The 60,948-nt window shown below is 30.5% G+C and overlaps 5 protein-coding genes across 8 annotated transcripts; 3 read left to right on the forward strand and 2 right to left on the reverse strand.

Moving 5' to 3' along the window:
• The first annotated feature begins 2,291 nt into the window (after positions 1-2,291).
• Positions 2,292-4,219, forward strand: LOC124934499 (transcription factor MYB119-like). The gene is made up of 3 exons (XM_047475036.1): positions 2,292-2,590; positions 2,667-2,793; positions 3,512-4,219. The coding sequence occupies exons 1-3, from the start codon at positions 2,292-2,294 to the stop codon at positions 4,217-4,219; spliced, it is 1,134 nt and encodes a 377-aa protein (XP_047330992.1).
• Positions 4,220-19,995: 15,776 nt separating this feature from the next.
• On the reverse strand, positions 19,996-24,521 carry LOC124934092 (ATP-dependent zinc metalloprotease FTSH 9, chloroplastic-like). 2 transcript variants are annotated; one of them, XR_007099054.1, is made up of 14 exons: positions 23,368-24,521; positions 23,150-23,215; positions 22,899-23,033; positions 22,760-22,825; positions 22,478-22,663; positions 22,320-22,406; positions 22,122-22,235; positions 21,585-21,709; positions 21,371-21,479; positions 21,161-21,286; positions 20,772-21,095; positions 20,553-20,676; positions 20,261-20,466; positions 19,996-20,186 (listed from the first exon to the last, which is right to left on the reverse strand). XR_007099054.1 is itself a non-coding variant. In XM_047474564.1 (13 exons), exons 1-13 carry the CDS (start codon positions 24,232-24,234, stop codon positions 20,336-20,338), a joined length of 2,460 nt encoding a protein of 819 aa, XP_047330520.1. In that variant the 5' UTR covers positions 24,235-24,521; the 3' UTR covers positions 19,996-20,335. The 2 variants fall into 2 exon arrangements, 1 of the variants encoding a protein (XP_047330520.1); XM_047474564.1 differs by having other exon boundaries at positions 19,996-20,466.
• Positions 24,522-28,396: 3,875 nt separating this feature from the next.
• LOC124934500 (histone-lysine N-methyltransferase set-2-like) lies at positions 28,397-30,942 on the forward strand. The gene is made up of 4 exons (XM_047475038.1): positions 28,397-29,360; positions 29,568-30,088; positions 30,166-30,747; positions 30,823-30,942. Exons 1-4 carry the CDS (start codon positions 28,397-28,399, stop codon positions 30,940-30,942), a joined length of 2,187 nt encoding a protein of 728 aa, XP_047330994.1.
• Positions 30,943-40,903: 9,961 nt separating this feature from the next.
• Positions 40,904-52,019, forward strand: LOC124934077. 3 transcript variants are annotated; one of them, XR_007099053.1, is made up of 9 exons: positions 40,904-41,055; positions 42,281-42,564; positions 42,662-42,877; positions 42,954-45,456; positions 45,585-46,195; positions 46,356-46,525; positions 46,605-46,705; positions 46,802-46,846; positions 51,762-52,019. XR_007099053.1 is itself a non-coding variant. In XM_047474546.1 (8 exons), the coding sequence occupies exons 2-7, from the start codon at positions 42,358-42,360 to the stop codon at positions 46,678-46,680; spliced, it is 3,783 nt and encodes a 1,260-aa protein (XP_047330502.1). In that variant the 5' UTR covers positions 40,904-41,055; positions 42,281-42,357; the 3' UTR covers positions 46,681-46,705; positions 46,802-46,995. The 3 variants fall into 3 exon arrangements, 2 of the variants coding, with proteins under 2 accessions (XP_047330502.1, XP_047330503.1); XM_047474546.1 differs by lacking the exon at positions 51,762-52,019 and having other exon boundaries at positions 46,802-46,995; XM_047474547.1 differs by lacking the exon at positions 51,762-52,019 and having other exon boundaries at positions 40,911-41,120; positions 46,802-46,995.
• Positions 52,020-54,832: 2,813 nt separating this feature from the next.
• On the reverse strand, positions 54,833-57,501 carry LOC124934501. Its single transcript, XM_047475039.1, has 4 exons — positions 57,101-57,501; positions 56,806-57,034; positions 55,082-55,165; positions 54,833-54,960 (listed from the first exon to the last, which is right to left on the reverse strand). The coding sequence occupies exons 1-4, from the start codon at positions 57,422-57,424 to the stop codon at positions 54,833-54,835; spliced, it is 765 nt and encodes a 254-aa protein (XP_047330995.1). The 5' UTR covers positions 57,425-57,501.
• Positions 57,502-60,948: the final 3,447 nt, after the last annotated feature.

A 60,948-nucleotide genomic window follows, 5' to 3' on the forward strand; every position in this document is an offset into this window, starting at 1 on the left:
ATTTTTTATTGGAAATTATTTTTTTAATTTTATAGTAGATAGGAGAGAGTAAATTGAAGGGAGTAGAAAAAATAATTAAAAATTTTATATTTAATATTTTTCACATTTTTATATGTATTTTAAATAAAGAAAAATGTATATATATCCTTTTAAAATTATAAATATATATATATATATAATAATAAATTTATATATTAACAATATATATATATATATATAATTTAACAAACATAATAAAATATTAATACCTTTCAAAGATTATATATAATAATTTAATAATAAAAAGTTGAAAAGAGAAAATGTTTAGTTATATTTGAACAATTATATATACAATTTAAAATTAAAGATAAAAAATACTACATATTCTATTTGTAAGCCTTTTAACTCAATAATAATAATAATACTAATAAATTAGACATAAGATATGAAATTTAATATATCAATCAATACACCAATATTATATTTTTCTTTTTAAACCCACTAAAAATAATTTTATAATATATCTTAAATTATTTTTTTAAATAATATTTTATCATAAACATAAGACAATAATGTCATTTTCCTAAAATAGATAACAATAATAATAGGATAAATATTAAGAGAATTAACAATAAATTAATTTTTTTTTAAGTACACAATAGTTTTACCAATTTACAACTAAGTGAAGCCACATAAATACTTCAAAACTAACTCATAAAACAAATTAATTAAAAGAACATCTATCAAGAAATCTATATATATATAATGCTTAATTTTTAAAGTGTCCGGATTGTCGGGTCGAGAGCTGTGGTTAATTTGAATATATGTGAGAGTAAATGGATATTTGGGTCGGATTGTGGGTTGACCCACCCATAAAAATTTTACCGTAATATTTTTTCACAGTTTTTTATATTATTACTCGTGTAAATGCACGGGATACATGCTAGTAAAAACATAATGACAAAGCTTAATCCCCAATAAATCAATTAATTTTTTCCTTATAAAATTACATTTTGACCATGTAAAAAAATTGATTAATCATCATCCATCAATCATCATTCTTGCCATTATTTATTTTAATTAAATAAAATAATATAAAATTGTTAAATATTCTGGTCAAAGTTAATTATTCTTCTTCAAAACTTATAAAGCTAGATAATATATTAAATAATATTTTTTTATATATTATGTTTTATCGTTGTGCTTAACTTTTTTAATATACGTGAATTTTTAACAAAAAAAAAAAAAAAAAAAATTTGTAAAATATCAGTAGTAGTCATAGCACTGTAAATTTGATAATATTTAAAACACTAAACTACAAAAATTTGTTGGCTTAATAAAATTAAAAGATTAAAACACAATTTTCATATTAGAAAGAAAAATCATATTTTTTTCAAAAAGTTCATATAAACAATTTACTTTAAGAATAAAAATAAAATATCAATATCCAATAAATAAATGTAATTACACTAAAAAGGAGAATTGTGAAAATCTAATGGTAAAATTATTTTTTTAAATTAAAAATGATTAAAAAGAGATTGTGAAAATCTAGTAGTAATGGCAATAATAAAATTAAAAAGATTTATTCCAATAAAAATATACTTAAATCAAATATTCTAGCTAGCACTAAATCAAACAGGGCTTTAAAACTTGATCACCTGTTGATAACCAATTCAATTAGGGTTTGAGTTCCTCTACATCAACTCCTAGCCACCATTTCCTCATCTATTTTGTATGATTATGCCACGTGTCATGCTTTCATTTCAGCCATTGATTAATTAATAAACTAAAATTTATTAGTAAAATATTTTTTAACATTATTTATAAATTTTGAAGTAATTAATTAATCAATGGCTTAGATGTTTTTAGGTGACGTGGTGTGATTATATTATGTGTTGGAGGAGATTGGTGGAAGGAGTTGGTGTAGAGGAACTCAGCAGATAATTACCATAACGAAAGAAAATATATATTAATTAAAACTAATTTAATTAAGTTCAAGTCATTTAATAATAGGTGAGGGCTTTTAGAACTACTTAATTAAATATTTCCTTTTAATTTTTCTCATAAATTACAACTATGCCACTAAAAATAATTAAGCAACTAATCTCTCTTCTTACTCACCAATAATAAAGTATGCCAGGAAGTTACACTTATGGACAAATCTCATCCTTTGGATCAAACTATGATCAACGGCTCTCAGCTCATACAGCCTATTGCCAACTCCCTCAAGGCTTAATATATATTACCATCTCTCTTCTTCTATTTTTTCACTTTCTCTTTGTCTCTCAATTTCTTCTCTTTGATTTAAAGAGATGGAATTTGGTGGTAATTTTGGTTCTCATTCTAATGGTTTTAATTCCTCATTGATAGAAATGGAGAGATTCTTGATGGAAGAAAATAACAATTCTAATGTCTTTTCTATTTCGTTATCTCCTTCTAATTCATCTAGGCATGGGATTGCGGCGCCTACGTCCGATGTTAATGATTATTCTAACAACACGGAACTGTCGCATTTGATGTATCAGGATCAAGAAAACAAATCGAAGAAGAAAAGTAAGGCATTGAAAAATAGTTTCCTCATCAAAGGACAGTGGATGGAAGAAGAAGACAGGTTAATTTATCTTTGAATTTGAATGTGATTTGTCAATTTGTTTTTGTTGATTTTAGAATTTAATTAATTATTGTAGGAGACTTGTGAAATTGGTGCGACAGTATGGAGATAAAAAATGGTCACGAATTGCTGAGAAGATGATTGCTAGGGCTGGGAAGCAGTGTCGTGAGAGGTGGTTTAATCATTTGAGACCTGATATTAAGGTAATTTAAAGCTATCTGTTTATAGAATTTGAGTCGTTTAAGGTTTTCTTTGTTCTTGTTTCACATCAATTTAAGGTAATTTAATTAAAATTTCATTTATTAGGATTGGATTTGTTTAAGATTTTGGCTAGTTTTTTCTTTCATGTTGATCATCATCTTCTAAGGACAAAACTTAGAAATATAATTCCAGAAAAATATTTTACTTTTCATATTTTTGCAAAAGAATGCTTATCATAATCATGCTTTTATCGCATGATTTCCGTGTAAAGACGCGTGAAAATATGACTAAAAAAATATTTGACGTGTACGATTGTGTAAATCTAGTTTGAGATTTTTTATTCTCATATTAAATAACAATTGATTTTAAATTTTATTATACATTCCAAGTAGAAAGGTATTTTCCTTTCATTATATTTTAAAAATAGTTTTATATATTTAAATTTGTATCAATAAAGAAAAATATGCATATTTTTTTAAATATTATTGATTATTATTTTTTATATTTAATTTATACGCAATCTAGTTACTTTTTAGATTTATTAGAAATACATACAAGTAACCGTAACTTTATTAAAATATTTTTTTAATATTTAATTTTTGAAATTATCTCTCATTATAACTTTTTCACCAACAAAGCAAAAGATGTCACAAAAATTTGTCGTCTTCTAGTTTGTGTCTACAAATGTAAACTAGATTAACTTTCTATAACTTATTTTAGAAAGATGGTTGGAGTGAAGAAGAAGAATTGATGTTGATCGAGGCTCACAAGAAGATTGGCAATCGATGGGCGGAGATTGCCAAACGAATCCCGGGAAGAACAGAGAACTCAATAAAAAATCATTGGAACGCGGCAAGGAGAAAACAAAATGCAAAAAGAAAGATGAAAAACTCGATGCAAGAAGTTCAAACTCTAGAGCCAACTATTCTCCAAGTTTATATAAAGAGTAACAATCTTGGCAATACTATGATGAGTTCGCAAATTGTTGATGCCAACTTTGCCAACTCTTTAGTTATGACGGATCAGGATGATATTGTATTGACTCATTCGCCAAATGATGGTGAAAATCTGTTTGAGCTGATGACGAAGGAAACCTATCACGATGAGATGGACTTTATGGTCAATCTTTTCAGCAATAAAAGTGATAGTAATGTGAATTGTGCGACCCATAAAGTTCAAGAATCGGACATCGCCACCCATTCCCATCTAGCATCAGATCAGTATTTTTCAGGTCTCTTTGATGGATCATTATCGACTAACATTTCGACGAAGAACAACGTGGATAACAATGATTTTATGAGTCAACATCAACCTTCTTCAACCCGAGAAAATAATAAGGACATGGAGTTGATAGAGATGATTAATGCTTCTAATCATTCTCAATTTGGTTTTGGAGAGGGTAATACTTCAAATGACCTTTTCTTTTAATTATGTTTGTCACCTTGCTGTCTTTAATTTATTGTCTAAACAAAGAATTTGGGTTTATTTTTGGTTAAATTATCATTGTTATTTGGCATGGATTGTAGTAATATTGCTAGTTACATCTAGCTTGGGTTATAAGGATATGTACTTTGTTTATTTCAAATAACCTTTTCTTTTAATTATGTTTGTCACCTTGCTGTCTTTAATATATTGTCTAAACAAAGAATTTGGGTTTATTTTTGGTTAAATTATCATTGTTATTTGGCATGGATTGTAGTAATATTGCTAGTTACATCTAGCTTGGGTTATAAGGATATGTACTTTGTTTATTTTAATTACTTAATGTTAATGAGCTGTTACAGTGCTATTTGTTTTTTAACTTTCTCTTTTTTTTTCACCTCAATTTAATTTTTGTATTTTTTAACATATAATGATAATTGTGCACATATGTATGTATGGATGTAATGGCTTATAGTTGGTTGGACAATACTTTAGAAAGACGTCGTGTATTAGTTTCTCTAGGATTTTAGGGTTTTGTTGGATAGGAGACCTCATGCAATAGATTTGGAATCTAGTTGTAAGAATATTTTATTTTGTTTTAGTTAAACAATGTTAATAAATATATTATCATGTAATTAGATTATTTCACACAAATATAAGTATACAACCATTATATTATGTAAAAAAATGTTTATTAACATATTTGATAGAAATTTTAAAAAGGAAAAGCTATGTTAAGTGATATATATAATTGTGTCTAATTTTATAGAAATTAAATTACATTTATATATATTAATATAATAATATTATCATAATCATAATATTATGATAATATTATATATACATATATATATATATATATATTTTTGTTAACATTTCTTTTCAACTTCATGTTAATTTGATAATGAAAACAAGATTAAGAAATATTAATAATATATTTTAAGCTCGGTTACTGTCAGAAATATTTTTTAAAATAAAATATTATTTTAAATAATTTATGACACGATAGTTTTTAAAATTAATTAAAAATAATTAATTTAGATTCAAATTTAAATAATCCATAAATTTGCAATAATTAAATTACAATTTAATTTTTTTAAAATTTTTTGTTTAAATTAATTAAAAATAATTAATTTAAAAGATTATTTATTTAAAATAGAGTCGTCAATTAATTTTTGAATATCAATATAAATAGCATACGTGTACAAAAATATTTTTAGCTAGAGTTTCTTCTCGTTCGTAGTTTGGTAATATTTGGGAAATGATTTTTGCGCTTTATCCTCCGTACACATTGTGAAAACGGTCTTTACTTATAAATTTGGCTTTTAAATATCGGTTGTATAACGTTTTATTTTAACTAGTTATTCTTCTAGTCCTGGGCATGCGTAAGTTTTAGCGTTATTTAAATAATTGTAACAACATTTATTTAAATGTTGGTACATGTTGCTGATGAAGATTAAGGAGGAAAATACCTGAAGAACATTAGTTTAGATGGCATTAGAGTTTAAAAATAAATCATAAACAAGCCTTTGTTAAAATATTTTTTATAGAAATATCCTAAAATATTTTGAAATCATTTTCTAATTTATCGGGATTTTTAAAAAATGGTTTGAGGTTACAAAATTACAAAAATAATTTTGGAATTTGAAAATGAGAACCAAATAGGCCTTAGGACCGGTGTTCTAGGTTTTGGGTTCATTTTATCGGTCGAGGGCTAAGAGCCCTCAGTCCTAGATCGGAGACCCCTCGGTCTGGGTTCGGGATCCTCGGTCGGGGTGATAAGGCCTCTCTGTCCTTTGCTTGAATTCTCGTTTAGGTGCCAGAATTCTTGGTGGGTTGCCTCGGTCCTAGGTGGAAGCCATCGGTCTTGGATTCGTTAGTTCTCAGTCGGGTGTGAGACTCTTTGGTCCTAGGTCTGACTTCTCGGTCCTAGGTAGAAGTCATCGGTCTTGTGTTCAAGAGTTCCCGATCGGGTGCGATACTCCTCGGTCCTAGGTTTGACTTCTCGATCCTCGATGAAGAACATCGGTCAGACCTCTTGGTCCTAGCTGAAAAAACTCGGTCGGACCTATCGGTGTTGGCCAAGTTTTATCGGTCGGAACTCTTGGTCCTCAAAAACATCAAAATTGCAGGTTTTGCAATTTTGATGGAGGCTTGGATTATTTGATCCAAGGGCCTGAGTAGCTTCACAAAGCACCCATGAACATTTAAAACATCATCCCAATGTATCAATCGACATGGGTGATGATCAATTTGTTCAAAATAGTTTATGGCCAAAAATCGGGGTTTTGGTTTTAAAGTTGTTTTAAAGTGTAGGATTTGCTAATAGCTTTCTTATACTTCATATACATTATTGATATCAAAATATATGCACTAGTTGTTCATTTAGAGCAATTCAAGAACTCAAAATTTTCAATTATTTTGATCAAACGTTATCGAGATGAATCAAACATGATCCAAATAGTTATCTAACATAATTAAAGACATATTTGGAAGCTTTATGGGCAGCTATTCTTGAGGATTAGCCCAAGAACAACAAACCCGATTTTTGGATTTTCAAAATTCAAATTTGGGTTTTTCTGTTTAAGGTTGATTGATTTATTCTAACCTAAACAAAAAGTTTGGAAATAATCTTATGATCATTTTCTAATCCTAGATTTCAACAACTAATCAGTGTACAAACTTATTGAAATATAAAATTTTCAAATTCAAACTAAAAGTATGAATTAAAGGGTGATTGAATCATACCAATGATTGGAGAACACTCCATAGGCCTTAGGGAAGCTTTTGGGATGCCTAGATCTAAGCTTTAGAGCCTTATACCGAATTTCGAAAAATTCAGCAAGCTTGAGCTTTAATGGCGGATTTTGGATTTCTTTTGATTTGAAGCTGGATATTTTATCTCTTAGCTTTGGAATTGTTGAGAGAGACTATAAGTCAATTGAGGGCTTTAAGGGATCAAATCAACCAAAATTTATTTATAGTATTTTGGTTGTTCTTCATCCAACTCACCGAAATAGGTATCATTGATGCCTATTAATGTAGGGGAAATGATCATTGTGGTAGGGTGATCATTTTACTTTTGAATCAACCAGAATGGTGAACTAACATCAGAGTTCCATCTTTGAAAAATTAAAGATGGATGTCGTCCTTATCCTTCAGTCGTTCGCGATGAAGAATACGGTCGTACACGAAACGGCATCATTTTGGGCATTGTTGGCAAACGCAAAGCGTTTCGTCAAGGGGCAGGAATTCTATCCGCGTAGGAGGAGGCGGTGTTGGAGCAACCATTTGGTGATTTGTTGCTTCACACGCTCGTCTTCTTCTGATGCAGCGGGCGACGTGGACTACTTCTGGGTGTTGGATGACAATCCATCGTCCATCCAATAGTCGCGACTTCTATTGTAACCATTCTTCCGAATTTTGGCTACATCCAATTCTAAGTCATTCCGATCATGTTTGATCAAAAACTAATTTTTTTATAAAAATAAAAAATTCAGTTCTTAAATTAGTTTAAACGAGAAAACAGTGTTTATGTGTTGATTTCATTCAACCATATGAAACATAAAAAAGCTATTAGCAAACAAAAAGGTCAAAAAAACAAATACCTGTTTTTTTACCTCAAAATTGTTTGAATTAAATAGAACATCATCTTAATCGAATGATACATCAAGATAATGTTATAAATGATACTTGGGACTAGGCGAAGCTCCCCATGCCTTGGATCAACAAATCAAGGCCCCAATCGAAAACATCAAACCTGCAGTTTGATGTTCTTGGAAACTGACCCAAATTTTAACCCAGTTTAATTTTCGATCGAGGAAACTTAGCCTAGGGTTAGCCCAAGCTTAGTCGAAGGTTATCCCAAGACCGAGGAAAAATTGAACATTTCCCTACACCCGACCAAGAAAATTTAACCTAGGTTTAGTCCATGGTTAGCCCAAATCTAGCCCAAGGTTAGTTCAGGACCGAGAGCTCCTAGCAACCCAACCGAAGAACTGTGTACTCGACCGAGGGCCTCCACACCCAGTATTGAGAGCCTCATGCATCCTACCAAGAGCCTCTCGCACCCGACCGAGAGCCTTCCTCACCCCGACCAATAGACCTTAACCCATGACCGAGGGTGTTAACTCATGATCGAGGGTTTTAACCAAGGACCGAAGAAGATCGCGCCCAAGACCGAGAAGGTCGGTCCTAGGGCATGTTTAATTTAGCTTTTATAATTTTGAAACCCCAAACTATTTTTTAAAAATTTAAAAAAAATAAAATGATTTTAAAATATTTTTAAAATATTTTTAAAATATTTTCATAAAAAAATATTTTGATATAAGCTAGTCTATAATTTATTTTTAGATTCTAATGTCTTCAACTGATATTTTTTAGGTACATCCTTCACTAATCGTAGACATCAGCCTCAAGTACCAGCATTTAAATATTGTTTTTTACAATTTTAAATATAAGAAAAAATGTGTACATGTATAGGATCTGAAGAATAATTGGTTAAATAAAATGCAATCAAACTAATTTTCAAACCACGAGACTTTATAAAATAAAGATTTTTAATGGGTACGGAGGATATAGTGCGAAAGTCATTTCTCGTGTATCATCAAACACCGAACCTAAAAGAGACTTTGGTCAAAAATACGTTTATAGACGTATAATTCTATTGATTTAAAAAAAATAATTAGCGGCTCTTATCAAATAAATAATCTCTTAAATTAATTATTTTTAATTAATTTAAAATATAGGTTTCTTTAATCAAATTTTAATTTGATTATTTTAAATCTAAAAAATTATTTAAAATTTGATCAAAATTAATTATTATTATAATTAATTTTAAAATGACATGTCATATTTCTATAAATCTTTTTAAAATAATGTTTTAATAAAAAAAAATCTTGACATACAAATCAATATTAAAATCTCTCGAACCTCTAGCTTTTTTTCGACAATGATTTTTCGGTGTTACAATAGGATAAATATTAAGTGAATTACTAATAAATTAATTTTTTTTAAAGTACACAACAATTTCACCAATTTACAACTAAGGGAAAGTAACATAAATACTTAAAAACTAACTCATAAAAAAAATTAATAAAAAAAAAATAACTATCAAGAAACCATAAACATGTTGACAAAGCTTTAATCCTCAATGAATTAATGATTTTTTTCTTATAAAATTACATTTTGAAAAAAAAAACTCTAACCAATCATCATAGTTGCAATTATTTATTATAATTATAATAAAAGAATATAAAATTATGAAATATTTCGATCAAGAGTTAATCGATCTTTTCGAGCCTTTACAAAATCGATAATCTATCCACTAATGTTATTTTTTTTATTCATGTCATGTTTTGTCATTTTATTTAAACAAATTTTATCATTTTTAATATACATGTACTTTTAAACAAAATTGGTGAAATATCAATAGTAATCGTAGCACTATAAATTTGATAATGTTTAGAACACTAACACACAAAAATTAGTTGGCTTAATAAAATTAAATGATTTAAACATCATTTTCTTAATTAGGAAGCAAATTCATATTTTTTTATAAAAGTTAAAAAAAAAAACAATCTACTTTAAGAATAAAAACAAAATATCAATATTCAATAAATAAAAGGAGAATTGTAAAAATCTAATAGTAAAGTTATTTATATGAAATTAAAAATGATTAAAAAAGATTGTGAAAATCTATTATTAATGGCATAAATAATAAAATTAAAAAGATTTATTCCAATAAAAATATACTTTAAATCAAATATTCTAGCTAGTCTTTAGAACTTGATCGCCTGTTGATAACCAAATCAATTAGGGTTTGAGTTCCTCTACATCAACTCCTAACTACCATTTCCTCATCTACTTTGTATAATTATGCCACGTGTCATGTTTTCATTTCAGCCTAAAATTTAATAGTAAAATATTTTTAGAAATTTTGAAGTAACTAATTAATCAATGGCTTAGATGTTTTTAGGTGACGTGGTGTGATTATATTATGTGTTGGAGGAGATTGGTGGAAGGAGTTGGTGTAGAAGAACCCAGCAAATAATTAGCATAATAAAAATATATATTAACTAAAATTAACATAATTAAGTTCAAGTCATTTAATAATAGGTGAGGGCTTTTAGAACTACTTAATTAAATATTTCCTTTTAATTTTTCTCATAAATTACAAGTATGCCACTAAAATTAATTAAGCAACTAATCTCTCTTCTTACTCACTAATAATAAAGTGGACCAGGAAGTTACACTTATAGACAAATCTCATCCTTTGGATCAAACTATGATCAACGGCTCTCAGCAAATACAGCCTAGCCAACTCCCTCAAGGCTTAATATATATTACCATCTCTCCTCTTCTATTTTTTTCACTTTCTCTTTGTCTCTCAATTTCTTCTCTTTGATTCAAAGAGATGGAATTTGGTGGAAATCTTGGTTCTCATTCTAATGGTTTTAATTCATCATTTATAGAAATTGAGAAGTTCTTGAAGAAATAAAATAAGTTAAAAGAAAAAATTGCTAAATTAAAAAGGGGAAATTATTAAATTAAGTTAAAGAGAAAATCGTTAAATTATAAAAAACGTTTTAATTGATTAAAATTAACTTAGGATAATTAAAATAAGCATACATAGTTTTGATGAATGAATAAAACTAAGTTCAGCAATGTGTTAACATGTAGGTAAAAAACTGAAAACTCACTAACAGTAAAGTTGCGCAATCAGCGGAGTTCGCTAACAGTAGACTTGCCATCAGCTGAGTTACTCCATCGACAAAGTTCGCCAACAGTAGAGTAGCACATCAGCAGAACTGTTCAACAGCTAAGTTCGCTATAAGTAGAGTAGCTCATCGGCAGAACTGTTCAACAGCTGAGTTCGCTATCAGTAGAAATGTTCAACAGCTGAGTTCGCTATCAGCAGAGTAGCTCATCAGCAAATCTGTTCAACAGTTGAGTTCACTATTAGCAGAGTAGTTCATCAACAGAACTGTTCAACAACTGAGATCGTTATAAGCATAGTAGCTGATCAGCTGAATTCGCTATCAGCAGAGTAGCTCATCAGTAGAATTGATCATCAGCAGAGCTCGCTATCAGTTAAGTTCCACATCAACTGAATGTTTATCAGCTAAGTCAAGTAGCTGAGCACTCATAAACTGTAATACAACAAAATATACAACCAGCTCTCTACTCTGACATACAAAACGATAAACGAATATTTCATTCTCCTACGCACTAAAACCATGTACGACCCCGTACGCCAGACATACGAAAAACGTACCGATGCCACGTATCGAAAAAATGGATTCAACCGTTGTCACGCGTCAAATATAAAAAGGCATCAGAGAACAACGATGAAGCTCCCTCTTTCGTTTGGTTCTTTGCAAGTGACTACGTTACACATACACGAGACGATATACGTTTGATAATCATTTGTATCATTTGATAATCATTTACTTGTGTAAGTTGAACAGATAGTGGTCTGTTCAACATTATAGTGTGAGAGCTAGAAGTTCAGACAGACAAGTGTTCAGACCTATGGTCTTAGTGGGTTTGTGTAGCGGTTATTCAAATCAAAGTCTTCTAGTGGAATCCTTCTAGAAACAGAAAAATGGTGACGTAAGACTTTTTATCTCCGAACATCCATAAAAACTTGTGTTGCCTTTTCATTGCTTCATTCATTCTTATATCTACCACTTCAAATCCTGTAAGCATTTTTCGCACTTGAAACCGTTCAAATGTTTGCTACGATTTGTCCAAAAATAGAAACAGATTTTCAATTTTTAACGGGATTAAAATCGCATTTAAGTGAAAAATAGAACAACGGTATTCACCCACTTCTACTATTGTCTTCAATCCTAACACAATTCTAATAATTTTCTATTTTGTTCTCTACTTATAATTCATTTAGGCCTGGGATTGTGGTGCCTACGTCTGGTGTTGATGATTATTCTAACAACACGGAACTATCGCATTTAATCATGATCAAGAAAACAAATCGAGGAAGAAAAGTAAGGCAATGAAAAATAGTTTACTAAAATAGTGGATTGACGAAGACAAGTTAATTTATCTTTGAATTTGAATGTGATTTGTCAATTTCTTTTTGTTAATTTTATAATTTAATTAATTATCGTAGGAGACTTGTGAAATTGGTGCGACAGTATGGAGATAAAAAATGGTCACAAATTGATGAGAAGCTGATTGTTAGGACTAGGAAGCACTGTCATGAGAGATGGTTTAATCATTTGAGGCGGTTTAATCATTTGAGGCGGTTTAATCATTTGAGGCCTGATATTAAGGTAATTTAAAGTTGTATCTTTTTATAATTTGATTTGTTTAAGGTTTTCTTTGTTCTTCTTCCACGTCGATTTAATGTAATTTAGTTAAGATTTAATTTATTATAAAGTGGATTTGTTTAAGGTTTCGTTAGTTTTTTCTTTCATGTTGATCATCATCTTCTAGGGTTAAACAGAGCAAATTTGGATTTTGTTTTTAACTAAGATTTTCTTAAGCATGCAAATTAAATTTAGTTTTATCTTCTTGACAAAACATAGGAATATAATTCAAGAAAAAAGATTTTACTTTTCAAATTTTTGTAAAATGAAGGAAAACTTTTACACCGCTTATCATAATCATACTTTTGTCGAATGATTTCTGTGTAAAGACGTGTGAAAATGTGAGTAAAAAAAAGTGTTTGACGTGTACGATTGTATAAATATAGTTTGAGATATTTTATTCTCATATTAAATAAAAATTGATTTTAAATTTTATTATGCATTCCACGTTAAAAAATATTTTTTTTGCATTATATTTAAAAATAATTTTATATATAATTTGTATCAAGAAAGAAAAATAAGCATATTTTTTGTTTTTTTAATATTAGTGATTAGTGATTATTATTTTTTATATTTAATTTAGGCGTAATCTAGTTACTTATAAAGAAGTTAATACATTATGTTTTTCTCTTTTATTTTTTAGATTTATTAGCAATACATACAGTAAAGTAATCGTAACTATATCTTTTTTAAAATATATTTTTATTATTTAATTCTAAAATTATCACTCATTATAGCTTTTTCACCAACAAAACAAAAGATTTGTTACAAAAATTTGTCGTCTTTTAGTTTGTGTCTACAAATGTAAACTAAATTTAACTTTTCTTAACTTATTTTAGAAAGATGGTTGGAGTGAAGAAGAAGAAAGGATGTTGATTGAGGTTCACAAGGAGATTGGCAATCGATGGGCGAAGATTGCCAAACGAATCCTGGGAAGAACAGAGAACTCAATAAAAAATCATTAGAACGCGATGAAGAGAAATCAAAATGCAAAACGAAAGATCAAAAACTAGACGCAAGAAGTTCAAACTCTAAAGCCAACTATTCTCCAAGTTTATATAAAAAGTAACAATCTTGACAATGCTACGATGAGTTCGCAAATTGTTGTTGCCAACTTTGTTGACTCTTCACTTATGACCGATGATATTGTATCAACTTATTTGCCAAATGATGACGAAAATATGTTTGAGCTGATGCTGAAAGAAACCTATCACGATGAGCTTGATTTTATGGTCAATCTTTTTAGCAAAATAAAAGTGATCAGAATGTGAATTGTGCGACCCATAAAGTTCAAGAATAGGACATCGCCACCAATACCCATATAGCATAAGATCAATATTTTGTAGGTCTCTTTGATGGATCATTATCGACTAACATCTCGAGTCAACTCCAACCTTCTTCAACTCGAGAAAATAACAGGGACATGAATTTGATAGGAGATGATTAGTGCTTCTAATCATTCTCAATTTGGTTTTGAAGAGGGTAATGCTTCAAATAACCTCTTTTAATTATGTTTGTTACTTGTTGTCTTCAATTTATTGTCTAAACAAAGAATTGGGGTTTATTTATGTTTGTTACATATGGTCAATTTGGGTTAAAATATTAGTAAGGAATTGTTATTTTGCATAGATTGTAGTAATATTGCTAGTTACATCTATCTTGGGTATGAATGTGTACTTTGTTTATTTTATTTAATGTTAATGTTAATGAACTGTTACAGTGCTCTCTCTTTTTTCACTTACTCTTTTTTTTCACCTCAATATATTTTATATTTTTTTAACATATAGTGATAATTGTGTAAATATGTATGTATGGATGTAATTGCATATTGTTGGTTAGACAAGACTTTGGAAAGACATGGTGTATTAGTCTCTCTAGGATTTTAGGGTTTTGTTGGACAGGAGACCTCGTGTAAGAGATTTGGAATGGTTGTGAAAATATTTTTATTTTATTTTTGTTTTTGTTAAACAATGAATACATTATCATGTAATTACATTAATTCACACAAATAGTAGAATAGTCAGACGGACCAACCTATGTAGAGCGCCCTACCTATCAAAACTCATTGTTTGACGGGTCGACGGCGGACCAGCCCTCCATCCCGGCGGGCTGAAAATACTTAACCCAACTCAAGGTGGGTTGCGGGTTAGGCGGACCAGCCCGCAGGTTGTCTCACTACAAATAAAAATCATAAATAATTCTAGAAAACAAGAGTCAATTACATGATCAAAATAGTCATAATACACATCAAACAAGAGTCTTGTCTATCGTTACACAATAATTGACCAAATAGTTCAACAAAGTTACAAAGTAACTAAAATTTGAAAATTTCGTAAAATATAAATTTCAGTAAAGTTAACATTCTTTAAATATCATCAATCGAGATATAATTCATGTCAAATCCTTCTCTTCATCGCTTTTCTCTTCAATGTCTACATCAGCATCCTCTAAACTTTCAGTATAAAGCTTCTGGAACTGTAACCAATTTTGAATCCACGAACCCTTAAAGGCGAGAACGAATAGAAGAATGGAGGAACAAATAAGTAGTCGGCGGCTAATGGGCGGAGTATTGAATATTGACTGTTGCAGCTTGGAACCAAGTTTGAATCCACGAACTCTTAAAGTCGAGAACGAAGAGAAGAAAGACGGAACAAATAAGTAGTCGGCGGCCGATGGACGAAATATTGAGTATTGACTGTTGCAGTGTTTTCTAGGATAAAAAATAAGGCTATGCGGCATATATATGCCTATAAGGCTATAACTCAGATTAGATTTTTTTTGTCGACCCGCGGGCCAACCCAAGCCCGACCCGCCTAGGCCCGCGACCCGAGCAGGCTGACCCGTGTAGGTCCACTCTAAATGGATTATTAATATTTCAACATAACCCGTCTAAATTATTTAGTGGGACGGACCAATCCAATGGGTTTAACCCAAATTGACTGCTCTACAAATATTATATTATGTAAAAAAATTATTAACATATTTGATAGAAATTTAAAGAAGGAAAAACATATTAGGTTAAATGATATATAGAATTGTGTCTAATTTATAGAAATTAAATTATATTATTAATATAATAATATTTTTATAATAATATTTTCATAATATTATGATTATGTTAATATTTATAATATAATATATATTACTAAACATTTTATTCAACCTCATATCAATTTGAAAATGAAAACAAGATTACAAAGATTAATAATGTATTATTTAATCCAAATAAATTTGGAAATTGCATAATTCATTCAAAATAAAATAAAATTTATAATAAAGAAAGTTTCTCACTAATAAATCACAATTTTGATTTGTGAGGTGGATAAATAAAAGAATAAAAAAAAAACTGACTTAGGTAACTAAAGTACAATTAGTTTAGTTAGATGTGTAATAAAAGTACATTAAAACATATATACTATAAAAAAAAAAAAAATAACTCATTTAATCTATTTTAATAAACATAGTTAATTTTTATAAAAGCATTATATATCTTAATTAAATATTTATTTTTTTATTTTTTTCTTTTTATTTATTTATTATTTTTTTCTCATTTTAGTTTTTAAGATTTTTGTACTTTCTTTAATATATCAACTTTTCTCTCTACTTTATTTTATTAATTAAGTAATTTCTCTCCATTTGTCTATTAAATTTGGATAATATTATATATCAATTCATTCTAAATAAAAAAATTAAATAGAAGGCTATTAAATTTATTTTTATTTATATTAAAGAAAGTGAAAAAAAAAATTCACAAAAATATTACAGAAGAAAAAAGAAAAAAATTAATAAATAAATAAAAAGAGAGAAATTGATTAATTAATTAATAAAAAGAAAGAGAAAAAAAATGAATATTTAATTAATAAATATATAAATTTTAAAAAAAATAACTCTCTTTATTAATAAAGACTAAATAAGTCAATTTTAATAGTACATCCGTTTTTATTAGTTATAAAGTCTTGAGTTAGTTTTACAAATAATACATCTAAACGAACTTTTCTTCTAAAAAAATTTTGCCTATTCATCTTTAATCAATTAATTATTGACATTGATTCACTAGCACGATAAATAAAACGACGATAATTGATGGAGTTTGCATGAACTACGACGACGTTATTTTCATAAAATGATACATATACAAAACATCAATATTTCAATCAAGAATATAAGATTAGAGATAAAATGACATCGTTAGCGTAACAATCAAAGATGGAATGATAGTTTATTGACTAAATAATTAAGATATACGGTTAATGGAAACTTACAAATAAACATGGACTTACCTGAAATAAATAATAACTGAAATAAAACTATAAGACTATGATATACAAATAAAAGATAAATATAAAGAAAAATTTACAAAATAAAGAAGATTACTGAAAAAAAATAAAAATATTAGAGTCTTTCTCCTTAGAAGATAAATAATAATAATAATAAATTAAATAAATAAATAATAATAAAAATAATCATGTAATAGAGAAAAAAATGTGTAAGCTCAAGTGGGTCTGCGCATATAAAAGAAAAATATTGTATTAAATAATTTATAGATAATTATATAAAGTAACAATAAATGGGGACAAAAATTATATCTTAAATTTTGTATTTTACATGATAAAAATAAGAGGTTTATAAATTTCTCCCTATTTCATATTTATTATTTAATTATTATACAAGTATATAATCTTTTAAAATTATTAATATACTTTTTTTAATTATAAATATTAAATTTATTATTTATATATATAAATTTTTATAATTTTAAAGAGATATAGACATTTTTTAATTTAAAATATATATATATATATATATATATGTTAGGATCTAGATCGCCGCTGGGGAACCGGGGGTTGGACCGGTTAGCGGTTCACACTCGAAGGGTGGTGGTTAATCTGGTTAGAGATTAACACCGGGGTTTCAATACTACACAACCTGTCACAAGCCCTTGAACTAGGTTCAAGCGCGGAAGAGGTTTGCTTTCAGGTTGAAGCAGCACACTTGTTTGATAGACAAGGCCGGTTTCGGATGATGGAGATTTGGAAATGGTGGGTCGGTTTCGGTAATCTGGATATTCGATATGGTTAGTATAGAATCGGTTTGGAGCGGTGTGGTTAAGTTAGTCGGTTAGATAATGAAGCCGGCAGAAAGTAAATGACAAGACAGATTTTATGGATGTTCGGAGATAAAACTCCTACGTCACCCCTTCCTCTCGAAACCGCGAGAAGGATATTCACTAAGGAATACAAGTACAAGCCGATCGAGACTTATTTCCTGCTCGATAACACTCTTACAATTTACACCGAAATTGTAAAACACACTTTAACTTTCAACACTTAGGCTTTATAAAACAGCACACTCTTATCACTTGTAGTAAATGCTCTTAGCGCTTGTTATCTCAATAATGTGTCTCTTAAAATCTCAATATCACACTGTTGTCTCTTAATGTCCCACATTACTCTTCTGCAACTGCCTCCTTTTATAGGTGAAATATGACAACGGTCATATTTCACTTCCTTGAATCTGATTGGCTGAGCAGAGGTGCAGTGATTCAGTGTTTCAGAGGTTCAGACCTGCGGTCGTTTCCTCAGACCTGATGGTCAACCTCAGACCTGGTGTTCTGTCTCAGACCTGGCGGTCTGTTCTTCCGGTGTGTAAGACAAACCTGCCGGATTTGTCTTTTACTTGATGTAGGCACTGTCTGTTGGACAGTTGTCTGTACTTGGAAGATTTCCTTTCTGTCTTATCCCGAAGTGGAAGGATCCGGTAGTACTGTCTTCTGCAGCCTACAGTCTTTCCTCAGACTTGCATGAATATGGAAGTGTTCAGTCTGTTCCTTTGGTATCGTTCTCAACAGATACCCGAATTGTCTTCTTGTACTGGTCGGTCATTTGACTTAGCCGAATGTCTTTTGGTAGTGATGTAACCGGACTTCTTTCGGTTATTCTTGTCTTGTGGATGATCGGCTGTTTGATGATTCCGGTTTTGAGCTTTGGCCGATCCTTTCTTTGTGCGGTCACGTTCCAAGTGTTCTTGATCGGTTTGGTAGCTTGACCGGTTAGTTTTCTTTAGCTGGTTCCGATTCGGTTCCTTGTTTCTGCATGGAAAATTTATTTAAGTTAGGTTTATTTGAACCGGTCTTATTTTATCTAACAATATATATATATATATGAAATATACCTTTTTTTAATTAAGTTTTTCTTATTCTTTTCACTAATTTATTCAATCCTATTCATTATAAAAATTTATAAAAAAAAATCAATAATAATAATTCAAACTAGAATAAACAATGATTATTGACTCATCACTCTATTTTTTTTGGGTATTGTACATTGATTTTATTTTCTCATTTTGTAAAAAAATAAATTATCAGTCTATATTATTAATATATTTTTTAATTAAATATAATTTTTATCGTTACTATGTAATTTCTCTCTTCTTTAATTTTACAATCCACATTTACCGTAATAAAAGTCTTATCAATTTTCTTTTTCAATTTTTATTATTAAATTATTATATATCTTTTTAAATTATTAATATATTTGTTAATTGTATATAAATTTATTATTATATATATTATAATTTTAAAAAGTTATATATAATAATAATTAAAAAGAGAAAATATAATAAATAAATAAATAAAAGTCGTATTTGTGCAATACAAAATTGAATAAAAATAAGATTGGTCACTTTACAAATAAGACTGCCTATTAATCTATTATTATTCACTTTTTTAAAATAATTTTACTTTAATTCTCACAAATTGAATAAAAATAAATTAATAGACAGTTTATTATTATTCACTTTTTGAAAATAATTTTATTTTAATTCTCACAAATTGAATAAAAATAAATGAATAGACAGTCTTATTTGTAAAGCTACAAATCTTCGTTAAATTATATTATAATTTATACAAATTAAACTATATTTATAAAAAAAATGAATATAATAATAATAGTATTATAACAATATTAAATATTTTTAATAATATTTATAATATATAATATAATCTCATCTTTGAGATAATTGAAGAACTTAATTTTGAAGATAAAATTTTAAAATGTTAACAATATATTTTTCTAAGTAATAAACTGTTGAATGTTATAAAATATCATCTACAAAACTCAATAATATTTCAAAGATGTAAAAAACTATAACATATTCACAGATGTGAAAATCGAAATAGACACTCCAAATGAGAGGTTTATTGAACTTTATGTAATAAATATAATAGGTAAACAATTAACGATTTTGTAATCGAGCTCGAATTTTAGATTTGCAGTTCGAGTAACTCGTTTTATAAATATTATAAATATTTATATATATATATATATATATATATATATATATATATATATATATATATATATATATATATATATATATATATATATATATATATATATATATATATATATATAATTTTAAAAAATTTGACAATTGAGCATAGTGGTTTGGAAAGACCATAAAAAGGTAGTAATTGAATATGCTTAAACTTTAAATACAGAGAGTAGCTAAGTAATTACCACAGTAATAAAATAAATAAATTACCACTGCTATGAACAGTTAGTTCTGTATTATGAGATTGATTATTTTATATTTACAGCATTTCCTCCTCCTCCTGCTTGCTGATATCTCAAAATAGTAACCAGCTTCAAATGAAAGAAAGTAAGAAAAAATAAACCTAGATCCATCTTGATGGTAAAATATTGGAGTCCAAAATTACCTTAACTAGCAAGAGGGATGTTTCTAGGATCTTCCATTTCACGAGGTTTGTATTAAATAACGGAATTATTAACCTTCAAGATTCCGATAGAAGAGGAGAAACGATTGCATCTTGTTTCTTCCCTCTTATAAAGAATTTGAGTTCTGCTGGAGCAACCACCATCTTCAGCCACTCCTGCAGCTCTTCCCCTTCTACTTTCTCATTTTCTGACAATGTTGAGAATAATAGCTCTAAATATCACGCAACGGATGTGGAATTCAATTGTAATATGTTTTTTTCGGATGAATAATACCTTCCAGATGTGCCCCTAGACCCTCCAGGACAGTTGGATTAGCTCGAATAACACAAAGTGCCACATCGAGCGCAGATTGCAGGAGTGATTTAACCTCTCTTTGAACAAGATCAACGAGTTGCCCCTGAGCAATGCAGATAGATATATGAACACCATGAGCAAAATTTGAGTGACAAAAATGAAATTATGAAAACATTAGATAAATTGATGATAAGAAACCTGGTCTTTTCCACCCCATGGAACAGATCCACCTTCATCCATCCCACCATTGGAGAGTGTTGTTAATGAGAGAGGTCCTACAGTCTCGTTAAGACCATACTCTGCTATTGACTTGTAAGCCATGTCTGTTGCTCTTCGAATATCATCAAGGGCACCTGTTGAAACACGGCCAGAGTAAACAACCTCTTCAGCAGCACGTCCACCAAGAAGTGTAACCAACCGCCCACGCAATTCATCCACAAATAGCAAATATCTATCTTCGTTTGTTGGAGGCGTGTAAGTAAAACCCAATGCCCCTCCAGACCTCGGTAATATACTTAACTTCTGTTAATCACAAAAAATAAATTAATATATCGATATGTTTTAGCAATTTTCTTTTTATTATTTACCTCGACACGTGGCTGACCAGTCAGCAGATTAGCAACAGCAGTCCCTACTACTGCATGACCAGCTTCATGGCGTGCAACCACAGCCTTCTCGATGCCCTGTAACTTCATAGTCTTCTTTTCAATCCCCTGAAAATATAATCAAATTAGCTTGTGTAAAGCAACAAAATTATAAATGACTAAAAAGAGACTGAAAAGGAGAGAGTAAGTTACTGCTATTGATCTTTCCACAGCTTGGATAAAATCGGTTTTCTCTACTACAGTCTTATTATGCCTTCCTGCAAGTAAAGCAGCCTCATTTACCAAATTCGCAAGGTCTGCCCTGCACATCATATGAACTAGAATCACTTTCACTTCTTTAAGAAGATGTATTGATTATACAGTTGTACTAGCTAGGCATTTCTCCAAGGAATGAAGAGGGATTTACCCTGTAAAACCTGTCGTCATACAAGCTATGGCAGAAAGATCAATATCCTCGCCTAGAGGAAGTTCTTTCTTTGTAACGTGTACTTTCAATATGGCCTCTCTCCCGTTCCTATCTGGGGTTTCAACCTGAAATTCATCTAAGTGTCAGATGACATTTTATTTGGAATTTCTAGTATTTTGTCAAGATCGCCGTGACAATCACTTTTGAAAATTGTCAAAGCAAAAAGTGAAAGTGAGTTTATTTTCATTTGGTATGAAAGATGTGATATAATTAGATGAAACCTTTTTAGGTGAAAAATGGATGAAAAAAGTGATTTTAAAAACTTTTGATCAACATTTTCTAACAAACATGATTGATTTTGATTTTTGACAAAATGAAAATTTTGTTGCAACAAATAAGCGCGGTTTTGGTATCAACTTTTTCATGTTGACAGTGATCTGAAAAATCTACATTTTTATCTTTGATAGTGATTTAAATTGTGACAAAATACTAGTTTTCATATAGGCTCAATAAATTCCTTAAGAAAAAAATACAAACCGTAACCACACGGTCAAATCTTCCTGGTCGACGAAGTGCAGAATCCAATACATCTGCTCTATTAGTTGCTCCAAGAACAATCACCGCGGAGCTGCTATCAAACCCATCCATTTCCTGTGATGAAATCTCAAGCGCATGAACCTCAAAATAAAAGTAATTAAAGATTTAGAAGAAAAACATATATTTAGAAACAATTACAGTAAGCAACTGGTTAAGGGTTTGCTCTCGCTCATCATTGCTGACAATACGATGTCTACCATCTCGGCTTTTCGCTACAGCATCTATCTGCACAATAACTAAAGCTTGAGAGCCCACTCATGATACTAAAAAATATACATGATATGTGTTTTTCCTACTTCATCTATAAATATTATTGAAGGTGCTTCCTTCTTTGCTCGGGCAAAGAGATCTCTAACACGAGATGCTCCCATTCCAACATATAGTTCCACGAATTCACTTGCAGAACAACTTATAAAAGGAACATCAGCTTCCCCAGCAACCGCCTTTGCTAATAGTGTTTTCCCTGTTCCTGGTAGACCCACCTTCATGAAAATATGATGCAAAAATGGTTAGAAAACAATCTGGAATAACCATTTGGAAACACACTTTTTATTAGAATGATTGTCAATCAGACTCACCAGAAGGACACCTCGAGGAGGCCGAGCACCGAGTCTAATATATCTATCTGGATTCCTAAGGAATTCCTGGAAAAACATAAACGATTTTTATCATAGCCTTTTTCAAGAATATAGTAGTGAATGACTAATTAGTAATTACCACAATTTCTTCTAACTCCTCCTTAGCCTCGTCCACACCTGCAACATCAGCAAATGTGATAGCATCTCCCTGTTCAGACACTTTTCCTCCACCAGAGCTCCCAGATTTTCTAATCCTGAGCTGACCAGCTGTATGCTGTACATGTAGAGAATAATTCAAGAAAATAACCCTGTTTGAAAACACTTTTCATTTTTGTTTCTATATCTGTTTCAGTAACCATATACTTTAGAAACTATAAACATGATCTGCACCTGTGTAAATTTTACAGGGAAACGATGAAGAAGTCCAGCAAGCACCGCAACATAGAATAGAGATATCTGCAATATCAGGGTTATGTTAAACATCTTTCTGCTTTAGCTAGAACTTCAATTTCAATACTAATCTACCAGTGATTATAAAGTCTAGTGAATATCTTCAACCATTTGGAATAGGAAATTAAGTAATGTCATTCATTGATCAAACAACTTACCAAAGCTGAATTGAGAAAGCCACCAGACCTCTTGTCAGGAGACCCAAACTCAACATTATTCTCAACCATCTTATCATAAGGAGCTCTAATATCGCTAGGACGAGTAGTCAAGTAAAGTATTATCTTTGTGGGTGAAACGCTTCGGAACAGCAACTCCGAATCCTGCATTTTACTACTAGCATTCCCTACCTCAGTTTCCACAGTAGATGACTCCGACTTCAGCTTGAACGTAATATGTACACCGTCAACCTCAACTTTCTTGACCTGATTGTTATTAACCTTACTCAAGAAATCACTATACGGCACGCTAACGTAGGTAGTCGGTGGTCTTGGCTCAGCCCCAGGTAAAGGAATACCTGGCCGGAGAAGACGCATGACGAACATAACAATCCCTAGCTGCAGCAAAACCATTCCAATCTCCTGCGCCTGAATAATTGGCTGCCACCGCCACTTCCCACTCTTCCACCAACCTCCCTTCCCCTTCCTCGGTGGAGAACTGGAAGTCGAAGAAGTTTTATCCACTCCTTTACTCTCGCCTCCGCCGCCGCCCTTAGCTTCGCTATTATCCGTTGTACCAGGTTTGGAATCCGTATCTTGTTCGCAGGAACTATTAGCTTGAATTCTAGTATCTCTCAAACCTTGACTCCATAGAAGTCCTCCCCAAAGGTCAGAACTGCTAAGAAGACCCTTTGAGAACCCAGAATGTCTATATAAAACAATCGACGAATTAGGGAGACAAAATATTGGCTTTTGATGAAGAAATCTGAATCGAGTTCGGAAGAGGCTATTTGTATATAAGTAGTTGCGATTATCCGTCAAATTTAGATTCGCACGAATGACCGGTCTTAGTATTTCGATCGAATGCATTTTTCAACCCTAGAATCGCCGGAAAACTTAAACGTTGTTGGATTAGGAGAGATTATAGGAGAATTGCTAACATTAGCACATGAACGAAGTGCAAAGATCAATCGATACAGCGCGAGAGATGATGATTAGAATGATGAATCAAAGCAAGATTTGAAGAAAATTGCAGGCCGCCGATGGGGTTATGAAGCTCCGAACAGTTCGTAATTCTCCCCTTTCTTTCTGCTTCGCGTGTTATCCAGTTTTGGCGCGTGTCAGGCCGTGAGGTTGCCTGGACGGTGAGAGAATCTGGTGATGAGTTCTGACCAAAATTTTATTTTATTTTATTTTTGTTAATAATAATTTGTTTTGTGTTATTTTCTTTAAAATATATTTATAAATTGCAAAATAATAAATAAATTTAAAAATCTCCTAAAATTTAAAAGTGTGATTGGTGCCTAATTTTATTTTTATTTTTTCACTTGTTTTGTTTTTTCTAAAGTTCGCGCGAGTTAAGCATATATCTCACAAACATATTAAATTAGTTGAGTTGAACTTAACGTCGGACAAACGTCGGACAAGTTGAAACTCAGCACCTCAGAAGATTAGAATATATATCACCGATTAAAAGTGTGATTAGTGCCCTAGTTCACTCAATAAGGAATGATAAGATTGAAATAATGTATATTTAATTTATCTTAAAGATGTCATTTATGTAAGGAGGCGAAGAAGACTCCCTTATACATTTTTTTTATTGTCTTTACTTTAGACCTATTTGAAGTTTATTGTGGAAAATTCTCAGAGTTAATTAAGTTATGCAAGGGACCATTAACGATTTTTTATCTAAGTGGGTGGATCAATGTAAAAATGTTGGGCTTGAAAAGAAGTAAATTTTTACTATTTATCATTTAGTGGACGATTTGACTTGAAAGAAACGGGAGGATCATTGACAACAAAATATGCCCAACATAATTCAAAAGAGTCTTCTTTTGACCACTCTCACGGAAATTAGGATGGGTAACTCCATCAGTTCTACTAGATACATTGTGGATCTTCTTGATGAGATTGGAAGAAAGTAATGTTTTGAGGTTGTTCTTGTTCGCCTCTTTTGTCTATTGAAACACGTGCTTAACTCGGTTGTCCCAGAGTTTTGGTTTTTGTTGGGTTAGTTTCTAGCAAATTTTGCTCTGGTTCACTAATGATTTGTTATTATTTTTTGGCAAGAGAGTTAGACATGAACATGTTTCCTGGTTGGTTTTTTTGGCATTATTGAGATTAACTCATCTTAATTGGACGGTGTTCTCCTTTGTTTGGCATGACAACAAACTGTTATTATTCTTTATTTTTTTAATAAAAATTATCTTAAAGAATGAAAATACAAAATTATTATTATATTTAAAAGATGATGATAAATAAAATGCTGATAGATTATGGCTTGTTTGATCTTTGGGTTATTGGGGTTTTATCCCAAATAAACTTGTTAGATGAAATTAGAAAAAAAAAAGTAGTTTTTTAATTTTATTAACAATAATACCTCTATCTCTCTTCTCCTCTCTCAATACATTTTAAAAATATATTAATTTAATTTATATTTAAATAAATTTTAAAATATAATATAATAAAATAAATATTAAAAATTATAAATATATTAATATTAACTTTTATTAAAATTTAAATGAATACTAATTTTATAATTATAATTTAAATATTATATAAGATAATGTATTATATTATAATTTTATTTATATTGTGTATTTATTTTTATTTAATATAATAATATAAAATTTTAAATGAAATAAATTTTATAATATAATAATCAAAAATCAAACAAATTTATTATAGTATTTATTTAGAAGGATAAATTAAAGTTAGTTTATATAAAAAAAATATATATATAATAATAATTTTTTTATAAATATTTAATTTAAATGAGATATATTTATAAATTAATTAATATTTTTTATTTAAATATATTTAACTTTATTTTCTAGTATAATTATATATTAAAATAAATTTAAATTTTAAATAGTATATTAGATAGAGGAGTGATAGAGTGAGGGAATTTGGTGAGGGAATGACTTGGCATCACCTTCATTGTTCAAAAATGTAAAAGTGAGAGGAAAGAGAGAAAAAAGAGAAATTATTTGATTTTTTTAGCGAATAAGATTATGCCAAGTCATTCTCTCACCAAATTCTCACACCTAATCATTTCTCATATTAGATAATATAGTTGGTTAGAATTTTATTTATATTTTGAATTTATTTATATTTAATATATTTAATATAATTTTTTAAAATGAAATAATTTATTAATTTAAATTATATAAAAATAAATTTTATAATGTAATAAAATAAATATAAGATATATATATATATATATATTATGGAATTAAGTCCAGTATAATTCATACATAAATTTGTTTATGTAAATCTTTAAAATAAAATAAAAAATATATTTTTTTATGATAAAATTAAATTTATATAGTTTAATATAACAAAATTCATATTATTATAAAAATAATAATTTTTTTATAAAATTTGAAAAATAAAAAATATTATTGATAAAATTATATATATTTATTTGTTTTTATTAGTCTAAGATACAAATGTCATCCAGATCAAATTGAAAATTTTATTAATATCATCCTTTCACTAAATTATCTTCTTTTCTATCTAAGATTTATTTTCCAACTATTTCTTTTAATTTGGATTTAGTTTTTTAAAATAATACAAATATGATACGAATGATAATCGTTTAAACATAACAAAAAAAAAATTTACATGAACAAATAAGCCTATTATAAGAATTTAATTTAATCTAACTTTCTCAATAATTTTTTTATAACTTGAACTAACATCACTATAATCATTCATTAGCTATGTATAACCAGCTTAATTACAATTCTATTGAAATATATTAATGTTATATTATCATCTTGACATAATTGAATATGATATATTATCAAGTTAACTTAACAATTTAGGTGAAGAAAACGAGTTTTGTTCGATCCACATTAAATTCAAACTAAATTTATCCAAACCATTTTACTAATTAATACGGATCAGATTCATATGCTTTTAGACAATCCAAACTAAAAAATATATAAATATGGTTTTAGACAATCCAAACTAAAAAATATTTATATATTTATAGATGTCAATATGAAATTATTCAATAAGTTTAAATTAATTGAATTATTAATTCAATCCGAATTAAACTTGATTTAATTAATTCAATTTTGTAATTCGGATTACGTCAACTCAAATCTTGTATTAAGAAAATCTAATTACTTAATTTATTTTATTATTTAATATTTAACATGTTTAATTATAAAAATAAGTATTAAATTTTTTATATTAAAATTAATTTTGTTTATTTATAATTTGAATATGAAAAAAAAATTATTGACTAAACAAATTTAAAGAATTGAGGTTAAATTTAATTTAAAGAAAAATAAATTTTATTTAGATAGTTTGAATAATTCTAATACAATTCGAATTTAATCCGATTCGGACTCAATCCAATTCAAAATATCCAATCCGAATTAGTATTTTGAATTCGAATCGAATTGAATTTCATATTAATCCACTCGATGTTCACCCTTACTTAACATGCTTAATTACAAGTATAATGTAATATGATGTATTAATATTGTGGTACATTGGTTAAAAACTAATTTAGACGTTTTAAGTGTAAATACTCATATTAGAGAATAACATGTTATTAACATTTTGTTTGAACTCCTTGTCTATATTATAAAAACTGAATATATATATAGATTTGATTTAGAAAGTAAACTCATTGGCATTTGGCACTTGCTATTGGAGATGGGTTAGCTTAATTTGACTTAATTCAATATAATTTAATAATATTAATAAACAATTATCAAATAACTTTAATTAAAATAAATAACCCAACTTCTAAAATTAGCAATAAAAGAAACAAAGAGTAAAGATTCGAGAGAAACCTCGAATTCAGGGATCTATTAACATTGTCAACCAGACAAAGATTTCCATGTAAAATCTATGGATTTCATCAGCTTTCATTCTTTACACAGAAAATAATGATAATCAAGTTTCCAAACCCCACAAATATTTTTCATTTGATCATCTTTCACCATAAAACTCATTAATTTTTTTTGTTTATGTTTCTAGAGATTTTGATATTACAATTGAATTTGTCAAAATGGGTCTTCACAAGGATGAAATCAACTTTTGCCTAAGTAGAATCCGCCACCATCTTCTTTTATTTACGACTCAAAATCCTATTCCTGCTGGCGTTTCGTTATTCATGTTAGTCCTCTACGTGGTCCTTCCTTCGGTTTTTCGTGTTTTGCTTCATTCCTTTCCCGTTTTCGTGATGATCACGCTTGCCGTCAGATTCACTCTCGATCGCAAAATTGGAAATGTAAACGTAAGTGAACCCCAAGAAAGTAATGAATTTTCGGAGCCGGAGAGTCCCATGTGTAAATCGGGAGACAAGACTTACAAACGTGCGCATTCGGTTAGACGAAGAAATGCTAAATTAAAGGAAAATTTCAATAATATTGCACAAGAAAAGGATGTAACGACTACTTCTAACGAGGAAGTGGTCGATAAAGTCACGTTATTTGAAGACAACCCGAAAGATATCCGAGAGGTGAAACGAGAAATTGTTATCGTTCCTAAACGTGTGGAGAGTTCGAAAAGGGGAAATAAAGAAGATGATGACGAGAATGATGAGAAGAACTCGATGGATATTGCTGGACTTTCTGAGGCCGAGAGAAATACAAGACTCGAGAGTCTTATGGCAAAGAGAAAAGCTAGGAAAATGCTTAGCGTACAATTGAGGAAAGCGCTTGTTAAGATGGGTAAAAACGATCCTCGAGCTCAATTTGCTTCTATTCTCATTCCGAAAGCTACCCATGATGTTCCCACCTCGCCAACTCCAAGTTGTGCTCCTTGTGTTTTATTTCCAACACGAAATCCCTTCGATATTCCTTATGATTCTCACGAGGAGAAACCAAATCTTTCTGAGGACGGATTCCAGAAAGAATTTGTGGCGAATCAATCTAAGAACTCGCCACCAATTTTAACCAATGAAAATCATGATACCAAACAAATGATTCCAAACATCACGGATTGTGCATCATCTCCTATTAATGAACCAAGTAAGAATATTAAGGTTTTATTCAATATCAAATATTTTGAATTTAATCTGAAATAATTGAACCTAATATCAATTCTTTTCAAAAAATATTATTTAAATCCTTAACTAAAATAATTTATATCTCTTTATTGGCTATTTTAACTTGTTCGTCATACTTACTTTTCTTGTTTTTGCGAAGATTTATCGTTTCTATCATTTGATTATGAAGGTAATGTAACAAATGAACAACAAGATATGATCAAAGACACACTTTTTGTCTCATCACCCGCGTCATCTTCATCAAACAATGAGACAACACCGAGCAAGGATGATACCGTAAACATTAGCATTCCCGGTCCTCCACCTCCAAACGATTGGAATAACAACGAGAAAGGAAATGAAGAAGGATTGTTGAGTAGTACATCCAAAGAAGTTTGTCATACCTCAAGATCAGATTCAAATTCACAAGTTGAGGTTTCAGGGACAACAAGTTTGACCCCACCAACAACTATTGTGGACGAAACAACTTCACATTCTGATCATGGGAAAGTCGGTAGTATTGAAGACGAGGGATCAAGTAGATCAAGAGAAGTGCATGAATTGAGAGAGCAAGACATTATGGACGTGGTGTTTTCTGGGCTCGAACCAAGTTATGAGCAGGATTTAGAAGAAAACGAATCCCCTGTGGCTAATGAATCTATCAACATGATTAACCATGATCATAAACACATTAGTACAGAACAATCTCGGGTTAGTTGTACGAGTCGTGTTAACTTTCTAAATAAAATAAAAAAGATAGACATTGGACTAATATTTTGATTTTACAGAAGGGAAAATCAATAGTTGAGGAGAATAATACATATGAAGCTGATAGTGATGACATACCAAATAACAACGGGAAGGAGGTCATAGATTACATCAAAGATACATATGATGAACAACCATCATATGATCATCAACCTTCGTCTTCTAGCAGCAATAACATTGAATTTTCAGTAAACAGATCAGATCATGTTAATGAGATCAATCATCAAAAGGAATACAACCCATTTGCAGCTTCATCATCACATTCGAATATCACTGAAAATGAAACAAGCATTGCCAATAATAACGATGAACAACAAGATGTACAGCAAGAAATGGTGGTTGGAGAAGGCTCTTACGATTCAAGTTCATCTTCTTCAACCTCAAGATCTTCAAGTACCCATGAAAAAATCATTCAAACAGATCAAGATTCATCAGATTTCCATAAACCCACAAATGAAAAGATACCAAAATCTGATCAGTCTGCTGGAAACTCATTAATGACATCAATTTCAAGTTCCCCACAAAATGAAATGCAAATAAATGAGAGTAACGTTACGCCAACAACATCTGAGGATTCAACTGTTAATGAATTCAATCTTCGGGTTAGTCAATTTTACAAAAACAAATTTTATAGCTTTCAAAGTCTAAATAAGTTTAACCCATGAATCGGGTTTCAGATTGGAAGCGGGCAAATGTCTACACAGGAAACAATACCATATTCTACAGATGAAATGGAAGCCATTAAAGAAGAGGAAGCTGAAGCTGATTCAGACGAGATGAACAACAAAGGGATGTGAAAATAGTTTAGAATTGTAGATATGGGTTTTCAAGAATTACTTTATCAAAGCAGATTCTGTTTGCAGAAATGCTGTTTCATTGAGTACTTGAACAGAGTTTAGGGTTTTGGGTAGTATATTATAATTAGGAAGAAGAAGATTGAATGATGCATTTGGGGTTTAAAAGATACAATTTGCAGACAGAAACAATGTAATGTATAATATGATTGTGATAATATATGTTGATTGAAGGCCTTGGAAAATCATAAAGTTTTCTTTTTATATAATAATTCAAATTATTTTATGAGTTTTTTTACTTTTTAATATTTATATAAAAAATTATCATAGTTTAAATTTTATTTAAAAAGTTACCTAATCAAATTTCTTTTATTTTGATTATCAAATTTAATTTCTTAATTCAATAATTAATTATTTTATAATTTAAAATTATTAAATTTTAAGAGTATTTTAGTAAACAAAATTTTAAAAATAGAATTTTAGGAAAAAACATCAAACAAAGTTTTTTTTATTCTAAATTTTACATAAAAAAATCTTTGTATTTAAAAAAAAAAGATTGTTTAAAGGATGATAAATATAATATTTTTTATACATTTAACTAAGTTTGACATAATCATGTTTTAAATTGTTCTTGATACATTTATTTTTATTTGAAATTATTTTTTATACATTTATTTTTATTTGAAATTGCTCCTTATACATTTATTTTAGTTTGAATTTATACCTTAAATATTTAAAATAATTTAAAATATTATAAGACCGTTAATTTGTGTGTATAATATACACAAATTCCTCTTATTAATGGTATATCTTTTTTTTATGTTTCTAAGTCCTATGGCGGATAAATCTCTCACTTTCGTCTTGGGATAACTTTTTCAACTTCATTCGTCTCGTTTTGAGATGACTTTTAATTAAATGACATATATGCTTTGTTCCATTTCACAACAATTATGTTGCAAACTAAGGTGACAGAAATATTGTTACTCGTTCGTCTCTTTCATATAGATATTGTATATTTGTGTTGTGTCTTCAAAATCATCTCTAAAAAATAAAGAATATTTTTTTGGGGGAAAAACAACTTAGCGTCATTTCATTAAAAATTCTCAAAAACGGGAAAAAAAACCACGAGTTTAAGAGATCATTCTAGACAGGTCTAGAATGATTTTGAAGTCGTAATATTCTGAATAAAAACTAAAAAGCTAAAAACGTAAATGAATTATCTGTTTACAATACTTTCAATTCTATAGAGTTTAAAAAACGGTAAATTCCAGTTCCTGCAGATATTCCAGTTCTGCTCCGTGCTTGGAATTCTTCTCCACGTTCCCGCGAGGACACTGCAATCCGATACAATATCTTTCCATAACTCGTCAATGCTCCTGCGGGTTCTGTCATATACCCTTGCATTCCGTTCTTGCCAAATATTATACACCACTGCTCCAAAGCCGCACTTGAACACGCTTGTTGCAAATCTATTTCCCTTGGCTTTGAGTAGTGCTGCTTCTTTGATTTCATTCCATTCGCTCGGGAAACTGATCAACTCCAGGCTTTTATAGAATCTGTCCCAAAGCTCTGAAGCAATACAGAAGCTCCCGAATAGGTGATCTATGGTTTCTTCATTTCCTATGCATAGAAGACAGCTCGCGTCCGGGATGCTCATATACTTACTGATACGATCACGAGTGTTGAGTCTTTCCTAGAAGGCGAGCTATAGGATGAACTAGTGTCGAGGGATAATCTTCGTTGACCATACAAGAGGAGCTCATTCTACTTTCTGCGCTTTTTCCCGGATTACCTCTCATATTTTCTTCAATACCAGCTTCCCATTGTCTTCAGCTTTCTATTCATGAATATCCGGTCTATCGTGTTGTTGTATGTTACTTATATGATCAAGTATCCTCTTTCCTTCCTCAAGAGCAAGTTCCAATTCCCGTCTTTGATGTCTCTGATTTTCGCTTTTGCGCAGTCCCTTCTGATACGAGTATTTTGAAACTCCTTGTCGATGATAGACTAGTTTTCAAACCAAGGGTCGTGCCAGAATAGAGTGCATTTCCCGTCCCCTAGTCGGATGTCATAAAGATCTGCAATATCGCTTCTTAGTTTAAGAATCTTTTTCAAAGACCAGCTCATACCTTCGTGAATTTTGCAGGTCCAGATGCTGGTTTCGTGTTTCATAAACCTCGTATGCACCCATTTGATCCATAGTGACTCCTGATTGCGCTCCAAAGCCCACAGATGCTTGAAGGTTAGAGCCTTGTTCCACTCGATACAATTCTTCAAGACGATGCCTCCTTCGTCCTTCGGTTTGTAGAGAGCGGTCCATTTGACTTTCTTTCCTCCTCTTCCACTACTACCCCAGATAAAGTTTCTCATCAGTGTGTCGAGTTCCTTCATTACCTTCTTCGGAATGACCATTTGTTGCGCCCAATAGCCAACTATGCACATAACCACGGTTTTGAAAAGTTCGATCCTCCCTGCATAAGAAAGTTTTTTCGCTGCCCAGCTAGATATCGTGTTTTTTACCTTTTCAATCAGCGGCTTGTAGTGTGAGATCTCGATCTGCTTTGTAGTTAACGAAATTCCTAAGTACCTTATGGGAAAGCTGTCTTCTTTGATGCCCATGATGTTGAAGATGTCCTGCTTTGTTTCATCCTTCACGCCTCCATAAAATGCCACACTTTTACTTTCATTAATAGTTAAACTTGTTACCTCAGAAAAGAACGTTAGTGCAGCCCTAATAGTTTTAATGGAATCAACGTCTGCGTGCGCTAGAATGAACAAATCGTCAGCAAAACATAAATATGTTACCTCCTCTACCTCACATAATGGGTGAAAGATGTATGGACGATTCTTTCAAAACATCGCGAAGATGCTCTCAAAGATTGCCATGATAGCTACGAAAAAGTAAGAAGAGAGGGGGTCCCCTTGCCTTACCCCGTTTTTACCCTTGAAATAGCCTCTGTGGACTCCATTGACGCTAACAACAAAGTAGGATGATGAAACGCATTGCATAATCCAATCGATAAAAATCATAGGAAAAGCAGAAACAACAAGAAAGTCTCGAATGGCTTCCCATCTAACAGAGTCGAAAGCTTTCTTGATATCTATTTTGAAAGCCACTCTCGGGGATATTTTCTTTTTCCCGTAGCCTTTTAATAGGCTCTGCATGAGAAGAATATTATGAGAGATTGTCCTACCAGGGATGAATGCAAATTAATTAAGATTTATTATTTTTCCTATTACATTTTTAAAACGTTTAGAAATGATTTTTAAAATTATTTTATAAATCACATTGCAGCAGGAAATTGGTCTGAAATCTTGTACTTTCTCAGGTACCGCAGTTTTGGGGATCAAGGTTAGGACCGCTGTATTCCATTGCTTTAATATCTTCTTGTTTTTGAAAACTCCAGAACCCCATCAGTAACATCTTTACCCACAACCGAACAATTATCTTTGAAGAACTGTGCATTAAACCCATCAGGACCCGAGCTTTTATTCCCATCAATACTAAATAGAGCTTATTTAACCTCAACCTTCGTGACCACCCTTATCAACTCGCGACTATCTTCTTCAGAGATTTTCCTATCAATAATTTGATACAAGGTATTCAGGTGACTTTGATGTTGCTTTCTTGTACCCATAAGCTGGTTATAGAAATCGATAGCCAGATCTTGGACACCCTTTTGACCCTGAACATATTCACCATCATCATTCTTCAGCCTGTACACATTGTTTCTCATGTTTCTAGCCTTGCATTTTCTGTAGAAGAAAGTTGTGTTTTTGTCACCCAACGAAAGCCAACTCTGTTTTGATTTATGTCTAACAAAATTCTCTTCAAGCAGACTCAGCTTCCTGAAGTTTTCAAGCGCATATCTTTCTGTTTCATTGAGTTGTTCATCACTATCATCCCTTAATAACTTTTTCTGAACCTCTTCCAGTTCTTCTCTAGCAGCCAGAACTCTATTGGAGATATTGCTGAACTTCTTCTTGTCAAAGCTTTGGAGATGATTTTTCAGGTGCTTAAGCTTCTCAAAAACCCTGTACATGTTGGAACCTCTGACATCTGTTGACCATATGCTTTCGAGAATACCCTTGAATTTATCATTATCCATCCAGAAATTGAAAAATTTAAAGGGCCTTTTGAACCTTTCTCCTTTTCCAGAACAATTTAATCGGGCAGTGATCAGATATACCCGGATTCAAAACATGAAGTTGACTTCTCGGAAATTGATTAATCCAGTTCTCATTTACCAGACATTTGTCAATTCTACTTTTTCTAATTTGCTCATTCCCTCTCGTAGAAGACCAAGTGAAGAAGTTCCCAAAATTTGTAGGCTCGATACAACCCATATCTCTGATGCACTCATTAAAGTCAATCATATCCCGAGTAATTTCAAATTCTAGGCTACGATCAGATTCGTTTCTGGTTACGTTGTAATCACCGAGGACAGCCCAAAATTTATCATTACCGATCCAGTTTCTAAGACAATTCCAGAGGAGTCTTCTGTCAGTGTTTGAGTTGCTACCATAGACAATAGCAAGATTAAACACGATTCTTGTGATTCTGTCTTTGACCTCCACCAGGATTGCTTGATCATTCGAAAAGAGAGTCATCACCTCAACAACTTTGTTATCCCAAATAACCCAGATTCTGTCCGTTTTGTCATTTGAGTTGTGAATGATTTCCCAGCTACTATCAATACATAGTTTGCTAACCTTCTCAACGTTCCGACTTTTGACTTTTGTCTCAAGAATACCCATAATAGTGATCTTCTGATTCTCAATGATCCTCCTGATTTCTTTACATTTTAGAGGGTCATTGAGTCCCCTTATGTTCCATGTCACTATATTCATGAATGAATATAAGTGTTGGGTTTATGACTTTCCAGACTGTCCTGGACCTCTTCATTAGAGAAATCATAAGCATCACTTGCCTCACTATCCTCAAAGGCTACAGTTTGATTACATGGAATACTATTGCCATTAAGTGAGGGTTGCATCATGTAGATCTCATCTTCTCCCGTGATATATTTAGTGGCTTCTGGATCTAGGATCTTTCTGCTTTGTCTTCGATTTTCATCTTGTTATGCTTTAGTAGGTCTTTTCTGACTTTGAACCTCTTCACTACTGGATTCATTTTTGTTATCGATTTTAACTTTCCCTACTTCAGAATTAAGGCTCACTGCCTTATTCAAGACCAAATTGTCTTCTTCTGCACTTGATCTTTTGATTTCACAAAACCCAAGATTTCCCAGTCCATTCTCAAGAGTTTCTTTATTACTTATTCCAAGATTCTCTTGTTCATCATCTCGAAAGGTGGCTCTGAGCCCAAGGATCAGGTCATTTCGAATTTTGATGACATTGTTTTTTCGATTCCTACTTGCATTCCTAGAACTGTGAAGAGTAGACTCACGACCTGTTGGAGTGCCTTCAGATCCAATTTTGCTTGTTTCATATGGGTCAAGTATTCCCCGTCCCATTGATCTTTGAATTTCAGAAACTTTAGAACTAGGATATGTAGTTACATCAAGACCAGTTCTTTGATCAGTATTGGGATCGGTGGAGTTAGGACCAACAATAGTATCATCCACAATAATAGGACTTGTGCCAGAATCAGGACCAATATAGTCGGGATCAGCAATGGTTGCACATTTTTCATCAGGACCTGTAGTAGCAAGTTCGGTAGCTTGAGTAGTTTCATGATCAACAAGTCCAAGACCAGGCTTAATATGGTCAATATGGCTAGGAACAGTAGCTTTATGAGAAGCTCTAAGACCGGTGTGTCTATGTCCAGCTTTATCAGGACTGATACCCTGACCAGGACTAACATTTTGAACAAGACCTATTCTTGAGAAAACAGAATCCCTAGGACCGGTGCCCTGAACATGATCAATATGATCAACGTTAGTAGGGTCAGCTTGTACCCTTACCCACTTCATTCTTTTTCCTATCTTCTTCTTTACCCTTATTTGTTCTTGCTTTTGGTTGTCCATCTTATCATCCTCGGTGCGTTCATTGTTAAAAGAAATGAAGATGTCTATAGTTATATAGTTAAAATATAAATAATATGATAAAGATTACAAAATATTAAATATTAAATCGTAATTCCAAACCCGTAATATATTTGAATCGTAATATATTTGAATCGATCGGCAGGACTTACACTAAAAGGACAATTATCCCCTTAATGAGAATGATTATAATTTGATTTGAAGATAAAATAAATTTATTAGTTGAAATATGCTCTAATTAAAATGGTTAGAACATAACATAGTTAGAACATTAAATTATCGATAATTTTAAATTAAATGGTTCTATCCATACTTCAAATTTGGTTATTCATTTTTATTATTTAAAAGAGTAATTATTTTAAACAAAAATATATACAAGGAACAATTTAAAAAATAATATATAAGGAATAATTTTAAACAAAATTAGAAAATTATTTAAAACATAATTAAATTTATAGGGAACATTCTACCTATTATATATATATATATTTTAAATTATAATTTATGTTTTGATTTATTTAATTTAAATTTTATATTTTAGAATAATATAATTTCTTTTAAAAGGATAAAATTTATTGATCCATTTAATTTGAATCATAATTATATTGTGAAATTATAAAATATATAGTTCTAAGGTATATAATTTATTATAATTATAAAAATATATATATTATCGCTAAAGAAGGTCACAAATACTTGTGAATAATAATGTGATTTTTTCAGTAAAAATAAAACAAAAGTTGATTTTCTTGAATTATAATTTAGATGAAGAAATGCATATCAAAATAGTTTATTTTTTTTACTTAGGATTGAAACTTTCATTAAAATTATGTCAAAACCTTCAAATTAGTGTTTTTTTTTCAAATTACACTTGTTTATGTGTGTAGTTTAAATAAAATAAAATTTTGTTATTTGGAAATAATTTTTAAAAATTTGCAGTAATTGAAATTTTGTGTTGGTATATCTTTATAATTTTTTCAAAGCATTATTATTAAAAAAATGATTTATTAATGATATTAATATATATGATAATAAAATTAAAAATTGTTAATGGCTTATAAATGACTCCAAAATATGATGTATCTATGAATTAGTTTTTAATGGAGATGTTATGAATGTCAATAAAAATCTAGATTATTTGAGATTCTCATCTAAAAAGATTTTTTTCTATATATATTTGTATGAACATGTGGTATTGTGATTTTATTATTAAATAATAAATGTTATACAAATATTTTATAGATATTTTTTAAATTCAAAAGCTACTTTATCATTTAAAGAAAACCACTTTATATAATATAAAAAACTCCAAAATTAACGAATTCTTTGTTTATAATGGTAAAATAATAATTTTAATAGTAATATTTCTACAATTTACTTTAATAAAATATTTTAAAATAAATCCAAATGCTGTTGGATAGTTAAATGACCATATCTCTAAGGAATTAATGCAAAAGTTATTGTGGTAGGTAATAAGTAAAAATAGTTGAGTATTTGTCATAAAAAATAATATTATAATAATAATAATAAATTGAGGAAGATTTCAAAAATCTAGTTTGGTTTACATTTTATATGTTTTTTTGGCACTCCAAAACTCAAAGTGACACTCAAACTTATGCAATATTCAAATTGAATCATAAATTAAAATTTTGTTTTATGATGAACCTTAAATTTGCTGATTTTTTTAAAAACAAGTTTAATCCTTAGAGAGGAAACTTGAAATTTTAAATTAGATATTTTCATCAAATTTTACTTTTGTTAAGTTATATTTTATTTAACATATATTAATCTGTTTGTAGCAAGTACGGAAACTTAGTATTAAAATAGATCGGTTATATAACAAAGGATCGCATAATCGTGAGACTGGTTGATATAACAAGTTATTCTTTCTCTAAATTGGAATGCTATACTATTTACATTTATACCTAGTTATATATTTTATTGTGATTTTACTATACGGTTAGACAATTTATTATTAATCCATCGCATTTCCCCGTAGACTCGACAAATAGAATGCCGACTAGATTAATTTTAAAGGTGACCAATTCATTTGAGTAATAATACTTGAGCAGAAATCGAACCTCAAATCTTTATTTTCTTATTTAAGATTTTAGTCTAGTTTGATTTTATAACCCATTGAATTTATAACTTGACAAAGATAGTAATATACAAAATTATTCCCAAGTCTATATATGCAACATTTTTTTAAGGTGATTATATTCGTTCTACCTTCACAAACAAATGACATTTTATTTTACCTCACTAAGGTAGCCCAGTGGTAAGAGTCGGCTTAAAAAATTAAAATGTCACAATTTTAATTCCATCTTGAAACACTTTAAGTTTAAGCGGGGATCATGACTGTGGAGTGTCATGTTAGTTCTCTTTTAATTAAAAAAAATGATATTTCATTTTGAGTGTGACGTATTAAATTTACATTAGAATGATCCTTTTCAGTTATGATTGCATTTCTTTTAATACGTGTCGGGGTGTGAACTAGTCGGTTAATCAGTTCGGGTAAGTTCAATTTTGTCCTTTATTTTATAAACCGATTAATCGATTGATATTTGTATTGATTTTACCGGTTCTGGTTCTACTAGTTCTTAAATCGATAATTCAAATTTTTTAATTAAATATTAAATTTGTTTAAGTTATTTTTTAATTTTTTTTATAATTTTATATAAACTATAAAAATTTTAAAAAATGATTCAAATTATATTTTAAAAATAACTAATATATAAATTATTAAATATTATAATATATATAATATTTAAAAAAAAAAAACAGTCAATGTAAATTATAAAATGTAAATATATAATTAAATTATTAACGGTTTACCGTAACGGTTTACCAGTTAAACCGGTAGAAAAATAGTTCAACCGAAATCTGGTAAAAAAATGGTGAATGGTGTAAAATGGCACATTTCATTTACAATATTAATAACTTAATTTGAAAGCCATATTTTGATCCAGACATTTTTGAGATGTCGTTAATAACGAATATTTTTCCTTGCGTGGATCCTGTTTCAATGAGAACTTGATGAGTCGATCCAGCTACCTGTCTTATTTTTACTATTATATCGGAAATTACTCTTTGTATTGCTTGACGTAAAACATATAGTGGATTTGTTTGTCGTTTGTTGAATAATTTTCACGACTCGATAAATAATTTGATAAGTCAATGTTAAAGTTTGGTTTAATAATACCCACAACAAATGCATTTGTTTTTTACTTGATTAGGTTAAGTTTAACTTAAATTACAATGTTATTTTATTTCTCCATAATACGCCTTCTTCCTCCAAAATATTATTTTAAGAACTTCCTTAACGATATCTATAACCCGTTCCTCTTTCGAAAAAGAAAAAGAAAAAGAAATACTCATTCAAAAGTTTCCCCTTACCTTGTTACATAAAGCGATCCACATGATCACAATTTCATCTTTTTGAAGAGAATGAACTAATCGTTTTAAATATACTCTTTTAATTGTTACACAAGGCGCAATCACGAGTCTATTTTTGTCGTGTCTATTCGATGACATTAGCGCACGTCGCATCACCGTTTAACTTATACGTGTTTTTGCATGGATATTATTTTTCAAAGTTGATCAACCAACGAGTTCCTTTCGTTTGTTTCATAATAACGTTAGAACAATATATCCATTAAAATTACGAGCGAGAATCCGGCGCAAAGAATGTTCGAGTTGAAAACTTAGTCGGAAAACCTCTTCATATGGTTTTGTGTTCCAATGATATTTTTGCAAAAAAATACCACATGTTTACAATTCTCTTTCACTTGCAAGAAATCATGAGTAAAATTATTACATGTTCAAGATTTTAGGTTAAAGTTGAAATTAGTGAGGAGTTTGAGGCCTCATTCGCAAGATATCATTTTTCTTCGCAAGTTGATTCAAGCGTTTATGAATTTCATGCCCCCTTCAAATAAAACCAGAAGACCGCCTTCCCCAAAACCTAGTACGGCTGGTTCTCTTTCTCTCTCTAACTCCTGTTTTGCATGATCAGACCAATCTCCGTTCTCCTTTCTCTTACCTTCGTTACTTGCAGCGAGGACTAGTGTCGATCTGTATCTGGTCCTGCAGAGTCTTCGATCTATCGGTATCAGTCTCCTTGTCTATCGATCACATTTGCTGTTCCTTTTTGTGTTTTCTTTCCTGTCATTTGTAAGTTCTATCGATGCTTGCTGTCGAGTCTGGTGCATTTCCTTTGAGTGATTGTATACTTGATAGCGATAAACCATGGCCATGGATATTCTTGATAAGCAAATTACTCAATTTCTATCTTCTGTTAGTTCAAAATTGTATATTTTTGAATCATGGTAGATTAGTTGCATGTGATATCTATAATAGATGTGGGTTTGTAGAACATTTCGATGTTTGATTGATTGTCAGGATAATTTATGCATGATGACATCCTGGATACAGAATTAATGTATGCTTGGATGATCGGCAAATCAATACCTTGCTTCCTTTATCTGATTAGGCTGTAGGGATAATTTCTGCTTGTTGACATTCTTAATAAAGAATGAGATCTATGCTTTGATAGGCAGCAAATCAATATATTGACATCCTTTATAGACTGATAATCATATCCATTTCGATGTTTGATAGGTTGTCAGGATAATTTATGCATGTTGACATCCTGGATACAGAATTAATGTATGCTTGGATGATCGGCAAATCAATACCTTGCTTCCTTTATCTGATTAGGCTGTAGGGATAATTTCTGCTTGTTGACATTCTTAATAAAGAATGGGATCTATGCTTTGATAGGCAGCAAATCATTATATTGACATCCTTTATTATGGTCTGATAATCATATCCATTTCGATGTTTGATTGCTTGTAAGAATAATTTATGCATGTTGACATCCTGGATACAGAATTAATGTATGCTTGGATAAGTTGGATGATCGGCAAATCAATATCTTGCTTCCTTTACCTGATTAGGTTGTAGGGATAACTTCTGTTTGTTGACATTCTTAAAAAAGAATGGGATGTATGCTTTGATAGGCAGCAAATCAATATATTGACATCCTTTATAGTTTGATACTCATATTACCTATGTGTAAACACGATCCAGTTTAGTAGGTAAGACTGACACTTTTCTGGCTGTAGAAATGTCTTGATTTGAATATTAGGTCAGGGTTATTTTTCCCATACATTAGTACCGCTCACTTGACTTTAATCTTTTGCTTTTCGCCTTTTTAACTGCTCTGATCCGCATTGTCGTTAGCGGTCAGTTATTATTAGTGCTCATTTAATGCACAGCTAAATGTAATATGGGAGACAACTCATTTTAGTGTTTATTTATTACTGACGCAGGTTTCGTTAATCTTGTTTTTGTACCGGGAGTCAATTTTCTGGATGTTTCTTGGTGATTAAGCTGATCTGAGACCAGAATGGGATTTGATTACGAGTGCATAGTAGATGTTAGTAAACTCGCAGGAGAGTATTTCTGTCCAGTATGTAGTCAACTTGTCTATCCAGACGAAGCTCTTAAGACTCAGTGCTCGCATCTGTTTTGCAAGCCATGCTTAACTTACACTGTATGCACGTCACAGGCCTGTCCATACGATGGGTTTCTGGTTACGGAAGCTGACTCGAAGGTTTATTGTTTTATTTATTTATTAATAGTTTCCTATTCTTAGTTAAGCATCATTTCTATCATCTTTATAAACCAAACTAAATCTATATATATTGCAGCCACTTAAGGAGAGTGACAAAGCATTAGCGGAAACTATAGGTAAAATACCTGTCACTTGTTTGTACATCAGGAGTGGATGCCCGTGGAAAGGTAATCTATCCGATTGTTCTTCTCACTGTGGTAGCTGTGTCTTTGGAAGTTCCCCAGTTGTTTGTAATAAATGTGGGGTGCAGATTGTGCATAGGCAAGTCCAGGAGCATGTTCAGAATTGCCCAGTTGAGTACTTTTATGATTACTGATTTGGAGTATAGAGACAACAAAACCCTAATTATCTTTCTTTTTTGCAAATAGGGCATCCATTCTCAGGTTCAGCAGGCTGCCACTGTTGTATCCACTGCTACTGTCCAAAGCCAGACAACAAATGCATCTGCTGCAACCATTCAAGCTGCAGGTGGTCCTTCCAGTCAGGATGTTAATCAGCAGGCCATTGCTACTAGTCAGGTGCAGGCAGTTACTAGTCAGGTGCAGGCAGTTACTAGCACAGCTCCACAAAAGCAAGGACAGTACTATCAGCAACAATACCAGCTGTACTATCAGCAATATCCTGGGTATGACCCTTATCAGCAGCAGTATCAACTTTACTATGCATATCAACAGCCAACAATCCAGCAGTTTCAGCAGCACCTGCCTGATGGGCAAGGTCAGCAACCAGTTCAGGTTTATCCCCATCCTCAACAGGAGGCTCAGGCTCAGGCCCAGGCTCAGGCCCAAATACCAACTCAACTGCATCAACAGCCACAAATCCAGCCCCACCATCCACAGCCGCAACAGCTTCTACATGCTCACGCTCCTCCTGTGACTGGGCAATATCAAAACCAGGCTGCAGTTAATCCACCACAACAGTACCTTGCTGCTGGGCAACCCCCCTTTCAAATGCAAGCACCAGTACAAGCTCAGTCACATGGACCCTATCCAGGGAAGCAGCAAAGGCCACAACAATCCATGCCCCAGTATCATCATCAGCAGCATCCTCTGGTTCAACATCCACCCGCCCAGATTCAGCCACCTTTCCAACAGCAGCAGCCTTTATCACAACCGCAACCCCAAATTCAGCCTCCTTTCCAGGCTGGCTCTCAGTATGTGAATACTGCACCACCTTTTCATGCTGTTTCAGGTCATCAGTTCTACGCACAGCCTCAGGCGCATCAGCACATGCAGGTAGCACCTCAGCAGGTGAATCCCCAGAATGCATTGTTTCCTCATCATCCTCCAAACCCACATCTTGATCAGTTACAACATCCTCCTGCATTGTTTCCTCATCATCCTCCACATCGTCCTGCATTGCAGCCGCCGCACTCCATTCAATCTCAACAAACTTTCCAAGGGCAACCGTCCATGCCTGTACAAAATCAGTTATATCCACCTGCTCCTTTTGTGCAGCAGCAGATGTACCCACCTCACTCTTTGCCTACTGCTCCTTACCAGTCTGTTACACCTCAAAATATGATGCAGCAATCTCAGAATTACAACGCACGGCCTACTGTGCCAAATCTTGGAGTTCAGCCTCAACCTGCTGCACAGTCACCTGCTGTGTCTGCTAGTTCTGGTCAGGACAGGCCAATGCAGCCCTTCATGAACCAGGCCCCTCTAAATCAAAATGATACTCTTAGAAGGGACAATCAACTGGTAAAGTCTGAGCAAAAAATTGCACAATCAGATGATGTCATTTCAAATTCGGGTCCTTCAGTTGAGACAAAAGTGATTTCCAACCAAGGAACATATGGTTTATCCAGTGATGGAAGATTCCAAATTAACAGAGCTATGGACACAAATAAAGATCCTAAAGCTAAAGGAATAGGTACTCTATTGCCTGAAAATGGGAGTACTTTTCCAGATCCTTCTATTAAGAGCGTGGTTGCAAAGACGGTAGATGGTGTAATTGAACCTAAAGTGAATAGTGTAGCTGTTGGTACTTCGTTTGGAGGGAAGACGGAAAATATGGTCAAGTCTGAGGTTTCTCGCAGTGAGTTCAAAGATGGTTCAAAGACTGTTTCTCAAGATCAGGATCAAGGACATGTAGGGGGAGATGTCAAGATCTTCCCTGCTCATAATGAGAAGCAGGGAAAGGCTTTTCCTAATCCTACCAATCAAATTCCTGTAACAGAACAAGGAAGAGACCCAAGTTATCCTTTTCATGTCTCAAATATAGTCAAGTTTGAGGTTTCTCGCAGTGAGTTCAAAGATGGTTCAAAGGCTGTTTCTCAAGATCAGGATCAAGGACGTGTAGGGGGAGATGTCAAGATCTTCCCTGCTAATAATGAGAAGCAGGGAAAGGCTTTTCCTAATCCTACCAATCAAATTCCTGTAACAGAACAAGGAAGAGACCCAAGTTATCCTTTTCATGTCTCAAATATTGTCAAGTCTGAGGTTTCTCGCAGTGAGTTCAAAGATCGTTCAAAGGCTGTTTCTAAAGATCAGGATCAAGGACATGTAGGGGGAGATGTCAAGATCTTCCCTGCTCATAATGAGAAGCAGGGAAAGGCTTTCCCTAATCCTACCAATCAAATTCCTGTAACAGAACAAGGAAGAGACCCAAGTTATCCTGTTCATGTCTCAAATTCTGGTCAGCATCAGAGGAATCCTGGAAGTTCTTTGTTCCCCCTTGTGCAATCTCAAAATAATACTAGGCCTCAAGGATCAGAACAAATGCATCTGAAAGGAATGCAGCTAGTCCCACCAGAGTGTTTTCCTGCTGATCCTCCTCATGGAAATGAGTTGAGTGCCATAGCCATGGGAAAGAGAAGTCACATAAGTCAGCCACATCCAAATCATCCTGCTCGTCATCATGACCGAGGTAAATTTGGGAGTACAAATTTCTTTTGATTTTGGTCCATTGTCAAAAGTTATCTTCTATTCAACCTCACCTCTTTCTTGCAAAGGCCATTTTTAATGACCTCTTTGATGTTATTTTCTTTATTGCAGTATTCAGGCCTCCCCTTGCTCCAAGTGATGTTCGTGATAGAGTAAGGCCTCTTGGTTCTGATGGTAATACAGGGAGATTGGATCCTGCTTTTCTTGCACCCACTTTTGAATTTTCACGTCATCATATGGATAGGCTGGCTCCGATAAGCCCAGGTCGTGAATATCTTGATTTCCATTCCCATAATCCTCACCTTCATCGTAACCAGTCAAGATTGGATGATATTAATGGATGGGAATCACATCCTTTTAATGACGCAACAAGGGGCTTAAACTTCTCATCAGATCCTATTCGCCATAAATTTAGTCAAAATAGGTTCCCACAGAGAGGTGAAGTTGATGTACCTGAGAACTTTCGAGGTAGTGATTTAACTAGGCCTGAAATGCTCCCTCCCCATTTGAGGGAAGGCGGTTCTTTCGGTTCAGGGAAGTTTCATGGCCATTTTCCCTTGCCTGAACCTGGTTTTGGTTCTTATGGTGATCCACGCATGGGTGATTTTGCTGGATCAGGAAATTTGTATCATCGTCCGCTAGTTGGTGAGTCATCAGGTGAAAATCTATTTGGTCAGCCTCGTATTGGTGAAACTGGATTCAGCAGCAACTACTCATCTGCAGTAAGTGCTTTAAGCCTTATTACTTTCTCTTCTCTTGTTTTTCTTGCAGAGATTCTTCACTTAGTAAGATAGTTTTTTAATCATGTAGACCGCTTGATTTAATTTTAAGGCACACCACATGTTCTTCTTGGTTCATATTATTTGTTTGAATCAAAATTAGGCTAGCTTGGATTCAATCGAGAGGCGGAGGCCTCCAGGCATATACTGTCGCATTTGTGATGTTGTCTGTGAATCATTGGAAGCATTGGAAATGCATGCCCAGACCAAGGATCACCAGAAGATGTCTCTGAATGTTGTTGCGAACATTAAAAGAAATGCAAGAAAGAGGAAGTAAGTTCCTTTTGAGACCAACAGTTTATTGCTATGTTTCAGGAAACTTATTCATGACTTGGGGTGATTTGATTTGTAGAGCAACCAACCTTTCTTCACTTGAGCCATATAAGTCTAGACGATCTGGTTATGAAGCTCGACGATCCAAGAATTGAGGATTTATGCAGTGCTGTTGTGAAGGTAAGCTTGTGTCTAGAAAATTTTCATGATTTGGTGATTTGTCCTTCTGTGGCCCATACCTGCAGGCAGGGTGTTTATTTTTGTTTTATGTTTCAGGTTGTTTTAGTGGAGATGTCTTTTGAACTTGTCCTTCGGCTGCAGGTCAAGTTTACTTTGAATATAATATCAGAATGCTGTTTTATTAGACAAGATGTTTTTTTGAACTCAGAATTCCTATTTCATTTAAGTTTGTTTTGCTGATAATTTGGCATATTTACTTTGTCTTATGCTAGTGCGAAATGCTTTTCATATCCTCTTTTTTTGAGATAATGGTTTACTGCTATTTTATGTTATCTTTAACTGTGTTGATAATCACATAATAGCCTGGTCGTCATATTCTTTTCCCTTCAAAAGGAATACCTTTCAATTTGATTCGACACTATATAATTTAGTTAGCATGGATGCACTCCTTAGTTAGGTGTTTGAAAACATGGATTAGAAAATAATCTTTCCTAAGACTATTGCTTTATACTAATGGTATCGGATTTAAGATAACACCTCTTCTTTGGGAATGTCACATGCCATTTCTTGTATGCTCTTGCCTTTATTATCTTCTTAAACCAGTCTATAGTTTTTGTTGATCTTCCCCCACTTCAATTGTAGTGTTTATATAAGACAAGGTCCAATTGAGTTGCCCACTGCATCTCTTCTTTAAATGCTTGGTTGATCTTGCTATGTCCAAGAAACTTATTAGAATTTCTTCTCAAATAATTAAGGGTGTAAAGCACATATTACCTTGAAAACTTTAGCCTAAGTAATGAAAAAACTTTTAGAAAATGAAACAATTATTGGAACACTCAACCATCCGTTTAACTGATGTGTTTTTTCCTAGTGAGTAGTTCCACTGCATCCATGGTTTATGATAAGTTACCAATTGAAAATGACACTTTCATCAGTTATCAAAAATTCGTTTGTTCAGACTTATTTGTGTCCAGCAAAATGTTCAAGCATCTTCTAAAGTCGAGACACTAAGAAAATAAATTGCAACTCCTATTGTCATCTATTTTCATATTCTTATGCTTGGACAAAAAAGATGGCATTAAGGCTTACAAAAAAGAGATACAAATTTGATCAAAAGATTTGTTTAGAGACCATTTACAAATAAGAAACGTACATTTCTGGATTAAATCCAGAATAGGAAAATTAGATTTGTTTGTTTGAAGAGATATTTTGGCAGTTATTAAACTGTTGTATCTTTTGACACAGTTTTGTTTATGAAGAGATAATTGTTGATGACATGTAAAGCAAATTTTGTCCGATGATGGAGGCAAAAAGTATGTATCAACTGGTTTTGATATGGGAATTGTGTTTGAATAGATGTGATAGACGTAACTCATGGTATCTAAAATCCTCTAGCCCTTGTAAAGTCCCAACTCCCAAGAACCTAACTTGTTTATGTGAATAAGGATTTAGAAAACAAGATATTAACCAGTGCTTCCTTCACAAATCTAACAGCAAATATTGTCCCAAGGAGACACACAAAGAATGTTTGGATTGGTTTTGATTTGTGGATTTTATGTTGGTACCTAAAAGCTTGAATGGCCTTTGAAAAATACAAAAACATAACAGATTGTATCTAAAATCTTGTACCTTTTTGTATAATCTCAGGAACCTAACATCTTCTCTCTCTATATGTAAAAAGTCTTGGTAAAATAAAGTTTATAGTGTTGTACTTCACAATCTAATGTCTAAACTTTCTTGATAAAACCAATTTTTGGTGAAAAAATGAAATGAGAACCCCTATAGTTTGTCTAAATGCCTGTAAAGAATGGAAATGAAAATTTTCCAAAACCCGGTCTTAAAGGTTCATTTGTCTCGCTTAGTGCTGTTTCCCTATTGTTAAAACTAAAAAGTTCTATTCTTCAGAATCATGGTTAGGATTCAAAACGTTTGATCTTAGGCTTATAATCTGGTACTGGTTTCTGATAAAAGGTTGAACTAGAATTAAGTCAAATATCTAGATTGAAGAGTACAATTGATGAAGAGTACATTGAATGAAAGAGAAGATAGGATCTCTTAACAATCTAAAAGCTATTTAGAAATGGAAATGAGAATATAGAACCTTAGAGAGAATTATCTAGAGATGAGAAGTGTGAGAAGTCCTATAAGTGAATTAGAAATTCCAAATAACCATTTAACAACTTTTATTTATACCATTCGACCTTAACCACTTACTAGTTGCTGCTAACAACCCCAAACCATCTAATTGACAAGTTGAAACCCTTCTCGGATCACCTGTTGTATCAGTTTCTAGCTTATTATGGATGGAAAGATTTTAAGTGTAATACTTGCTAATAGCCAAATATTTCATTTAACATAAATATCAAACCACAAGCCCTTATTTAGTCTAGGACCACTAGACTGAATAGTCTTCAACAGTAGGCACATGTAAATCCGAACTATTATTTTCAGAATCTCGAGCTTTCGTGTTTAACTAATTATGCCAGTACAATAACATAAAATGTGTGTCTTTTCATGGCCTGGGTAAACGGATAATTTTGAGGACAAAACTACTAGACGTTGTTAATAAACAAGATAACCTTAGGAATAGATGGAATTGTCAATATTGGAATACTGGCAAACAACAAAAGAGTTTGGCTCTTTTGGGAAATTGATCCCCTAATGATATCCCTAATTGAAGCTATTGCTTTAGGCAGTTAATGTTGTCATAGATTTCATATGCTATGAGGACGAATACCCAATAACAGTAGAAACTGTTGTGCCTACATAAGCCTGTTATCTAGTAATATATCCCACTACACAGAGAGATGGAACTCTGACATTTGTGCTTAGGTGGACTTGAATATGGATTAACATTTGAGCTGGATGCTGGGGTAACCTAGAATTGGTCTTTCATTCTAAAATCTAACTTGTTAAACTGCTCCCAAGCCTTCAATTAATCAGAATTTAGTTTGCAGTGTTCTGGGTAATTGGAATAGATTGTTAATGCTGGCTAATATAACTTATTAAATGCTTCCAAGCTTACAATTGTTGCTTTGGAATCTTCCTTTTGATCTGAATGCAGGTGTAAGGAAAAAATCTCTCCCCCCATAACATGTGTAAGGTGTTTTATTTGATTTAAGAAGGGTTGTCTTATTTTCTGCATTATATCAACTCTCTAAGAAAAACTGACGCTTAGCCAACACTTTCTTTTTGCCCATGATGAATATTGCACATCAATTTGGACATGCTGAATTTCAGAGAAATCCAAGCTTCCGATTGGAAACTTATTTTTAGAGATTTAATGGAAAAGGAACAATTATATGTATGTTGTAACTATTAGAAACATAACTTTAGAGCTTCATAGTAGTGAACATAGAGTAATCCTGATGTATTAAGGTCTAAGAGGCAGCTTACATTCTAGCAAGGGCTTACAAAATGAAGCCTTTTTTTCATGCTGGCTAAGTGAAACAGATTGTCAGTGTTTTCTTTTAGCTAATCTAACATTTACATTAACTAGATAAAATTTGAATTGTTGCTATAGAATCACTTTCCTTCTTAATGGAAAAAGGACAACAGTTAGAAGAGAGTCGTCTATACTCTTTTTGTACCAGTATAGGTTTTTGGTCAGTTAAGAGATTTGACTTGGATATCCTTCAATTCTAGAAGAATAAATGAATAACTCGTTACCTATATTTTGGTAAGGTAGAGTCTCCAATAACTTGAAAATAAGATTTAGACTTCTAACTTGATCAAGTTTCTTCTCATCATTACTTAAAAATGTAGAATGAGGCTAATTTGACAGGGGATGGTTAGTTAGTACATGGTTATATGTACTTGACACTTGGTAATTGACATTATCAAATTTAGCTTTAATGCAATAAAATATCTTGGCCCTAATTGTCATTACCCCTTTTTTTTGTTAGAATCCCAAACAAATATGTATAAAAGCTTCAATGCAATAAATAATCCCTTTTATTTATATATTAGCTAAATAAAAGCTTTAGAATTGTTGCAATAGAGAAAAATAAGAGGACTTTTAAGCACATAGTCAGTCATCTCTATATTTTATTGTATCACTTTAGGTTCTTCAATTTTATTGGATATCTTTGAATTCTGAAATATCAAATAACAAGTTATTATGCTTTCCTTTCACCGTCACTCTTAAATACTTTGAAAAACGACATCCAATAACTGGAAAATACGACACGGAGTTAATTTTATGAACTTCAAACTTGATAATTGGCATTATGAAATTTAGTTTTAGTGTAATAACATAAATTATGGGCTAGTTATTCATTTTAATTAATATGAAAATAAGGATGTAGTTGTAGAGTTGGATTGTTGCATTAAATAAATAACTATAGAATCAAGCTTTTTAAAGAATATTTTTTTGCCCTTAATAACCTTAAATAAATAACATTAGTTACCCTTTCTCACTCTTATTTTTTTTAATAATATGAAAATAAGGTATGCAATGTAGATATAAATTTCAATAATCTTGGAGTTGGGACTGTTGAATCAAGAGGATAAAAGACTTATTCTTCACAACTTTGCGGCACTTGAAGTGATTTTGTAGAAATATATTAAAGATTAGAGAAATGATAGAGAGTGGGAAAATATTGATATGAGAGTGTAGGGAATGATGTGTCATCTCTTGAGTGGATTGAAAATTTGAAAATTCTCTCTCCTATTAAATTTTCAATTCACTCAAAAGATGACACATAATTTATTACAACTTTTTTGTCAATATTTTTTTTTCGCTCCTATCATTTCTGTTAAAAATAGGTAAAAAGTTAAATATTTGGTAGATAACTAAACCGTCTAAGTTTCAAACATAGATCTATGTTTTAGAATCCCTTGGAAACAAAATCGATAGATTATTTTTTTTGTGACTTAGGTTTATTCTTGGGTGGCTCCTTTTAGTTAAGAGTGTGTTTTTAGTGGGAGTTGAACTTGAGATATTTGATCTTTTAGGTGACCAATTCTTTATTTTTCAAGTATATTATGTGGCTCTATTTTAACACTAATTCATGAGTGGGTGTTTTTTTTTTCTTTCTAATTTTGACACAAAAAGGGAGTACTAAAGGGGACAGATATGAAGCAAAAGATGAGGGAAAATGGAACCAGGCTTTTTCTCTGCTGATGACTGAACTAGCTTTTGCTGAAGATTAGGTAAGATTCTTCAATCTTTGTTGGCTTCATATATAGAAAGAATAATTATAGTATAAGATTATAAAGTTTAATGTTTTCTTCTATTTTTGTTCAGATTCAGTTTGGTGTTTTGTAAACATTCTACTCATTAATAAAATGAATAATTAATTGTATTAATGTATTTACCTTGTCTGTTTCAGTTTCTTTATTTATGGTAATCCCTATTTTAATAACAATGGTTTCTAAGACATTGTTGAACTCTAGAAGTTTTAGGTTTGATTTTCTTTTGAACAACCATGAGTGGGTTTCTAAGACCTTGTTGAACTCTAGAAGTTTTAGGTTTGATTTTTCTTTTGAAAAATGAATGATGGTAGACATGAATGATCCGATGAGGTGTAAAAAGAAGAAAGTGTCGGCAGGCAGCAGATTCCCAGTTACACAGGCCCATCCATTCATGCCCATAAGATGACAACTTTTGATCATTACTACTTTTAGCTTATTTCTTTTTTACTATAATTTCCTTTTTTACTAATTAAATGAGTTATATTTTCTGAAATCCTAATATGTCGGTAGTCAATACAAATATATTGTCAATTTGCTGTCCCAATTGATAGCCAAAATTGACAATATTTTTGTCATTTTAAAAATTAATCATTCAAATATTTAGTTAGCAATTCAAACATTTATGCCTTTTTAGTTAATACATTTCTATTTTTTTTTAGCAATTTTAAATATATTTTCATAGATTTAAGAACCGATTTACTTATCAATTCAAAAGATGAATGAGAAGATAAAAAAGATAAAAAAAAAAGTTAGAACCGACGGAAAGAAGGACATCGGAAAAACTCTAACTTGGAAAAAACAGAAAATTTGTTTTTTTTTGGCGGGCGCGAAAAGGAAAGCGAAAAGGAAACCTTCAAACAAACAAAGGCCTTCAACTGATACCAATTAAGCGTAGGGACGGACCCAAACCTTCAACTGATACCAATTAAGCGTAGGGACGGACCCAAACCGAAACACGCTAGACCGACTAAGGGAAATCGAGATAAAGAAAGCAGTTGGCCCTATATATATATGGACGGACTTAGGAATTAATGTTTAGGGTGAACTTGAAAAAAAATTAAAATGAGTTTACATTTTTTTAGATGGGATTGAATAATATAACGAGAAAATTATAGATTTAATGAGGTATGAATATGAGTTTAGTCTTTTTAAACTTATAAAAGAAAATAATAATAAAAATGAAACAAAAAAATAAAAAATAAGTAGCCATATCCCTTTTCTACTATAACAAAATATTATTTTTTATTATAGTATAGATCTATTTCGAGAGGGATTGATTCAGGGAATATTAAAAACTATATGTTATGAAAATAAAATAAATTTAATAAAATAAAATTTTAGTTAATATCTATATAATTAAATATAATAAAATATTTCCAATTCAATCTGTAATTGATAAATAATAATAAAAAAACTTTCTAACAATAATTAATTTTTATTTAAAGATTTCTTATATATGTTTTTATTGAATATCAGATTCATTCATGTTATCATTAAAGTGGATTTATAAAAAATATAAAATAATATTTGGGAAAAAAAAAATATGTAACTTAAAAAAATTGTAAGATATAATTAAAAAAAAGTCAAAATAGGTATGATGTAAAAAATAATAATATTATTTTTAAAAGATTGAAATATATTACTTTAATATTAATTATTTAAATAAAATAATTATTTATTATAAAATATTATTTGAATATAAAAAATTAAATAAATTTAAAAAATAAAAAGTATCTACAAATTATAAAAATACTAAAAATTATATAAATAAATTTTAAAACATTATTAAAATTCAAATAATTATTCAAATCAAACAAAAGTAAAATAAATATATCTAACTTTTTTTTTTCTCTCAAACCATGCTTAAAGAATTTCAAATTACATCATCAAACGTATGCACATTCCTCTAAATTATATATATATATATATATATATATATATATATATGAATATGAATGAGCTAGGTGGGCTTAAGGCCCCTTGCTCTGTCCTTCCCTGGCCCTATAGGTAAAACCTTGACCCGTGAATATCTTTCTCCAAATAAATGAAAACTATTTTTGTTTAGACAGTTTTGAATATTTATATTTCGAAAAAAAATACTTAATTTAAAATATAAATACATTCAAATTTATCAATCGTATATAATGGTACGTAGTTGCAAGGTTATTTAAAATGTAGAAATAAAATTTATCTTTATTCAAAATTTTTCAAATATTTTCTTAGTTTATATATTTTTGTAGCTATTCAAACTAATTTTGACAAATTAAAATGATTTTCACTTTTAAATAGTTCGTCAAAACGTCTTTAAATATTATTTCATTTAAAAACTTGATAAATTAATTAGAAAAACGAAATAACATTAAAATAAGATAACACGTTTTTGTTTATTTGAGAAAAGTCTCATATAATTATTATTATTATTTTTTTTAGGTTTGGAATACACAATCATTTTTTATGGTAGTAAGCTGGATGTTAGTTCAGAACTTCAGATTCAATTATTTAAAATGTTTTTAATAGATTTTAATAGTATTATGTTAGTGACTTTAAAAACATGAATTCTTCCTCTTTAGCAATAAGCTATCTCTACTAATTTTTGATCACTTATAATATAAAGTTTTCAATGAACTAAAATAAAAACAAATTTTATTTTAATTAATACAATGAAAAAAATTAACTTATAATTATTTTTTATTAAAAATGTCCCAAATTAAAAAACATCCTAATCATTAATTTATGGACAAAACAAAACATTTACCTCAACATAATAATCGAAATTTTAAAACAAAATTAAACAATTATATCATAATTTTAAAACCGATACATAAAGTGAATTTAACTAAGAAAACTATAAGAAACAATTTTAAGTATCTAAATAATTTAATGGTAAATGAACAATAAATTCCAATCAAATAAATTTGCGACTATTTTAGTTTAATAAGTCCATTCTTGAGGCAAAATAGACTCTTGATTTTGCTCAACAACCACACTTTCATCGGATGACTTAGGTTGATGTTGACTCGTGCAAGAGTTCATGTTCGTAGAGTCTCTTGAAATCGAATCTATTAAGAAAAAACAAACAAATATCGATTCAATGTTAACCTATTTTACATATTTTGTTTGTCATTAATTAACTTACACAATTAATGATAAATACAATATAGTTTTAAACATTATTATTACCTTGGTGAGGTCTGATATTCACATTTGCAAAATGGAGTTGCAGGAGTTGCATAACCCTTGTCGGTATAAGAACAGTTGAGGATCCTATTCATTCAAACAAGGCATAAACAAGAATTCAAGAAAGGTGAAAACATAATATCGCAAATAGATTAAGTCCGAATTATTTTTTTAGAAACCAAAATTGACGAATTAAAATGAAGGTCATAGTTGCGGGAGTTATGCTATCTCCAACATTCACAAAATAATAATTATTATTATTTAAGAAATGTTGTTATAAAATTTAGTTTTATCAAATTCATATATTCTAAATAAGATTATGTTTATAATTGAATTCAAACAAGACCCTTGAATAAAAAATTATAGGACAGACAAAATAAAACTATTTACAAATAATCATGTCACATCCCTACACTTCAATAATGAAGTTGAACAAATTATGATAATTTGATTTGAAGTTATTGAATGAAAAGTTATTAAAATATCTTTATAATAAAATTTTATTAAAAAATATAAGTAGATAAATTTAATGATTTAATTATTAAAATAATATATGATGCCATTTGATTATAATAGGACACCTTGTGTAAAAGATTTCAAAATTACAATTCAATTGAAAATAGTACTGGAGTTAAAATTGAAAGTTTTTTTTTCATACATAAAAAAGATTTTGATTATTTAGTATAAAGACAATTTTATATAATGATTTAGATTATTCATTAATTATTAACTTTATTTGAAAAGATTATATGAATTATGATTTAGAATTCAGAATTTTCTGAATTTTTTTAAAACTTATTTGGTATAAATATAATAATTTAGACTATTCATTAATTAATAACTGTATTTGATATAAAAAATATTTTTTTAGATTATTATAATCTAGAGAAAAAACATAACAAATGTAATTTTGTAAAATAATGTATATTTTGTAAATTAATGATATAAAATGTGGCAAGGAATATGCTTATAAATATTAAGATTTTTAAATTAGTCATTTTTAATCATATATATGGGCAAACCAACCTAAACTGAATAAATAAATTAAAAATATAAACAATATTCTAATTCTATTTAAAACTAAAAAAACTAACAAAAATTGGCTTTAGTTAAGTTCAAACTCGAGTTCAATTTTGGAATCACCTTAATTCGAAATATCTAACATAGCTCGAAATAATTTAAGTTCGAGTTTTGAAATATTGTTTTGAACAAAATTCATTTCATTAAACAATAAAAAATTGTCTGCAAATTATGTCAAATATTAAAAAACAAATTTAAGTTTTGAAATATTGAAGCTCTAATGTGAAAAATATTTGAATTCAAATATATATTTAAATATTGAATAAAAATTTACGAACAAAAATATTTTGAATTCGAGTTCGATTCAAAATATATCTAACATATTCAAATTCAGCTCAAATTCAATAATTTTAAAATTGAGCAAAAATATATACAGAGCCGGAGCGGGCTCTCGGTTCGTTAGCAAGAATAATGGTATCAATTAAGATTTTATTTTTTTTAGTTTCTATTGTAAATTATTTTATTAAACTAATTAATTTAACATGACTCGTCGGTGTTTTATAAATAATGTCAATCTTTTAACATTTGTATAAATATAATTAGAATTACTAATTTTTTTTAATGTAATTTTAAATACGTACCTACAAATAGATCAAAGCAAAAAAAATAAAAATTAAAACTAGACCTGTAGTATATATATATATTACCGGATATTTTTTTACGTGATTCGGGTGGGTGGACAACGTTACGTGGTAAGAACACACCGGTTCCATAAGATCCATTTACCAAACCGGGTTTTCCTAAAAACACCGCCGTCATACCTGAACCCGAGTCAACTCGTTGAAGAGGAACCGCCATATATGTCGGTGGATAACTTTCAACGGCACTATTATTAGTGACGAATCTTTCTCTGTTTTTTCCTCGTCGTCGGTGTTTCTGAAAATCAAATTAAATTAATCAGATTTATTTGTTTATTTAGGCCGAGTTTATTTGAAAAAGTACCTTAATACAATCTTCGTCTTCTTCTTCATCATCGTTGAGCATAGAATCGGTGATCTGGCGAGTCAATTGGTGGATAAAATCTTCATTCCATTCCTGATTTTCTTCGTTGTTATCAGTTTCAGCCGAACTGAGTTCCGAACCTAATGGGGAAGTCGAAGCAGAGGAAAATTGAGACCAGGATCCATTTGAGATATTAGATTCGATTCTAATTAGATTGTTCTTTGTCGGCGGCGGCGGGGACGGCGGTGGATTTGTTTTGTTTTGTTTGATTAACTCTGAAAATAGTTGGTTTTTTCCAATATCATGACTGAAATTCGTCGCCATTAATTGGTTTGGGTAGCTAGCTCAGTTTGTGTTTTTTTGATAATAGAATGATTGATCGAACATGGATATTATAGAGAGAGAGATTCACATGAAAATGAAAGAGAAATTAAATTTCATTTGTTATTTAAAAAAATGTTAGGAGTGATTATGAGGAGTTGATTAATATTTCTTTTAAAAACTATAAATAACTAAGTATTACACCGTGGAGTGTAGTTGATATTTTGATAACTTTTCTACCTTGTCAATCTTATTAACAAGATATTATTATTATTATTTTATGAAAAAACTTCAAAATATTAATATATAATAATAAATAATTATTTTAAAAAAAATATCATATTTTAATTAATAAAATAAGTAATGTGATCTATGAGGTGATTTATGAGAATGAAATAAATGATGTTTATATTTTTTTAATTACATTGAACTATCATGATACCCCATATCTTACTTTCACTTAAAGTGTTTTTGATAAAAATAAAACCATGACATTTTGATTTTTTAAGTCAACTATTTTAATTGTGCCATTCGGGTGGAGTATTATTATTATTTATTTATTTTTTTGTTAAAATAATTATAAAAAAAATATTAATATTATTTTTTGAGTTAAAATATCATAAATTCTTTTATATATATATTGGAAGTTAATAATAGGTAATTTTGATATTTTAATAGATAAAGATAATGATTAAATAGATAAAAGTGATTGTTTTAAAATAACCTAAAACCCAAACATGACCTAATTGTTGCCGTCGGTGTATTATGTTTTTGAATTTTTTCTTTTAAAAAAAAGAGATTCACGGATTCTTGATTCATAAGGGGACCCAATATGAAACTCAATAAATTAATTATTTCCATCTGATTTTTATACCAAAATATATATTTTTAAATATAGGGAGAAATCAGAGTTATGGTTTGAATTCATTTAAGGGTACATACAATTTATTTTACTAACTATCATACAACTACTATAAATTTATTATTATTATTTTTAATTGATTGGAATATATAAAAGTTTGGTTTATTAGGTAACATTTGTACATGTTGACATTGATTTTAGTGTTTATTGTTTGTTTGGTTTGAGGTTTGATTAGTTAGTTAATATTATTAACTCTTTTTTTATAATTGATTTTTTAGTTGTTAAAATTATTGAAGATTTTATTTTGAGATTTTAAATTAAATGAAGAATGCCAAATAATGATGGGTATTCAACCAATTTTCTGAATTTCCAAAGGTTGTTGGACAGACCATAACGCGTATGTCATTCTTTTGGTAGGGAAAGTGAACTAACACATTGCTTTATTTATATATATATATTATTGAAATAATACATATTTTTATATAAAATAAAAGTAAAAAATTCTTAAATTGAGTATGACGTGTTACATATATCATCTAAATAAAAAATGTTTGTTAATAAAATTATTCAATCACATTTTTTTAAACAATTTTTAAAAGTAAATTTCATGTATAAAAAAAATATAATATCCAATTGACAAACTTCTTACATAACACCAACAAAATTATATATATATATATATATATAATTTATTATAAAATTATAATTTAATCTTAATTTTTATATTTTAAAATTTTACATAATAAAAACAATTTTAAAATATATTTTATAGAATTAAGAGTTTGACCTAATTGTAAACATAAAAATTTGACCGACACTATTTTACAAATAATATTATTCTTTTTAATAATATTAAATAATATTTTATATTTTTAAATTCAAAATAACCTAAATAAAGATACTAAAAGTCAATTTAAGGTTAATTAAATTAAATATAAATTTAAAAAATAATTTGAGATTAAAATATTGTATTTATTTTATTCAAATTGTGAAATTGTTTAATTAAAATTTTAAACATAAATTATGTATAATTTATTATTTAAAATAATTAAATAATAAAAATATGAACATAATTTTTAATATGTTTATAGAAATTATTTTTTTTGGAACTTTTGGTGAAGAGAAACGCAGAATAGAGATTAAAAATCAATTTTAAATAATTCTTTTATTAAAAATTAAATTAATAATCCGGTGTAGTCGAAATTATGTTTAATTTTTACAGCAAGAGCATGGACCATTGGATCAACGCTAGATTTTTATCCAGTGTCCAGGAATCAACCACACAGTCCGCTGTAAAGGAGCCAACGCGCGCCCGCTCCATTGGATCAACTAACGGGATGACTAACCTTGTTAACCCAGATCGCCCAGACATTGACGGACGTGAACGGACGCCAAACGGCGCCACAAAAAGGCATCGTTTTGGGTCTTCGTCTTCACTAAGCAGGGACGCTCGTCAGAAACGCGATGAAGACCGACATTTCTTCTAGAAGATCCAGCTCCACCTACATTCAACCTTATTCGTTGATTTTTTCACCTTTATCCTCACCTTCAATAGCCCTATACTTGAGATCGATTTGAACTAGGCTGCCACGATTTAGATAAGTTTAGGGATACGAACTCCGATCATCAAATCGGAGTTGAATTCGTCCACCCCCAACCGACCTAACCTAGTATAAATAGTCCATAACTCCCCCTCTACCAAATTATCAAACAATCAACTCACATCACAATCAAAATCAAGGATTTGAATTCTAGCAAAGAATTAATTTTTATGAAAATTTTCTCCGGCCACCACAGTTTCGATCCAGGCTTTTGGAAAGTTTCCAACAACTCCTATGAGTATTCTCCAATTGTTGGTAAGCATCCAGATCCCTTGTAATTTGAATTATGATTGAAAATTGGATTTTTCCAAGTTTGATCGATTTGATCTGTTCTATGGTTCAATTGTGTAGTTTTCTCTGTTTAGAATCACCCCCTAAATGTTGTATGAACTTTATGTTGAAAGGAATTGGATCAAATCAACCCATAACTTAAAAAACGAATATATAAACTAAAAATCTGGATTTTTGAAAATTCATGTTCTTGAGTTTTAATCTTGATTTTTTGATTCAAATAGTTGCTAAAGATGTTTGTAAACATGTTAGGATGTATTCTAGATGATTATAACATCGTCCCGATCATTTTTTATTGAACTATGTTTTTGAAAATTTTGGATTTTGATTTAATCTTCAAAAGTTGTTATAAAACTTGAATGATGTTCTTGTTTTGGTTGTGTTCAACTATATTCATCATTTAAAACAAAAATAACTGTAACTTACTGTAACTTACAAAAATAAGACCTTGAAATGGTCTAATTTAAAACATCCCAAAATTTGACATAGAAACGGTTTTTAAAAATTGATCTTTGTAAATATCCAATAATCGTGATTTAGGTTAGGGTTTTTGTTCTTCATAATCATATGAACTAACTGTAACTTACAGATTATGATTTCATTATCTATATCAAAAGTTATAGCCTTTGTAATTTATGACCAAATCAAGAACACTCGGTCCCCGAGGACCGAGTCCTATAGGACCGGGACCGAGACCAAGGACTAATGTTCTTGAGTTAGTACCAAGATCGAGGATCGATGTTCTTGAGTTAGGACTAGGGATGACAACGGGT

This window comes from Impatiens glandulifera, chromosome 4 (assembly GCF_907164915.1).
Source record: "Impatiens glandulifera chromosome 4, dImpGla2.1, whole genome shotgun sequence".
In the NCBI taxonomy this organism is placed as follows: Eukaryota; Viridiplantae; Streptophyta; class Magnoliopsida; order Ericales; family Balsaminaceae; genus Impatiens; species Impatiens glandulifera.

Coding starts and splice junctions, on each gene's coding strand:
- LOC124934499 (XM_047475036.1), top strand. CDS start 2,292: ATGGAATTTGGTGGTAATTTTGGTTCTCATTCTAATGGTTTTAATTCC. Junction 2,591..2,666: donor TGGATGGAAGAAGAAGACAG/GTTAATTTATCT, acceptor TAATTATTGTAG/GAGACTTGTGAAATTGGTGC. Junction 2,794..3,511: donor ATTTGAGACCTGATATTAAG/GTAATTTAAAGC, acceptor AACTTATTTTAG/AAAGATGGTTGGAGTGAAGA.
- LOC124934092 (XM_047474564.1), bottom strand. CDS start 24,234: ATGCATTCGATCGAAATACTAAGACCGGTCATTCGTGCGAATCTAAAT. Junction 22,236..22,319: donor CCCTTAACCAGTTGCTTACT/GTAATTGTTTCT, acceptor ATTTCATCACAG/GAAATGGATGGGTTTGATAG. Junction 21,480..21,584: donor ATGACGACAGGTTTTACAGG/GTAAATCCCTCT, acceptor TATGATGTGCAG/GGCAGACCTTGCGAATTTGG.
- LOC124934500 (XM_047475038.1), top strand. CDS start 28,397: ATGGGTCTTCACAAGGATGAAATCAACTTTTGCCTAAGTAGAATCCGC. Junction 30,089..30,165: donor TTAGTACAGAACAATCTCGG/GTTAGTTGTACG, acceptor TTGATTTTACAG/AAGGGAAAATCAATAGTTGA. Junction 30,748..30,822: donor TTAATGAATTCAATCTTCGG/GTTAGTCAATTT, acceptor ATCGGGTTTCAG/ATTGGAAGCGGGCAAATGTC.
- LOC124934077 (XM_047474546.1), top strand. CDS start 42,358: ATGGGATTTGATTACGAGTGCATAGTAGATGTTAGTAAACTCGCAGGA. Junction 42,878..42,953: donor AGCATGTTCAGAATTGCCCA/GTTGAGTACTTT, acceptor TTTTGCAAATAG/GGCATCCATTCTCAGGTTCA. Junction 46,196..46,355: donor GCAGCAACTACTCATCTGCA/GTAAGTGCTTTA, acceptor AATCAAAATTAG/GCTAGCTTGGATTCAATCGA.
- LOC124934501 (XM_047475039.1), bottom strand. CDS start 57,424: ATGGCGACGAATTTCAGTCATGATATTGGAAAAAACCAACTATTTTCA. Junction 55,166..56,805: donor ATCACGTAAAAAAATATCCG/GTAATATATATA, acceptor TTGAATGAATAG/GATCCTCAACTGTTCTTATA. Junction 54,961..55,081: donor GAATATCAGACCTCACCAAG/GTAATAATAATG, acceptor TTTTCTTAATAG/ATTCGATTTCAAGAGACTCT.